Source organism: Pipra filicauda, unplaced genomic scaffold, assembly GCF_003945595.2.
Source record: "Pipra filicauda isolate LSUMZ 115617 unplaced genomic scaffold, ASM394559v2 scaffold30_size5312502_pilon, whole genome shotgun sequence".
Classification (NCBI taxonomy): Eukaryota; Metazoa; Chordata; class Aves; order Passeriformes; family Pipridae; genus Pipra; species Pipra filicauda.
Genome location: NW_024104432.1, coordinates 4,004,782 through 4,076,164, shown reverse-complemented (window position 1 = coordinate 4,076,164; position 71,383 = coordinate 4,004,782). Strand labels below are relative to the sequence as shown.

The 71,383-nt window shown below is 47.4% G+C and overlaps 1 protein-coding gene across 1 annotated transcript; it reads right to left on the bottom strand.

The window, feature by feature from the left end:
• Positions 1-41,292: 41,292 nt before the first annotated feature.
• On the bottom strand, positions 41,293-66,837 carry ATOH8 (atonal bHLH transcription factor 8). The gene is made up of 3 exons (XM_027736623.2): positions 66,216-66,837; positions 51,364-51,555; positions 41,293-42,940 (listed from the first exon to the last, which is right to left on the bottom strand). The coding sequence occupies exons 1-3, from the start codon at positions 66,639-66,641 to the stop codon at positions 42,935-42,937; spliced, it is 624 nt and encodes a 207-aa protein (XP_027592424.1). The 5' UTR covers positions 66,642-66,837; the 3' UTR covers positions 41,293-42,934.
• Between the last annotated feature and the right edge of the window lie 4,546 nt (positions 66,838-71,383).

Genomic DNA, 71,383 nt, shown 5'->3' with positions numbered 1-71,383 from the left:
GTATCTGCATCACCTGAGTGGGTTCTTGTGTGTGGGTGCATCAGTATCTCAGCGTCTCCCGCTGGTTTGGGTTTCATCATCTCTGTGCAGTGCAGGAGGGAGCCAAAGCCGGTCTGAAAGCTGGAACAGCTCCTCTTTCCATCCTCAGCACCGCAGCCTGACACTCACGCCACTCGTGTCCCGGGTCTGTGTGACCACGCCGCACACGCGGGGTCCCGGGGCCGCCGCGCTCCCCGGCAGGGGGCAGTGGCAGACAGATGGACGGACGGACGGACGGACGGAGGGAGGGATGAACGGGTGCACAACCTACGCCAGGCGCTGTTCTGCTCTTCTCCGGGGCCCTTTAGTCGTGATCCCGGGCCAGTTGAGCTGCAGCGTAAGCCCAGAACTATTTAGCTGGAGGAGGCCAGGCTGTGCAGGAGCTGGCAGGATCAGGGCTCCATGTCCCGGTTCCCCCGCTGATGGAGATATAAAATAAAACCTGAACTCGGTGTGGGTCTTTGCTAGGATAGGGGGACATGTTGAAGAGGTCCCTGCACAATGCTAATCCTTGCATAATTCTTAGGGAGGATTTCTCTTTTGGGCATAATTTATTTTGAATGAGCGTTTCAGTGTGGGTCGGAGGAGAACACACAGCTGGAATCCCTTTTCTGGCCATAGATTTTTGCCTGACCAAGCATGCTGAGAGAATATTGAAGGCTGAGACCTTGGGAGGTGATACCAGGAGAAAACTGCCACCCTAAAATATGCTTAAATATAATAATAGCTTTTCTTTTTTGGCTATTCACCTCATCCTCCCTTTTGATTTCGTGGTCACAGACACTGTGGCTCAGTGTTGCACTCAGACACTAATACACAGAAACAAAACCTGTGTGTTTTATGCACCAACCCACTGATCAATGAAATTTGAAGCTCAAATGAAACTTTCAATATTAAGGTATTAGAAATCCAGGAGCATCTTTCTACAAATTGACTGTCTCCCAGTTTGACCTGAATAGCACATCATCGTCCTTATACTGTGCCTGCTCTTGTGAGGTCTTGAAAGACATGCAGCTCCAGGCCTGGTTAGCATTTAGATGAGAGACCTCCAAGAGCTTTGGCTGGTTGAGAAACAAGTATTGGAGCTTTAGTAAGTGGCATTTTCCTGTCCTGAGTCAGTGTTGAACACGCGCCCGTTCCAGCAGCAGAAGATCTCATTCTTCAGCGCTGTCATTCTGGCACCCAAGAGCTCTCCAAAGTTAAAGCCCATCTTGTCAACACCAGATACACTGAGATACTCTGGGTGTTTGCTAGAGAGGAGAGACACATGTGCAGGACATGGTCCTGGCACCCATCACAGTGTTCAGCAATGGATGGGACCCTGGAATTCAAGTACTGAGCAAAAATGATAATATTTTTAATACAGCAAGGGTCGGGTTAGGTGATACTGGAAGAAGGAGTTATTGAAGGAGGGATTCAGATCTTCCCATTTCTCTCTTTTGCTTGGTAGCATCAAGCTGACAGTAGCTGTTCCTGACCCTTTCCTTCTTTGCTAATAGCAGCCTCACTCCTCTCACAGCACCCATTGCTCTTGCATGTATATAACTGGCTGTCTTCTGAAAGCAGAACATCTGTCCAATCTGTGTTTCCTCCAGATTCCTCCGGGTGGGAATCATTACTGCTGATTGACACCTGATGATTCAGAGCAGAAGATGGAGAAGATGAGGGTGTTCTCTTCCAAAAAGACCAGGACAGACTGCACCTGGAGTTTCTTTGCTGGAATAAGCTGGATGTCTGGAGGAGGCCAAGCTCCATAAGCGAAGGAACACATCTCGGTGAGGCAAAAGGAAGAATTTTATTCACCAGAAGTTTACTGCCCTAAATGTTTCCAGTGGCAGCCTGAAGGTCACCAGAAGCTGCAGACAAATTCAGAACTGGTTGCACAGTAGAATATGGAGCAGGGGAAGGTTTCTATGTTAGAGCAAAGCAGCTGTATAACGTGGATCTTTTTTGTCTTCCTGTGGTCCTGTGCCATTGTAATGGACTACAGCTCCAAGAAGACTCTGTGATGGCTCTGGGCAGGGTGACATACCAGCAGAAGACTACCCAGACTACAAGGCAGGCATGGAGCTGGGAACCTTTCACTGAAATAAGTAGAAAAAAGGAGAGGGTGATTCTTGCGCTTCCTACAGGGCTGGGGTCAACCTGGCCTCTGTGGCCTGATCCTAACTGCTCTGTGACTCCAAAATGGTGCACTGACAGAAATTACTCATCAACATGTTCAGCAGAGGCTACCCACTGGTGGGGACTTAACCAGTGACTGCCAGTGCTTCTGCAGGGTACCATCACAGACCATCTCCACAGGCTACTTTCTGGGTTTTCCATCTCAAGGAGAAATAAGAAGCCAAATAACAGATTTTCCCTGATTTCATCCTCAGATGATGTGGGTGGAGAGGCTGTATTGATTACTAAGGACACAGCTGACGTTTTGTGGGGTTCCTAGAAACTCAGCGTGGGTGCCTTGAGCCGAGGCTGTTTTGTTTTAAAAGCAAACGTGAGCTGTTGGACCTGGCGCCGTGGGATGCTGACACCACCTGGCAGAAGGGTTGTGCTCAGATCAGGATGACTGTATGTGTTTAATTTTGAGCTGGAGGAGGAGAACTATGGTGAGTCCTGGGTCAGTGACAATGATGTCTGGACTCCAGATGTGCAAAGCCTGGCAGCGCGAGACGGGAAAGCTGTTTTGAGAAGAACATTTTGGAAGTCTGGGGGAGTGCACAGTGGGATACTAGATCTCAAATTAAATCTTCAGCCAAAAAGGGAGGAATCTAGCAGAAGTTTTATCAGGCTGGGCTACTGCAGGAATTGCTTCAGCTGCTGGCCAGGAGTGTTGCTGAGAAATTGAATCCTGCGGCAGCCTTATCTGATGGGTCAAGGGAACAGCTTCCAGATTTTGCAAAGTGGTTGCTCTCAGTGTGAGGCAGTGGGGTAGTGAGGTGGCTCAGGATTGCTGTTGTGAGCCTTTGAAGGTATCTAGTGTGGAGCAGTGGTTTTGACTGAAGTTGTGCATGTCTGGAAGCAACATTGCAGAGACAGCAGAGACACAACATTGCTTAAAAGCCGCAGAGTTTCTGCTGGTTTTGAAAGTTTAACTGTCCTGATTGACTTACCTCCCCCATGGATGGGGCTAGTGAAGCACTGGAACAGGTTGCCCTTAGATGTTGTGGATGCCCCATCCCTGGAAGTGTTCAAGGCCAGGTTGACATGAGTTGTCACGGCTGCTGTGCCATGGATGAGAGATCAATTTCCAGAGCAAAACCCAAGCACTTGCCAGCACCACGACTGTTTTGTGTACAGTGTGAGAAATGAGCAATGCCAAAATGTGTCTTGGGTCTTTTGCAAGAACTGTGGTGGTGGATAGGCAAACTGGGCATTTCTAGAGTGCTTCTCTCTCTGCTCATGCTGCTCTTTAGCTTGATTTGCCTTGCATGGTAAGAATCACCGTCATTTTTAAATTGTATATTTAAACATTTGATTGTAAGGAAAAGTATTAAAACAGGAGTAAAAAACCAGTGCTACAGAGAAAGGCAGCGCCCACTAATAGGCAGGTAGGAACCTTGCTGAGGGAAGCCGTGGTCCCTACGAGTATCAAGTATTTCCAGGAGTAAACAGCAGCTGTACAAATTTTAGGCATGTGAATTTTGAACTAAGCACTGAAAGTTCCTACTATGTGTCTCTCAGGCACCCAGTGTCTTTGGTGGATGGAGACCGGGGGAGATGTTCCCTTGAAAAGCTCAAGAGGGAGAGAGGAGCTTGTATGCAGGGCATGGTGAGGAAGAGGAGGACAGACAAAATACGTTTTGAGCACCATGTCTTCTGTGCCTTCAGAGGGGCAAAAAGGCAGGTGGGAAAACAAAGCCACATATGTATTATTGAGGTGAAGTGTCTGACTTCAGAGCTGTGTTCCTCAAAGGCAGGTCAGAGCCAGTCTCTTGGTTTGTAAGCTGACCTCCATCAGGGACTTGCTCATCTATGTTTTCTATCAAGGATATAAAGCTAATAGGAGTGCCACAGAAGGGCTTAGAGGGAAAGCCATATAAGGAGCAGCTGAGGTCCCTTGTTTTGTTCAGACAGGAAAAGAGGAGACTGAGGGGAGACCTCATTGCAGTCTACAACTTCCTCCTGAGTGGACAAGGAGGGGCAGGTACTGCTCTCTTCTCTATTCACTTTGGTGATAAACTGAAGGTTTCAGCTTAGGTTCACCCACTAACTCAGGTCCTTAACTTTTAAGTAGCATCTGGTCTGAGTTCCCTCTGAAGTCAATAGGGATGAGTTGCCCTAGACCTAAGGTTTGAATTGTCTTCACAGGCTGTAAAGAAAACACAGAGCAGTGAGACATCTTATTACGAATACAAAGTGGGATAGAATGAATCCAGTCCTTAGAACTCTTGGCTGATATCCAAAATATTTTGACTCTTGTAATGCCCACTATCCATCAGCTTTTACCTATTTCTCTTCCAAGACTGTGTCATTAATAATTCTCATCCCTGCAGACCTCGGTGTGGCCCAGAATCCCATTTTGCAAGGTGTTACACCAACAGAGCCTATTGCCATCCTGTTCCTCAGCAATGATGAAAGTGCCCCTCTGGATCTTGCAAAAGTCTGGGGTTTCTGTTATGAATTTTTGTCATCAGTGATGATAAACCCTGAGTGAAGCTCCAGCTCCAGGATCTCCAATGTTGACCTAAGTTGGGATCCCATGCAGGACCCAACTCCCCTGTCACCCTCCCTCCTCCCACACTCTAGTCTCAGGCCCTAGCTCACTGCAGAGGATCTAGTAAACAGGAGTGGGTTTGAAAACAGCTTCCTAAAGAGCAACATGTCTGCTGCATGGGATGCTGCATGACCAGAGAACCATGTCCCTGCACCACAGGACCATGATGCAGCACCTCAGCTCCGACCCGGTTCAAAGCCACTGTGTCCTGCCAGGGAGCTCCCAGGAAATCGTTGGGAGCGGGTTTTCTAGAGTGGGTGTTGTGGGGACCTTTCCATCAGCAGGTGTGGGGCAAAAGGCCAGATGACACCTCAGAGCATAGCAGGGAATGGGGCAAGCCCTTACAAGGGAATGTACAGTATGCTGGGCACATGCAGTGTCCATCAGCCAGTACAGTAGCAGCCGGGAATAGTTTGGCCGGGTAGTCCTGCATGAGGGAACGGTCCTGAAATAGGTTGATAGCCTTGATGTTATTTTTGTTGTGCTGGAAACCACATCCCTGGCATCCTGAGTGGCTGCCTGGCTCCCAGGTGGCTGCTCTGGGGTGAGTGCCCCTATACATCCTCATGTGGGAGGCAAGGAATTCACCTTTTGGTTGGCAGAGGAGGGGGATTTAGAGGCAAATGATGAAATATTTGTAAAAATTAGCTGGAATGGAGTAATGTGAATATGGTATGGGAAGTCAGTGGCTTACAATGCTGAGGACCAGAAATGGAGGAGAGGAGCCCAGGGAGAAATCCCTCCTCCCTTCTTTCACTGCTTCATTGTGTGGATGGCAGCCAGAGCTCCGTTGTTGCAGCCACCTTTGTCTCAACAGTCCATGCAACACAATAGGTGCTTCTGTCAGAGCCACCATCTTGAAATACACCTCAAATTGTAAAATATCTCCCAAAGTGACAGTCTCCACAGGGAACTGAACAGTGGTCAACCAAATTCCTGGTTCAGTCCAAAAGCAACCCTAGGGTTGTAGCCTTAAATCACTTAGGACTATGGAGTTTATGAGGTCTGTAGAAACTTTCTGACCTCAGTGATTCATTTTTAGCCAAAAATCTCTGCTTTTCAAATCTCAGCATGAGGCAAACTTTAGCAGGAAAATAGTTCAACACTCAAAAGCAAATTATGCAGAAAAAAAGGTGTTAAGCCTAAAATTTCATATAGGAAAGTTGGGAGGAGAGCTGTGCCAAGCTCCACGTATGAAGAAAACCCTGACTTACTGGGTCCTCAAAATAAGTGACCGCTTTTATAAGGTGACAATGATTTCCAGATTGCATGTTCCTGCCTGCTTTGAGTGGGAGTGAAAAGGGCCAATTTGCTGTCACTGGGCTTCAAGGTGGATCCCACTTTCTCACTGCATCTGAAAGATAAGCGAAGCAAAGAAATCGAGGTTGAAATGGAGGGACTTGTGAGTCTTCATAGGGGTTCAAAGAGTTATGCTTGAAGACATGGCAGATACAACTATTGAGGTGCCTGCACAGTGACAGCAAAGTGACACATGATCATAAAGAGGAGAAATATCTCCAGAAATAGAAGCACATTTAGCTGCAGTGTGCGCTCCTCCTACGCTGCTTTGCTTGTGGGGTATGAAAAGCATGGAGGGATCACCTTCTTTCCTCCTTCTTGAGACAATTACTCAGGCAGATTTGGGGCTCTTTATCCTCTGTGGGAGGGTATGAAGATAGGGATGTTCTTTGGGTACACAGGAGATGTTCCCATGCAGGCAGATTCAAGGATCTCATGTTCTTGTGGCTCCCTGGTGAGTAAGGAAAGGCTATTCCTGTGTTAGAATAGGGAACTCAAAAATGAATGTTTCAGATGAATATAGAGAGAGGAGAGGACTGTAGGGAACTCATAGCTTTCACAATATCTCGTCTATGAATTCCCCATTTACTACTCTTGGAGTGAAATGTCATGGCTCATTTATTCTTGTCATTATTGTGAGCTGCTGTGAACACTCTCACATTAAATTATACTTTGTTAAAACATCATCAGTATGGGCACAAGAAGAAAAATTATTCATGGGTTTGTCCTGCTCCTCAAAGAGTTTAGTTCCCACCTTCGCAACCAGCGTCCAGGTTTCTCCTGCAACTTCTTATCCTCCTTGGGAAGGACAAAACCCCTCCCATGGCCCTTCCAGTGAACTTTCTGCCTGGCAACCCTGAAGCTGTGACTTCATTTAGGTCCTGAAGGGGCCAGCTCTGGATTGTGTCAGGCAGGATGTCCTGGGACTTGAGGCCTTGAGAAGAAGTGATGGATGGGGGAAAAAAAAAAAGAAAGAAATAAAACGCCATTTTTGTTTCATTTCCCAAGGGCCTCCTTAACACATTTCATTTTGAAACAAAAATGTGCAAGAGCTGTGTGCTGGAATGGGAAGATGGTCTCAATTCACAAGTGTGGGGTTAGCTCCTGGGCTCACACTTCAGGGCATGCAGTGAGGAGGAGATTGTCTTTGGGCAATGGAGAATGGAGAGGACTTTCAAATGTTCCCTGCTTTCATCTTCCTTGGGAAGAGTGGGAGCACGTTCCTGAAGTCTGCAAACCAAGTGCATCTGAGGTGATTTGGAATAAATATCAAGCTTGTCACACATAGGCTATTGCATGGTGGAGTGCATTTCTCTCTCTTGTTGAAGTGAATAAAATTCTGTTGTTTTCTTCTAGATGAACTTGAAGATGTGGTGGAGCCTTTTGTGGTTCTCTAAGAATCAGGAGAGTTACACAAAACAGCTTCTCTTTGAGGGTACCTTCCCCAATGTCCCTTAAATCTGACATAATTTCTCACATTTCAGAGTCTCCAACAGTCAGAAAGATTCTAAAAAGACTTGAAGATCATGGGATGGAAGATCTTGTGGGTTTTGTGTAAAATGATTCTATGCCTGTGAGAACAGTAATTGATTTTCATTGAAAAAATATATGTAATGAGTGCTATGTTTGGTAACAGCATTCCTAAGATTGAACCTAAATGGATGGAGGAATTGAGAACTATGTATGAAATATAAGTTTAGTAATTAGACCTTTCACCTGCCCATCTGCCCTGAATTTGCTTTCTAGATGTATTTTTTATTAAAACAGTAAAATAAAAACATGCCTAGCGAACTTAGTCTGTTAAATAGGAAGTATATAGGGAACCTACGATATGGGGTGTGGTGGGAAGGGATTATTGGCTCTCATTTGGGATGACTGGGATAATACAGCTTGAGTAAAATAGGTGTCAAAGATAATATAGCCTAGAAGTGGTTACAGAATGAATCTGAGTTACAGGACCTGAGTTAACATGAATATAGTTCAGGTATCTCAGGGATATCAGAGAACCTGTATTTCATATATGTTTATGCATCATACACAGTCAAGTACAAACCTACTCTGCAAGCCTTTTGCAGTAGAGTCTGGTGGGCACCAGCACAAAATAGGTTAAAAAAATGGTCAAATTAATGGAATTAATGGGAATCTCATGTGGTTTAACAAGACCGAGTGCAAGGTGCTGCACCTGGGTTTGTGCAAGTCCTGTTGTCAGTCCAGGCTGGGGGATGAACAGATCAAGAGCAGCCCGGGGGAAAAGGGCTTAGGGGTGCTGGTGGATGGGGGCTGGATATGACCTGGCAATTGGCACTTCCAGCCCAGAAAGCCAAATGTGTCCTTGGCTGCATCAAAAGCAGCTTGGTCAGCATGTCAGGGAGGGGATTCTGCCCCTCTGCTCTGCTCTGGTGAGACCCCACCTGCAGTGCTGCCTCCAACTCTGGGGTCTTCAGCACAGGAAGGACATCGAGCTGGTGGAGCCAGTCCAGAGGAGGCCACCAAGTAGATTAGAAGGATGGAGCACCTCTCCTATGAGGAAAGGCTGAGAGAATTGGGATAATTCAGCCTGGAAAAGAGAAGGCTTCAGGGTGACCTAATTATGGCCTTCCAGTATCTGAAGGGAACTTACAGAAAAGATGGGACAAGACTATTTACAAGGGTGTGTAGTGGCTGGACAAGGGAGAATGGGTTTAAATTGAAAGAGAGGAGGTTTAGATTAGATATTAGGAAAAAAATTCTTTACTGTGAGGGTGGTGAGGCACTGGTACAGGTTGCCCAGGGAAGCTGTGGATGCCCCATCCCTGGCAGTGTTCAAGGCCAGGTTGGATGGGGTTCTGAGCAGCCTGGTCTAGTGGAAGGTGTCCCTGCCCACAGCAGGGGGTAAGAACTAGGTGATCATCAAGGCACCCCTTTCAACCCAAACCATTCTACGATTCTATGATTCTACGATGACATTGAGGCAGCTTAGGTCAAATCTAGCATTTATATCTATGTCTGTATTTGCCTGTGTCCCCTGCATAGTGGTACTCACACATTCATAGGAATGTGGGATGTGGAACTAGGAAGGATCACCTGGATGCATGCTGTGACCCTTTGTGTTTCAGGCAGCAATGATATGCAGCCCCCTCCACATCTTCATTAGTTTAGTCAGATCCATCTGACTGAAATCCACTTTGTGTCATGTAGTCCCTTATTGGAAGTCTGTTCCAGGCAAGAGCTTCTCAGAGGGTTGTCTTCTCTCTCTAATTTTTTGCTTAATTTATTCCTGGCCTCTCCATACCCGTTTGTTCCTGTGCCAACATTGTCTTTCAGCTTCAATAGCTCAACTGCCTCCCCGATGCTTGCCCCAGTGTATTTATAGACAGCAACCGTGTCTCCTCTCAGCTTTCATTCTGTGGCCTAAATGAGCTTTTTTAGCAGATGACTACCTAGGGAGCAGAGATGTGTAGACACATCTCAGCTGGCCAGACAGCAGCTGGCGCCCGTGGCAGCCCCGGAGTGTCAGGGCAGGGTGGGCTGTGTGGTCCCAACAAAGAGGCACAGGGCAACCTGGGCAGCTGATGTCCCTGCTGGCACGTCCTCAGCAGCAACTCACAGGCATGATGGTACCTGGGAGATCGAGTCTGTGTGACACTGTGTGGTGGAGTCAGGCTGACTTTGCACTATGCCCAAAAGTTGTTGCTAACAACTGAGGAAGGAGCTGTGCTGATGCTTCAGGAGCCATGCGTGACCCATTGGTGAGAGACTCAAAGTCAATTGCTTTACTTTTACCCTATGAACTTTAAGAAGGGGTGCAAGCATGAGACCAAACCGTGACATTTCCCCTCAGAGATGCCTCTTCCTACCATGTCACTCAGCTGGAGAGGTGGTGCACTCTTTACCTCGAGAGTCCTACTCTCTCCAACTTTTGTGGACCATGTGGATGGAAAAGAGATGCACAAATTGTGGGAGTGAGAGGTTGCTGCCCATCTTTGACTTATTTTGGTGTCTACACACAGAGTGTGAAGGGATGGAGAGCACGGCTTTGCCACAGACACATTAGGTGGCCCTGTGGCAGCAATTCTACCCCTCTTTGCTTTCTCATCTTCTCTTTGACCTGCAGCCCCCCGAGGACCACATACACTCAGCATACAGCCCACAGGGGCCTTGCTTTTGGGGCTCCCAGGACCTTCTCCAGCGATGCCAGCAATTGCTTCCTCCGTTGTTTATTGTTCCCTTCTGCCTCTGAACCAGCTGCTCACATGGCAGAATTTACAAGGGCTGACGGTATTCCATGGGAAGGAAGTAGAGCTGCATTTTAGCTTATATTTATGTTGGTTCTCCTACTTCACCTATGCTTAGGGCTTCTAAGCAAGATCTGTCATCACTCAGCAAAAAGGAAGGAAACAATGAGTCCTGGCCTGAAAGTGATTTTTCTTTTGGAGACACTTTTGATGAAAACAGAAGTTTCCTCAGGTCTGTCAAAATGGAACTGAATACGCTGCAGCTGAGAGTGGCAGCATAATTTGCTTTTCCTGATCCGGTTTGTTTCAGCCACCTGGTTGCCCATCCTGATGTCTCTTTTTTGGTTGCAAACTCCTCTTGCAGTGCAGGCTGACTGCAACTCCTGCCTCTGCAGAAAATGGAAACCTTAGGGGAAAACTGAAGCTCCCATAATGCACTTTAGGTCTGATGGTTTTCCTGCGGTCAAAAAAATTTTCATTATAAAAATTATTTTTTTTTTTTTTTGAGGGAAGGTTAAAACACCAATGGAAATGTGACCATACAAGATAATCCACCCTAGTTATGTGCACCCAGTGTTTGCTGCCATGTTGTAGGAGTACTGGATGTAACCATATTGCACGTGAGGAGCTGCTTTGAGCTTTCCTGCACCCTAACACAAAGGCAGTAACCGTATGTGCTTTATTTCAGGAGATATTGGAGACTGAAGGTGAGGTGAGCCCTAAGAAATATCACAGTAAAGACCGGCTATAGAAATATACTATATAAATATATAAATATATAAATATAAAAAATATATAAATATACTAAGCGTTTACTAGGAGTAGCACTTGGAGAAGGTGATTTCCCCTTTTCATGTGTTTCTCTTGTCTTTTCCTTTGACAGACAGCCAGACATCACTGCCCGATTTTCAACCAAATGCCTTTCATGCCCCAACCAGGTTAGCAAACTTTTGCCCACTGACAATTTCTGTGAGATTCCTGTTTTTCTCCCCTTTGGCAGAAGGATGAACTTTGGAAACATTTTAGCATGTGGATGGAGGGCAGGGATCGTTGGAGATCGGTGCAGCAGAGCCAAGTCCAGTGGCATGGACACTCATGTGGGGTAGGAGAGATGAGCTCTCCTTCTCCAGAGTGGTGCCATTGATGTGGGGACAAGCTGCAGCACCTACCCATTAGCACCAATGGGAGCCAGTTGAAAACTCAGAATGAACTAAAATGATCCCATTTTCCAGATGGGGCTCAGCAGTGTCAGATGTTTGTCACAGGGGTGGAAGACAAAGATGGTTTGGCCTGTAAAGGTCTGGGGACGTGTAAAGGTGTGCATGACCCTGTGGGTATGAGCTGCAAACATCCACAGTGCTGGGGACTGCTATGAGTGCCCGTTGTGGTGCTGTGACCTACAGGGTTGTGTGGTGTCACTGCTGGGGCAAAAGCATGAGGCATCTGCTGGGGAAGGGCTGGGAGCCGCGTCCTGTTGGAGCCATGTGAGGCTTTCCAGGCAGAAAGCAATTTATCAAACTGCTGTGCTTACTTTCTCCTGACCTGTGTGTGATCAAGAGCAAATTGCCCAGGCCAAAACAAAAAAAAGCAAAGAAATGAAGGGGGACGGAGGTTACAGCCTTTCTGTTTGCAAGGGGAGCTGTAAAAGAGCTTTTGAGGGAAGCACTGGCTCTTTCCTGTTGTGGGGCTGCCCCTGCTCACTCAGATTTTCAGTGTCTGCAAATGTGTGCTAGAGGGAGTTGACCATTGCATTTTTGTCAGCTCCCTCCTCAAAGGCAGAACTTGACATCCTGCTTCTCTTTTTCTCTTTTTTGTCTCCCCTCCGCCTCCCCTTTTCCCCTGTCCGCATGACAGTCATAAAAATATAATGGAAACAATATGGGAGTAGTCCTGGTTAGAGCAGCTTCCTTGTGGATGGGAGCCGGGTGCAGTAGCTGGGGAAGCTGTGAGGTCCTGTTGGAAATGCACCAAGGGTGGGTCAGTGTCCGTGTTTCCAAAACCAGTGCTGTGCTAGGACTGTACTGGTGGAGTGGAGCCATCTGGGTACCAAGCACTGGGCATCATGCTGCTGGGATAGGAAACCCCAAGATGAGCTTATTATATTTGATTTTAGTTTTGTAGTGAAATGCTCTTTGGGGCAAGGCTGTGCAACCATCAGACGATGCTGAAAGCATCCTGAACCCTCTCCTCCTTACATCCTGGCCTTGGGGCTTGCCAGTCCCTGCTGGGCAGGAGCTGCTGTGGATGTGCCTGTTGACTGTAGCCTGCTGGCGGGTGTCTGCAGCCAGGAAGGACAATATGCTGATTGCAGAATCCGGTTTAATTACTCACAGCACATGCCATTAAGAGAAATTGGCTCGGCTTTCTCAGGAGCAACACATCTGAACTGACTCACCTTCATAAAACTTGGCTCACATGCTAATTAGATGGCTTGGCTTAAAAAGATTGAGCCCCTGTTCTACCACCAGCTAGCAGGACCCAGTGTTATTTAAAGATCCTGGGTTTCCTTGTATAACAGTTCAGTTGTTTTTTCAACAGAAAAAAAAAAAAGACTCAAAAAAAGAAAAGAAAAGAAGAAAAAAACCCAACCCAGCCTTTAAACAGAATATAAATTTATACATCATTGAGTTCTTAATTTTCATGGAATTTCTCTCCCCCTCACAGACAGAAGTTGTATATACAGGATTTTAGTATTTCCTCTCCGGCTCCAGCCCCAATTTGAAGGACTGTAAAAGTTTGAACCGATTCCAATAGTGCGCGGTTTGCATGGTCTGTGCTACGCTGCAGAGTCAAAACAGCCCACACAGTAACAGACATGCAGTAAATCTTGGGAGAAGTGTTTCCTTTCTTCACACACACACACACACACACACACACACACACACACAGAGGATTGAAATTCAATTATAGTTTTAAAATAATACTGAAATTTGGAGGCAGAAGATAAAAAAGCAGGCAGCGCTCCTCGCAGCGAGGAACCCGGCGTGTTTTGAAGCCTGATCAGGTTTCAGGGAGCTCGGAGCTGATGATAACGTGTTCAGCATATCCTGCGGTTGGGCCAGTTTGCAAACATGAACTCATTATTAGTGAATGATCATAACAGTTAATTGTCTTTGGAGAAAGATTTAGAGCCCCCTTGCAATGTGTTTTTTGCCTATCCCACGCACTTTTTCACAAATCTGGGGAAGAACAGAGTGTAAAGCTGGAGATCATCAAATTAGCCTTTAATAATGCTGTGAGACCTGCGTGGACCACAAACACACAAAACCCTTCGTTCTCCTCTGCTTTTTCTCCCTCATGCACATTATAAACAAAGGAAGAGAGCAGTGGGCTCTGTGCCAGATCTACCCATGTTTTCTCTTTATCTTTCCTTCCATCACGCCTTTGCCCAGTTATATCGTGGTGCCTGCAGGAGAGGGGCTGTATCATCGGATATTTGCAAAATGCTCAGCGGCAGCAGCAGCAATGATCATCGCACCCAAAACAGAACCCAGGGCTTTGCTGGCCGAGCGTGAGGCACGTGTTAATAACTGAGTGACTTTGGGTCAGGAGTTTGCCAGCGATGCTCACATCAACCCTGCAGCATCTGTCTGGGCTGAACGCCGTGAGCTGGGATGTCTGTCCTTCAAGGAAGAGGAGGCTGAGTTGTGATTTTGGAGAAGAGAGTAACCCATTTTGTGGGAACTGTTGCTGTTTGCCAAGCAGGAATGAGCCCAGAGACTGGGTGTAAAACCTTTTGTTTCCCTTCCAGGACAAAAAAGGCTGTGAAAAGGACCCAGCTGAGAGATAAACATCAGAGAATCATAGAATGGTTTGGGTTGGGAGGGACCTTAAAAATCATCTAGTTCTAAGCCCCCTGCCATGGGCAAGGATGCCACCCACCAGACCAGGTCACTTAAAGCCCCATCCAGACCGGCCTTGAACCCTTCCAGGGATGGGGCATCCACAACTTCTCTGTGCAACCTGTTCCAGTGCCTCACCACCCTCACAGTAAAGGATTTCTTCACAATATCCAATCTAAATGTGCCCTCTTCCAGTTCAAAGCCATTCCCCCTTGTCCTATGGCCACATGTCCTTGTCAAAAGTCCCTCTCCAGTGCTCCTGTAGCTCCTTTAGGTACTGGAACATTCTAGGAGGTCTCCCCAGAGGCTTATTCAGGCTTAAAAACTCCAGCTCTCTCAGTCTGTCTTTGTAGGAGAGGTGTTCCAGCCCTCTGAGCATCTTTGTGGCCTCCTCTGGACTTGCTCCAACAGATCCACGTCTTTCTTATGTTGGGGGCCCCAGAGCTGGACACAGCACTGCAGGTGGGAGTCTCGCAGAGTCGAGGGGCAGAATCCCCTCCCTCGACCTGCTGGTCACATTTCCCAGTCTTTCCTTTTGATGCAAACATGAGAGTTGGGAAAGAGATTGGACTGGAGAAGGGGAGAACAAAGAGAGGTAGCAAGAGCAAGGAGGGTAGTGAGAAGGTAAAGCCAAGGAAAGGCAAACACAGCCCAGGGAGCCCAAGAGATCTGATGGGCTGAAACTTTTCCCCCTCTGAGATTTTGCAGTTGAACTTTGCCTTGGAATTGGTTTCACAATCCTTGGGGATTACACCCTTGCTTTTTTCCTACAGGAATCAGCATTTGTTGTTCAAGGGGTAGCTCAAGTACTGCTTTTCCCCCAGTAGCAGAGAGGGGTTTTGTTTACAGCTGTTCAACAACAAACCCCAAAAGCCAGGGAAGCTGGGCTGTGGAGACTGAAGATTTACCCTCTGCCACAGAGGCCTGAAAAGTGTCTTTGCCTGATGCATTTCTGGAGCATCCAGAAAATTACCCAGGAGAAGGGAGCAGATGAGCAGCATTTCCAGCCACCATGGGAGGTTTGCAGCTCTGCTTGAAGTTGCCTAACTGAAGTCTGTGCTACCCAGAATTTCAAAATGTGGTCCTGATTTCCAATGCCTTTTCTAACAGAATTTGAGTTTGGGCTTGTAGCCAAGCACAGTTCAGTCCTGCATCCCTGTAAGTTTGGGTAGGACAGGCTAGAGTGTTGGTGCACATCAGTGAAATATTAGTGAAATGTGTCCCTGCCTTTGGATTTTGATAATGTGTGCTCCTGTAGCCAGATCAAAGCCTGTTGCAAAAGCCACATTGCCTGTGGTTTCTAACTGGTAGCCAGATCAAAGCCGAGGGATCTTTCCAAGTATTTTGGGCACGTTTTCTTCCATCTTTGGTCCTTTCCCTTTCCTCAGCAGACTCTGCCATTCCAGTCATTACCCTCACCTGAATCACTTGATCAACTGAATTTGACAAAGGTGAGGTGGCCTCATAGACAGTTTGGTTTAAAATGGATCTGTGCAAACTGGTGTAGGGGAGGAGAGACTTGGATTATGCCCTTGAAATGAGGCCACAGACCCTTAACTGTTGGGCAGTGCATATATGTACCACTGACAATGTCTTTCCTGGCCTGGGAAAATGAGGAAAAGTTGTAGGGGAAAAGTCTTCAGGAAAATAGATTTCATTGGGTCTGCCACTTCAATTTTTTTTTTTTTTAAATCTGTACAAGTTTAAAATCCACCGTTTCAGTGCATTGTAAAATATATCTGTTTGGGGGGTTGTTTTGCTTTTTTTACATCCTCTTTTCAACAGTCCTTTGGCCATGATGGAGAAGGATTCCAAAAGGTGCTTTTCTCAATTGCTGATGTTTAACCTTAGATGTGACTCCTCTCTACCACCAGGTTCCCTAATACACTTCTACAGTTGGGTATGCTGACACATGACACTATAAAGGAGCCTGCATTTAATAACCCCTATTTTGGGTCTTTGAAATGACATCATCTCTAACCCTGCTGATGCTGGTACACAGCATCAGCCTGCACCAACATGCCTGAACTTTTAGTATTGTGTCCAGCTTGCTGTCAGTAACATACCTAAAAATTTAATTGCAAATAATATTTGAAAAAACATTGACCTGATCTGGTTTTGTTTGTTTGTTTGTTTGTTTTTTCCTGGTTCTTTCTCATAAATTAGGAGTGAAAATGCTTTGACAGCTGGTGGGTCATTATAGACTGGTTTCCATGCACCTCACAGCTCCGAGAATCCCAGTGGATATGTAATTGTCCAAGCCATTTTGGGTCACCAAACAGACAGGTTATTTTAGACACTGCACATTAAACTTCTGGGAGCCTCTAAACTGAGGGTTTGCAGTCACATAAAACTGGTGTGGGATGGGCTTGTGCGCCAGGATTTGGTAGCATTTCATCAGAACATTTGCAAGCAACTGCACCAGCGCCTTTAGGGGCTTTGGGACAGCCCAGACCAGAGTGGTGGGGAAAACAAGTGCCTTTGCTAATGGAACAACTTTATTTTTGCTTCCTGTGCAGAATGGTGCCCATAAGATGCTTTCTGGGGCCAGAAGCTCTCATCTACCACATGGACAGAACAAGAGGAGGGCTCTGTTGTTCTAAGTTCATTTAAAAATACTTCAATGACTCGCAGGGAAGGACAAATTAGATTAATCTTGCCAGGTCTTAGTGGGTTTTAGTGGTTTTTTTTGGTTCTTGGAGGATTCAATGCTAATCCAAAGGTGCGAGCTGGGCATCCTGGTGAGTGGTTTGGGCAAATTAGAGGGACCATGCTGGGTGGAAGCTGGGGACTTCTCTTCTGGAGATTCTTTTTCCTGTTAAGACTCCTTCAAGTTATCTACTCCAGATGAAGTACAGCACCACAGACTCCCATTTTTCCTCTTTTTGATTTAAAATAAGTGAGATAAGGTCTGGCTGCTGGTGCAATGAATTTCACTACTACAGATCTTATCATAAGCTGCCACCTGAAAGTGCAAAACAGCTTTTTGTGCCAGAAACATGGTCTTCTTGTCACTGGGGGGAATTTCTTCCTGTTGCTTTTAAGCAGAGGTCTCCTGACCTCCAAATAAGCAAACCACCAAAGGTGGCATCTCTCACCCACTGAAAACTAGTAGTAGGGAGAAAGATCTCCCATTAGGATGAGAAGCTGAGCTGTGAGAGACAGATTTCTGTTTGTTTGTTTGTGTGCCTTAGCTACAGAAGCACACATTTGTAAAAATGTAAGTTTTGCTCCAGCCAAGCTTAAAATTTGTAGCTTTATTTCAATAACCCAAGAAATTAAAAAGCATTCTTGTGTTGAGCCAAAATGTTCTTTTGGTTTAAAGCAAAACATTTTATCTTCAGGCCTGTGTACAAAAAGCAAGGAACCAAATAGCCACGCGGAAGTGGCAGCTCCTTATATCTAAAGGCCCATCTCTTTGGGTGTTTACCCACAGTGAAGGACATTTGGATGTAATTTCCTCCCCTACTGGTGGAGGGTCCAGCTTCAAACCCCAGCCTCTATGGCTGCACTGCAAAGCTTTTATTTTATTCATCAGAGGATGTTCCGCAAATCTACTTCTTAGAGCTTTGTATGGTGAAACCCTAAAAATCCTTTCTGCCACAGAAGAAGAGTCCATGACTTTCTCTCCAGCCTGTAGATTAAGTTTCCTAATATTCATAGAACCACAGAATCATAGAGTGGTCTGCGTTGGAAGGGACCTTAAAGATCATCTAGTTTCAAATCTCCTGCCATGGACACGAATGCAATGGCAAGGGACACTCTGTCCATGGCATATTCATGTGGATGTATGAAACATTTAATAGTGTCAGTAAGAGAAAATGAAAAATCTCACTGGAGGTCTGTAACAGGATGACCCAGATGGCACACTGCAGCCTGTATCTAGACTGGGAGCATATTTTACTCAGAGCTCAGCAAACCAGGATGCTTCCCACATTTCTGCAGCTGGTTTTGTGTCTCCTACAGATCATCTCCTGGGGGAAACTGAAGCTGAGTCCTGTCATCCCCAGCAGCAGGAGGTGGTGCGTGGTCCCCAGCTCGCCCAGGGGACAGCACGCTGCTCCTGCAGAGCTGACCTCAATAACACAGCCCATGGGGCTTTGGTAATGCTTAATTGTGTAGCTCTGTCCTGTGGTCTGGTGGTTTGGGGCAGGAAGATGGGAGATGTTCAGATCGCCCCAGGAAAAGGAGGGAATTGAAGAGAGGTCCCTCATAGCCCAAGAGAATGTAGTAACCATGAAGCTGTTAGATAAAAGAAAAGGGTGTTGATGTGTGTAAGGGAGAAACAACCATAACTGCATCTTTGGGTAAACTTACTCCCCACTGAAAATAAATAGCCCGGCCCTCTCTGCTAAGTCACAGCCTCCCATTCAAATATTCGTGTTCTCTGTTCTCAGAATGACCTTTAATTGTGTCAAAGACTCTGCAAATCTCTGGTTTGGGGAGAGCAGTAGCTGGGATGGAATGGCTCCTTACGTAAGGCCAAGAGACATGAATAGTTCAGGGCAGCTGCAGGGATTAATGCTTTGCAGGGCAGCTCTTTGTCTTGGGCCGTGGAGAGGACTGGTATTTGGCACTCTGTTTTGTTGCATATTTTATGGTCTGGAAGAGGTCTTAACAACTTTTATAATGCAGTCACTCCACAATGGCTCTCTTCAGTGGGGCCGAGAGCTTGCTGGTACGAAAACATGAGCTATTTTTCTTTTTGCATGGATGTATGGGACAGGATGCTCTCCACCAAGGAATTCTTTCCAGGTAGAGGTAAAAGACTTGCTGCTAGGATCTGAGATTTCAAAGGTTGTGAGATCTGGGGTGAGGTTGTGAGTCTTGGCAAGATGACACGTTTTTGGTTTGGTTTCTGCTTTCAGAAAGGGAACATGCCAATGCAGTGAGCCATTGGCACAGGGCACTGGGGTCTGAGACCATGACCGATGGATGCTCTGAGATGCCAGGCATGGGGATACAAAGACTATCCTTAGTAGACACCAGCTCAAGATATTCAGTCGTAGGATCTCTCACTTGTGGTAAAGGAGATGACCCTGAGCCTTGTACAAGGATTTGGTCTGTGAGGTCAACTGCACTAAGCACTGCTGATTGCTGCACTTTAGGCAAACAGAAAACATACTGGTCTTGCCTTCTGCTTGCAGAAACCTGACAGCTTTGATACCAAAATTTCCTTCATGCTGCTTCTTTCTTGCAGTTTATTTCTTCTTTCCAGCATATATTTGCTTTCCACTTGTTTATTACAATGGAATTTCTCTCCTGTCTCAACCTTGGTTTCTTAGAAGCTTGTAGCATGTCCAGCCCCTGCCATCATTGAGTTGGAGGGACAAATTGGGTGCAGCATCCTAGTAGGCTATAGGAAATCTGTTAGGATGTGGTCCCATTTTGAAATTTTGAGGAGGGGAAATGCACATTCTGTGAGATCATCCACTGTGATATCTGTTGGGAGGAACTAGAGATGTCATGTGCAGTACTCAGCTCACCCAAACCCTGTCTGACAGGAAAAGGAATTCCTGTGTAATAAAAATCAAGTTAATTGCCTATGAAGAAATGTTTCATTGTGGAGGGTATTTTCATACACATTAGTGGATGGGAGGTCAAATTCAGAGAACATAAGATCAAGCCCTGGAAGAAGTGACTTTGTTTTTCTTTAAATTACCATTTTGTTTTTTTCACAGATGCTGTTGGGCACTGGGGTAAGTCTCCCCTTACTTTTCCGGGGAAAGCTTAAAAGTCCTAAAATTGTGTAAGCTCTGAGCAAAGGGAATGTCACTGTTCTCTCCACCTATTCCACACCTATTGAGGAAGCTATTCCACACATATTGAGGAAGAAAACACCTTTTTTCTTCCAGCATCTCGAAGTGCAAAGCTGAGTGGCTCACCTTGGCCCATCTGACCTCCCCAGTCGGGAGACCAGCAACTAGGCAAGGCCAAATCTCTTCATCTCTGGATGTGAAGATACAAAGAATATATGAAGTTTGAAGAAGCCATAGCTGGCTGTGGAGAAGTATCTGGTCCTTCTCCTTCATCTGTTCTGATCCTGCCTAAACAAACTTCATGTCAAGGGATGGTGAAAGTAAAGTGTGATTTTCTTGTTAAAGAGAGGGAAAATTAAGAAAAAGGCAGGAAGAATAAGAACTATTATATGTGCAAGCTTTTGGGGCTTTTGTGGCTGGGGTAAGGGCAGTTGGGTGGAAGATGAGGACAGAGCTGTGCAGAACACCCTGTTTTCCTCTTAGTCTTCCACTTCTCTATAAATACATGTAAGCTCAGGACTATTGGGGCTGGATTAAAAACAAAGTTTTTCCTGGGAGAGGTGGTGGGGGATGGCCTGAAGGGGAAAAGAAAGCATGAGAAGACGCCTTCAAAATATTCAGAATGAGGAGAGATGCTCTTGCTAGTGTTGGCCAAGGACTTGGGTTTTGTTCTGGGGTCAACCATAAGACATTTCAAAAATAAATGTTTCAGCTTATAGATTTACTTTACATTTACAGGGACAGGAGTTGGACTTTGATGATCCTTGTGGGTTCCTTCCAACTCAGGATATTCTATGATCACTGTGGAGATTCATTTGTGAGTGCCTGTATACCTCCATAGTCTTGGAGATGCTGGCTCAGGGAATTCAGAAGTCTGTATGAGATAAGAGGACCCTTTGACTGAGTCCCCTGAGGATTAGGGAGCCTGCTCTATCAGTTTGAGGTACCATATGACATACACTAGGTCTTCATCTGGTAACTAACTCCTGTCTTTCCACCAAAGGTATTGAAGAAGGAGATGAGCAGGACATCTTTTGACCAAATACATTACCTTCTCATCTACTTTTGGTCTCCTGAAGACCAGCACTGGCACATTAAGAGCAAAGATTTGTAAGCAACTGTTTCTGTCTGCAAGCGAAGGGCAGCGACTGTGGGGTGAAACAACACCTCATGGCTGGGATCCGGACAGGATTAGCAAAAGCCCAGATCTGAGCTTCCAGACAACATATTGCTGACAAACAGGATTCACAAACACTCAGACTCTCTCAGATTTTGATCTCTACTTGTTCTATGCAGTAGTCCAAGGGGTCCTTGAAAGAATATGTTTCACCACTCTGACCTTCCACAGAGACCTCGATACAGAGAGGCCTTGGACTGAGGTGCTGTCTGAGCAGCAGTGGCTGCCTATCTGCTCATCTTCTTCAGCTGCACTCTCTAGAGAATAATTTTTTTCTCTTTGTCTCCTACTTAATAATGTCTCCTCCCTTTGTCCTTGACTTTACCAGATGAGAATATGCCTATGTGTCATCTACAACGGATTTTTGAATGAGTGCCTTTTGGGCAGCTGGTGCTGTTGGCATTTTGGTGTAGACTGGTGAGAAAAAAGGAGAAGGAATTGGATTCAGGACTCCAAAAACCGAAACCACCTCATTTTTCATCCCCTTTGATTAACTCACCAGTTTATTTGCCTGTAACAATGACAAATGACGCCACCAGCTGATGCTATCACATTTGGCAGAGTCAGCCTAGTTCTGAACTCAGCAATTAAAACTCTCCATGGGACAGATTTATGGTAATGCTTCACAAGCTCTTGGGGGAAAAATGTCTTTGACAGATACAAGCTAAGCAGGAATCTGAAAGGTTCCTAAAAGCAAGAACAAATAGTTTCTTCATGTCTTATCTATTTATTCTGAACTTTTTATATTAACTAATGCTCAATACCATGATCATAGGATGTCATCATAGGTTTTTGTCTGTTTTACTGTCAGTCTAATGCTGCTGTTATAAATGGGGAGCACTTCCACAGAAATTACCTGTGCTGGCTTTACAGTAGTACAGGCTCTAGAAAGGCTTAAAATGCCTCGTCCAAGAAGCTGAGGGTAGGTGGTTGCTTGTTGAAGTAGAAATCTCACCTTTCATAAATACCTGCTGCTTGCCTTCCTGGCTTTTAGGGGAGGCTCTCTGAATGCAGAAGTCTCAAACCAAGAAAGCAAACTAAAATTCCAAATGTGTCCTTCCCCTCCCGTTATTATTATCTGGGAGGTGGCTGGGAAGGTGCCTTGTGGTTGTTGAGTTTTCAGGTCAGACACTACTGAATGTCAGGGCTTTGCAAGGAAGTGACCCCACAACACACTTGTTGCATCCATTAACACCCACAACAGTTTTGTGTGCTGAGATGCTCCGCTTGCAGGATGGATCCAAACCTTTTTCCTTTCCTGAATCATGTTTGACATGTCTTACAGACAGTGGAGAGGAACAGACACCCCCAGTTCCCCCAGACTACTTGGAATGCTGTGTTAGGGGACCGTGAATCCCACCTAGTGTACTGAAGTCCAGTTTAATCTCCATATATCTATAACAAGTGTGATCAAACTTTGACCCTGCAAGCTCTGTACCCAACTCCTCATGTCCGTGCAAGCCACAGCACATAGCCCTTGTCTGGGAAGAGAGGAGTGGAGGAAATCTCCAGGAGAAGCTCCAACCATGGGTCACAGGAGGGTAGGGGTTGTCATGTTCAGACCCACTTTGCTGGGAAACAGCTCTAATAAAATCAGGGATGTGATGTCCTGTGCTTGCTGGTGTGAGCCCTGCTGCACATGCAGGAGGAGGATCAGTCAGGACCCACACACTTGGTCCTCCAGAGAAGACACAGGAAGACCCAAAGATTCCTGCCTTTGATATGAAGTCTAAACCCATGGATTACAGGGAAATCCAGCAAAATGAGCAGCAGTGCTGTGTGACCTGTACAATGCAATGTGCTCATCCACCCCTCCCACAGCGCTGTTAGTAATTAATTCGGCACATCTGCTAATGCTCCTTGTCTCTCTCCACTGCCCATGGCTCTTGTTTAAATGTTAATACCATGTGTGCTACCTTTTATCTGGAGATGAAGATGGATTGCTATGTCAGCCTGGATTTAAATTCATTTTGCTGCTAAAAATTTGTAATTATATTGAAAGGTTGTACGAAGTCCAAGACCTCTCTGGGCCACTGTGGTTAATTAGCTGCTACAGATATTGCGCATTCAATCAAATTGTCCTCACTGCATTAAATTCAGTTATTAAACATTTGAAATAGCTGAGATATTAGCAATGCTTGATCGCTGGAAGGTCACACTCTTCGTTACTCATCCAGGCTGTGTGTCAGGCAATTTATGTGCAAATGGATTTGTGGGTTGAAGAGCCCTCTGAGAAGGGATTTGCTAATGGTTGGCAGATTCGAAGTCACTGAGGATGTAGTTAGAGGCCGAGGCTGGGCCCTTCAAGAAAGCCATGAGTTCTTCATGTAGTAGATCAGGTGAGATTTGTCCCTGCCTGCAGGCTCCACCAAGCAAACAGTGTTCATGAGGGACCTATTGAAAAGGTCCCATCAGGCTGTTTGAAGGAAGGGAGAGGATCACTCCAAATAAATTCAGATGGGAGCAAAGAGAGAGCTTTTGATGATGATATGAAACTGGAACTGGGCAGGGAGCTACTACATATAAATGGGAAGAAATATGCTGATACTCTGGAAAATGTTGGCTTGTGTCCTTGTCCTTCTTTTCCTTCTTGTCTCTCACACCATCCTTCATGCCAGGAGGTTCAGGTGTGTCCTGTGTCTATTGACACATGCTGATTGTGCAGCTCATGCCAAACTCCTCACAACCAGATCTACACCATGCACGATGTGCTGGGGCACCAACATACCAGAAACAACCAGGGGCAGACTCTCTTCCTACAGAGGTCAGCTGGACCTGGCAGGTAGCTTGTGGGGAGGGGAAGACCCTGAGCTGGTAGTGGTGGCAGTGGTATGTTCCCCACTTGCAATCTTTCCTCATTCTCCTAACCTGTTTTTGTCCTGCTGCACCACCAGACACATTGCTAATCCATGGTAAGGAACTACATGCACTTGTCCAAATAACTCCAGTTCCTGTCACAAATGCTGGCAGCCCAGTTTGTCTCCCCTGTGTTTGGCTCTCTGCTCCCTCCTGTGCATCAGCCATCCCTGCTGGCAGGCAGGCTGGGTTCTGGGAGGGAAGAGCAGCTTTGGAAATGCTAATGGGCATTTCACGTGCCAGCAAAAGCCTTGTGACCACAGACAGGGAAGGTGCATCTGGTGGCACTGTCAGGGGAGAAGAAAGCTCCTGGGTGGTGGGCTGGGTTCTGCCCAGTTTGTTTGGGATGCGGCTGAGATAGCCCATGAGGTACCTAACGAAGATACCATCACTTTAGAGATGGGGAAACCGAGGCAGGAGGTTACTCAAGCTCACAGACAACAGAAATCTTTTCTAGAAACAAATCCAAAACTTCTCCGTCACTCGAAGTCCACTTCAGTCCTTTATTGGGGATACTAAAGACAGCCCTCAGCCCCTCCCTGCAGGGATGATGCTGCAGCATGGGGTCCATATTTCAAAGCAATGCAACAGATCCTCCCTCCTCAGCAGCCTTCACCTGCTGCCTCCACGTCCCTAAGTAAGGGAAGAAGTGAATATCTAGTTCTCCCAAAAAAAAAAAAAAAGAACCCTGCAGTGAGCTGTGCTGTACCCCTGATCCTTATTCCAGGTGCTCCCCAGAAATCGATATTGCCGTCTGCTCCTCTGCAGGAATGTGGCGTGCTTGTCTTCATTGATCTTTCCTTTGGAAAAACACAGAGGAGAGGAGGTTATTCTTTCTCTCTCTCCGCTGGACATGTGCTATCTCCCAGCCCCGCAGGCTGCAGCTGGTTTTCTTTGTCAAAGGATTTTGGCATAGCTGCCGTGATAATTACACAGCTGGGCAGTGGGAAATCCCGCCCAGTAGCTGACGCCTGCCTAATCGCCGCTGGTTGTGTTCGGAGACTCCAGGACCTGCTGTAATAACACAGCCACTTAATTAGTCTTTTCCTGAGTAACGGCTTTGGAAAGCAAAGGAATTGCAGCTTCCTAGATTCTCTTAACTATGTGAGTACATGATGGGTGAAAACAGTCCTGATAAAGCACCACAAAGGGAGCTTATGCAGCTGGATGTCAAATCTTTGCCCTTGCCTCAGTTTCCCCTTCTTGGCTTTCTTGCTCTCTGGTGTCAGGACAATCCGAGTAACACCCACTTCTGGGGCATGGTTTATTATAAGGACATTACAGTTCAAATGTCAGGATAAATCAATATAAATATTTCCTTCTCTCCCTGGGCTGTCTGGCATTTCACCCACCTCTCCATTTGTGAGGCTTTCACCACAAGCAGTCCCAGCTCACTGCCCAGGCTAACTGCTCCATGTGAGTGTCTCTAAAACCAGCCTATGCTGCTATTTTAGCTTGTTTCCAGGTTTATATCAATGACAGCATGTCACTTCTGTGTTTGGAGGATTCAGATGCTGAATTAACATGAACATTACTGTGCTGAATCACAGTAATTTACTCTGCCTGTGCTTTCACCCTGTTGCAATTGGGAAACCTTTTGCAGAGATTTAAACTGATTTATTCCCCTTGCCTTGGGCTTAGGGGACAGTACTGTTAACCAGGGCTCAGCTGACAACATTGCACTATGTCAAAGCTTAAATAAACTTTGCCAAAAAGCAGAGTTAAAATAGTGTGAGGGCCATTATTATCCAAATGTGGAAAAAGAAAAGAAAAACCTCATCTGCTCCTCTTCCTCGACGACCACCCAGCCCCCTTATAATCCTTCATTACTCCTTTCTTGTCACCTGGCCCATGAGAACCCACCAGCCTCTCAGACCCTTCTCCTTATTCCTGATCTGTCTCCAAATACTAACAGTACCTTCATCCTCCTAATCAGTTCCGGCCTGTCTCCTCCTCACCCACACTTTCCTTATCCCTTCCCTTCTCCAACCCACCCCAAATCCATCTCTTCCTGTCATCAGTTCTTGTCTTGGTTGATCCCTCCAAACATCCTGCTTAAAGTCCTCCAAGTTGGCATTTTTACTGTGTGGCAGTTCCATTTTTGGCTAAATTTGAGACTCTTCACCTCCCCTCTTCCTCCTGGCACACTTTTCCACTTTCCACTGACATGTGTGGTTGCCTTCCCTGTGTTGGTCTTCCTCATAGGTCTTCCATGCTCTGGCAGGGTCATCAAAGAACTAGTTCAGTGCCCCAACCACATAACACATCCAAACAGACCTTGAAAGCAAGAAAAAGAGGATATTTCCAGAGGAAAAGCAGCCATAAGATGGCTCTACTTAATTATAAAGACTCCAAGATCTTTTTGTTTTAACTAGGGCAAAGAATGGGGCTTTCAATGGCCATTTAATGGGAGATTGGTTGAAAGAGTGAAATTCAAAGCCTGGTCCAAATTCCCATTCACAGAATTTTAGGAAGCTGAGATTTTTTTATTGTAGTCTGGATCTGCTTCACGAAAGAGCAGCCTTAAACTCTGGCACTCAGACTCAGTCCAAATTTCTCTCACTTCTGTGCAGTTTCTGGTTTCGGTGTTGGGTCAGATCAAAGTTATCCCTGGAGACAGGGTGCCAACACCTAGTTTTGAGCTGGGTTCACTCTTCAGCTCCACCTCTGAGTTCAGTGCCTGGGGCAGGGAACTATACGTGTTTTTTGTTTTCTTTTTAGTCATTAGCACTGTATTTGTGTCAGGAGCGTGTAAAATCTATTTTTTCCTGTCCATCTTTCATGTCCACATTTCCTGTGCCAAACTCTGAATGTTAATGCAGATTGTATCAGCCATGTACTTTGTGGAACTTGTGGTAGACCCAGGGCCAGCAGCTCTAAGAAACCTGTGAGTAAATGGCATTTGGGCACTTTGGAGGACAGCTACCAGCACCTTCGCCTCCCAGAACCACACATCCAAATGTATTCCAAGTACAAGTACTTGTACAAGCACAAACCTCGATACTGCTGAATCAAGGCTCCAGACACTTATTTTCCTACAATGTTTAATTTCCAGAGAGGTAGTTGGTATCTCATAGTTAAAGCTCAAGCCATTCCCACCTCAGAGCTGTCTGTCCCTGGGAGGGTTGTCCTTGTAAAGCCTGGCCATGTCGTGTTAAAAACCAGACCATGGTCACAGCCATGAGTCCCATGGGTGAGAAAAGTGAGCTGGGCAGAGGAGATAGAAGTGACGGTGTGATATTCCCCACAAGGGATCTGCTTACAGAGATGTTGGATGAAACTGTTCATTCAAAACATTCTTTTTTGCTGAAAATACCTTTTAAAAAAGAGAAAAAAACCTGTGGGAAATGTCCAATTTCAACAACAGTTTTAAGGTTTTCATTGAGGAAGAAAAAGCTTGAAAAATGTGCATTTTTTGGCAAAAGAAAGCTAAAGAGTTTGGCAAAAACCCAAACCAAAACCAAAACCCAGAAACCCCAAATTGTTTTGGTTTCTGGCCAAAATGTTTCCAGGTTTTGATTGCCAGAAACCAAACATTTTTCAGTTTTTGCTTCTTGAATGAAACACCCCAAACTTCTGCAGAAAAATGTTAAGATAAGCTTTTGTTTTCACTGATTGTCTTTCACAGGAACAGAAACAATTTCTGCCTTTTCCCCTCTTCCTCTGTGGGTGGATGTGTGTGTGACAATGGGACTGTGATGGCCCATTTGTGAGCTACCTTTGACTGTCAACCTGAGCTGCAGCATTTTCTGTCTGGCTTAGCTCCTCTAGCCCTGGCTGCCTGCCCACTTCTGGCTGTTCGTGGGCAGGTTTGAGCATCCTCTGCAAAATACTTTGGACCTTCAGCTTCCAGAGATGTCAGGAGTATCTGAGGATGGAAAACACATTACAGGACTAGCTGGGCATTTTGCAGGATCTGCCCCTCAAAAAAACCCCACCTTCATCTTGGCGGGGAAGCCTGGATTAGGCAACACATCTTGGCTTCTTAATTGTGATTTTCCAGCCTTGCTTACCACCCACCGTGCATGGGATTACACCTGTCCTAGTGTGCATGTTCTGCATTGCTGTGTTCCAGCTTGGATACTCTCCCTTAAAAACAATTACTTCATGTGGTGGATCTAGTTAACACTCCTTCCAGCTCTCGAGCTGCCTCCGACCCTGCAGATGCTAAGTGTTAGCAGTTTTACTCTAGTTGCTGTAATTCTCATTACCTCAGTGTAGACAAGACCTGTTTGCACCTAGAAAAGCTTTAAAATCTTTTGGGGGAATCCCTGTGGAGGGTTTGATGATGGTGGTGGTTTTTTTCCTTCCCAACGATGCCGAGTGCCAGTATCTGCCAGTTACTTCACTGGAGCTACGTGATATGGACACTTGTGGAAGCTCAGCCAGCTTTTTGCCCTTTACCACCCCACTGAAGTCACTGCCAAATATAAAGCCAGGCCCTTGTGGATTTTCTTCTTGGTTTCAGATGTGAAGGTGACCAGCTGTTGATTGAGTGTTGCAGAGATCTTTGGAGAACAGTGTGCGTTCAGCTTGGAGATGAAGGGCTAAATTCAGACCATTTGTGCTCTTGGCATGCTGTTCATCCTTGTCGGCCGTGTGTTTGCTTTAGAAGTCTGACTGGCTGACATGCCCCGGCCGCCGGCTAATGCGGATTAATTCTGACTCTTTTCAGGCTTCAAGGAAACAGATTGTGGAGGGGTTTTCATCACAAGGGGAATGAAAGAAGCTAGCAGAGTATCTTAACCCAAACCACGTCACCCATTGCTTTCAATCAGAAAGGAGGACAGATGAGATTAACCTCGGAACCCCCCCCCGGCTTCCTTGCGTAGACTGTAAACCACAGTGCCAAGTGAGAGAGGAATGCAGGAAGAGGATGATTTTTATGTGGACATGTAAGGAGCTGGACTTAGACCACCAAGCCCATTCCACATCGGCCACCGAACAGTCATCAGAGGGTGTTGACTTTTGACCACTACTGTTTTTGTTAACAGGAAAAATAAAACCATATGTTGCCTAAGTAGATGCACAAAACTTTTCTCCAAATCCCCACAGACAAACTGTCAGCAGCAAAAGTATTTACTTTGGTAATGCAGCTGGGCTTAATCCCAGCCCCATTGTGTTTGTGCATGCCTTTTCACCACTGAGCTCAATAACATGCTGTTTGCGAAGAGGGTGAATGAATGCATGCAGTATGATTTCGGTTATTAGGCCTATCGGTTACAGCGCGAGACAAAAGGCTGGAGTCAACAATGGTAGCACTACATGGGCCCTGCTCATGCTTCCAGTTAGCCTAAATGGAAGTCTTAGTCATCAGTCACGTCAACTAGCCATCAGCTTGAGGTAGGACAGCAGGACTTGGCCCGGTGGCGCGGATCCTCAGCTGGCTTAAATCAGTGTAAATCCAGTGTAGTCCAAGGAGCCACAGCTGAGGATTTTGGCGCCTACTGTCTATTTTTGAGTTTAGTGGTTGCTGAATACTTAATTCTCTGGTCTGCAGGCTCCCACAGCTGAGCCACGGATATGCTTGCAGGCTGCATCTTCCCTGCTGGGGGGTCGGAAAACACCAGTGGGGTCCCTGGCTGGGACCTCTGCAGGTCTCAGCCTTGGGGCGATCCAAAGCACAAATACAAGCTGGGCGTAGAATGGACTGAGAGCAGCCCTGGGAAGGACTTGGGGGGTTGGTGGATCAGAAGCTCGACATGGCCCTTGAAGAAGCTCGACAACCTGCGCTTGCAGCCCAGGAAGCCAATCGTGTCCTGGGCTGCATCACAAGAAGAGTGACCAGCAGGTCAAGGAAGGGGATGCTGCCCCTCCACTCTGCTGTTGTGATACTCCACCTGGAGTACTGCATCCAACTCTGCCGTCCCCAGCATCAGAAGGATTTGGATCTGTTGGAGTGAGTCCGGGGGAGGCCATAAAGTTGATTGGAGGGCTGGAGCACCTCTGCTATTGGAGACAGGCTGAGAGAGTTGTGAATGCTCAGTGTAGAGAAGAGAAGGCTCTGGGGAGACCTTCTAGCACCTTCCAGTGCCTACAAGGGCCTCAAGAGAGCTGGAGAGGGACTTTTGACAAGGGCATGTAGTGACAGGACAAGGGGAAATGGCTTCAAACTGACAGAAGGCAGAGTTAGATCAGATATTAGGAAGAAATTTTTACTGTGAGGGGGGTGAGGCACTGGAACAGGTTGCACAGAGAAGTTGTGGATGCCCCACTCCTGGAAGTTCAAGGTCAGGTTGGATGAGGTTTGAGCAACCTGGTCGAGTGGAAGGTGTCCCTGTCCATTGCAGGGACAGTGGGAAACTGGATGGTCTTTAAGGTGCCTTCCAACCCAAACCATGATAGGATTCTGTGGCATGGCCACACCAATGTCCAGGTGCAGAGTAACTCTGTGTTTGAGTACCACAAACACTGAGGTTTTGAAGCAGGTGCTGGGGGAGATCAAACCAGGCACCAAATCTGTTCTTTTGTGAGCTGTCAGGTTGAAAACATTTGCAACTGAGGGCAAGTCCTGCAGCAGCAGGTCTGTGCCTGGTGCTGGCACTGATTTGGTGGCAGTGTGGGTAGGACATGGGTCCACTTCCAGCGTCAGTGTGCTGTCAGTGTGCCCTTGCCCCCATTGTTCTGGGCTGGTGACAGGGCACGGTGCACACCCTCATTACAAACTTGCCAAAGGGCTGTTTTACAACCTGAAAAGCTGCAGCTGCTGCAACTGTAGCCTGGGAAGTGGGGAAAAGCCACCTGTACTCATTGTTACCGGAAGAGCCACGATATTTCAGAATGGTCCTTTCCCACACAGCTGCAGCTGGAGGTGTGAAAGCAGTTCAGCTCCCATGAAAAACTGTTTTGATGCCCTCTGCTTGTGCTGGAAATGCTGCATGGAGATGAATTTGTAGCAAACAGAGTTGTGTTTCAAGTTTGAGGAACCCTGACCATGGTTCGGTTCAATGCAAATTAATCTGTTCCCAAACACAAAATAAGTGAGAAAGAGGCCAAGTTTCTCATTGTAAAACAAATATAAAGAGCTTCCTTTCTCAGGATAAAGGCTTATAGAGAAACCAGATCTTCCCAGCTAAAAGAAGATCTGGTTCTGCTGACATTTCCATTAACTTTTTTTTCTAATATTCCATGATAAACTTGAACGGGTTGCTGGTAGACCTATGCAACACAAATTGTTTAGATCTGCAAAGAAACCCACGACAAGATGGGTGATTTAAAATATCCTTTGTGGACCTCCAAAACAAAGGAAAACACCTGATAAAAATTAGGGATAGTCCCTAAAATGACTGTGTAAGACCTGGGACACTCGTCTTAAGGCTGTTTGACACCATTCGCTTCACTATGTCAAAAACTATTGCAGTGCCACCAATTATTTCCATGAAATCAAACCTTTGGGATAAGAAGTAGATGTATTTTGGGGCTGTGGCAGAGCAAGGCAAGAAGCGCACAGAAATGCAAAGAAATTAAACCAGAGAGAAAGCCCAGCACTGCTGACATGCTCTGGTAGCACAGACATTCAGCATCGCAAAGCTACAGCTGTATCAGGGTATTGCCCTCAGTAATGAAATCTGATTAAAACACTGACACTGGGTGTGCTGTGAGCTGCATGAGACAGAAACCTGTCCCACCCTGGAGAGGCTGCAGGCAGCTGATGGGCACAGGGAGGCCAGGGCAGGGCTGGGAGGCTCTGCAGAAGGAACACTTAAGTTGAAGACAATGAGGCAACCATTAAAAATCACCCATGGAAAAATGCTGGGTTTTTTTTCTGGTTTTCTGGGGAGTGGTAAAATGACTCTTTTGTGGAAGAATTTCAGCTTTCAGCAGAGGAAATGATCCTTTTGATATTTCTTTCCCAAAAGAAGTTTTGCTCTTTTTATTTTTATTTAGGTTGGTGTTGCCACTGAATCTCAAGATTTTATTCAAAATTTCCTACAGGATGTGAGACTGAGAATTATTCTAAATAGTTTTCTGTATAGAAATTCTAAACCTCTCAATGTTGCCCTCATGCTTCTCCTTCTCCTCATCCAGGAGACAGTTCCCTATTCAAGGTTGTCCTTGAGCAAAGCTACTTTAAAGGGACTCCCAATGCTCCTTAGCCCCAAACATTTTCCTTCTGTTGTTTGGCAGTTTGCTGTCCCACTGCTGTGCCAAAACAACTGCTTGTGGGTTGTGCTGCAAATGGGGTCTGTGCACATTTTAAATCTCAGTCAATTTATTTCCCCGCTTTGGCGCCAGGAGTTTTCTTTCACTGACCTTGTTTACAGATGGTTGCACAGGTCTGAGGGAGGAGAACATTCAGGGACCTCTTTAGCTGGCTTTGCCTCTGGAAAAATGTCACATGGAGGGTGTTAAGGGAGCATTTTCTGGCCAGAGCCTTGTGTTATTGAAGCGATCAACTCTTTGAGATCAGTCACGGGCAGAACAAGGTCTCCTCTGCTGATCTGAGCGCTGTGTCTTCATGTGCCAATTACCTCCAGGCAACGAAGGTCTGAGCAGTACATACAGGGTGGGTATTGCTTGGGAAAGGACATGAGCACAAGTGCTCCCAGAACGGTCACGGGCTGTTAGCTAATGCCATTTTCAGGGCTTCCCATGTCTTCGCTTGGCTGCGGTGCCCAGAGCAGACTGCTGCGGGAGAGAGGGCTGAACCACAGGAAAATTATAAGTGAGTTAAAATGTTCGCGGGCTCCTCAAGCCAGCTAGGATGCTATTTAAAGGAATGTATTATTCCCTGCTGCATCTTCTGGCCTGCACAGGGAGCTTTCATTAGAGCGGCTGGCAGAGAGAGAGAGAGATAGTGCCTTGGAGAGCTCACACAGCTTTCCACAACATCTCGGCTTGAAAAAGCCTTTGACTGTGCATCTTGCAAAATGTTTTCTCTGAGCTGTCAAAATATGCATCAGTCAAACCAAGGGAGTCTGGAATGTGTTACGTGTGTGTTGGTGCACCATTACCAACCGAGCAGGAGGGGGTCACAGCAGGCACTCCCCAAAAAACAGGGAAGACACCGCAGTGTACAGGGAATGTCTGAGGTCTTGGGGAGCACCTCAGTCTCTGTCATGGGGGGGACAAACCTCAAACCCGGGGGGGACAAACCTCAAACCCAGGGGGGATTCTCCCCAGGAGTGTCTGACCTGTGAAGTCAAGGAGCAGGAGACTGACCTCCACTCAGCCTTGAAAACACGCTGAGATGCTGTAGTAATTTAGGAGTCAACTGTCAGAAGCCTTTTGTGTGTCTCATGCCCAGCTCTGAGGACACAGAAGGCTGTTGAAGGGGGCTGTTCCAACACCTGAATTTTCCAAAGGAAAAGTGAAACACACCACAAAGCAAACTCCAGCAACACAGGGATGGATGGGCAGACAAGCTGCTTTTATTAAAACCCCTGGGCATGTCTTTGGAGCCTGCTTGAAGGCGCTTTATTTCGAGAAGAGATTTTGGTGTCGTGTGTTGTCAGAAAACATCCAAGTGAGTCCTGATCGTGGTCAGAGGGTGTCCTTCAGAGTATATGGGATTTCTTAGCCAGGCTTGGTGGCTTGCTGTGCTGCTGGAGCCCTCCCGATGGTGCCAGGCTGACGGCTTGGACAGTGCCAGCCATGTCCCCAGGGCAGCCCAAGGAGCAGGTTCCTCCCCAGCCGCTCGCTATCAGGAATGCAGGCATAGTGTTTCCATGAGTAAGCCTCGCTTGCAGGGGTGCATGTTTGCAGGATGAGGCCATGGAGTGAATTAGTGAGTGAGCTCCCGGCCTGTTGTGGAGCTGACAAGGTACATGTGATGTGGAGCTGGGCAAATGCACGCTCGAGAGCTTTTAATTTCACGCTTCCTGAGCAAGCACGCTATTCTCCGTGAAAGCTGCAGGACTCTTACTGGTTTTATTTCTGTATTAAATTTAGCTTTTCTTTAAAGCTAGGAGAAACTAAAAAATGGGGGTGATACAGAGCTGGGGCATATTTGCATGTGGGCTGGGGCAAGTGACATCTTTCTGGTTTGCACAATATGGTGTGGTCCCGCCCCGTGCATCTGAGAGAGTGCACATCACTGAACATTCAAAAGTACACGTTGCAAACATCTTTCTCAGCTGTGACCCTTCCCTTCTAAGCACAGTGGATAACAGATGAGGTGTGAGGTAGGGGTGCGCAAGGGGTCCCCAGGCAAAGTCAGCAAGGGTTAGTACCCCCGAACAGCAGGTCCCCAGTCAGGTCCTGATTGCAGTCTAATGTCATGTTAACATCGCAGAACTGGAGCTGATGTGCTCCCACAAGGACTAATTAGTCTTGATTCTGGATGATGCTGATGTGTCCAGACCATTTCCAGGTCTGAGGCCACCTCTGGGATCTGTGCACCGTGCTTTGGGCTGCTGTACTCCCAGATGTTCACATAAAGATACTTCTCCCCCACTTAGTGAAGTGCAATGAAAGAAAGATACTACTGAATGTAGCAAAACTGCTGGGTTTGCTTCACATAAATGTAATTTTTTTTCCTCCTTTCCTCTAACTCACTGACTGCCCTATAGCCCTAAACACCACCCTGGAACAGCAAATCCTCACCAGATTTCCAGTCCTTACCTGGCTTCTAATCCTTTAAACCCATTTTCCTTCATCTAGTAGATAGCACATGGAAAACTTTAGGTTCATGGTCACACTGCCTGCATGGATGTGAATGCAGCCCAAGCAAATAAATCCTGAGTGCAAGCATTCATACATGAAGAACTTCACACTCAGAAACATGACCACACTAAATCGCTGCCAGAGTTTTAAAGGCAGCTTTTGAAAATATTGGCCCTGCATCTTGTATTTCTGGAGCAAATGGTTTGATTCATCAGCGAAACACCAGCTAACTGCACATCGGGCTGCATCCTGGGGATGCAGGGAGGAGAGAGGTTGGGATGAAGACAGCTCTCTGCTCGTAAGTAAATACACCCTGGACTGATTAGCTACCAGAGGAAAAGGAAATCTTTATGATTTCTGCCTTTATTTTTCATGTTTCTGTAATTAAAGACTTGATATAGAAGAGTATCTTTCAAGTATATAAAGCATATGCTCCCCAGAAACACTCAGCAGCAATGTTTTTGGCTCCTGTAACTAATGCTAGCAGAAGGTTCAATTTCCTGACCGTCAGCACCGGTTTTTATTAAGAATGAACATTTTGCCCTTTGTTTTTCCCCCAGTTCCCAAAGTCTTATTGATAGTTGATTATTACTATTTTATGTGAAGTCATAGCAATTGGGTTTGAACTGTAGAGCTGCAAATGTGCAGTCTGTAAAACTCAGGTCAGTGTTGGAGTGCAGAGGTAGAACATGTCTATAAACCACCCTGAGGCTATTAACTCCATCACGGAGAATTTAGGAGATTCCAGAATCACGATTTTTATCTCCAATCCCCATTTAGCTTTTAGAAAACTGTGTTTTATGAACGACTCAGGACCATTATACAGTATTTTTGTGCAGGATCCTCTCTATTTAGCTCACCAAAGAGGCACTGCTCTCTCAGGAAGCACCCACTCAGCATTTTGTGTCAGCCCCATGGCTCCAACAAGTGTGCTACAGGTGACAGGTCTTCACAGCTCTCCCTGCATCAGCCTTGACTGCTCGGGGCCCTGCTCACCTCACAGTGTCTCTCTCTTCTGCTGGCTCAAGGCTGTCCATGGATCTTGCCAACTTGTCTCACTTTCAGCCCTCTCAGGCTTCTTCCAAAACAACTCCCTTGCTTTCCTCCCTACAGCAACCCCAGGAATGATTTATGGTGTAATTCATGATTTATATACTATTACAATGTGTATCATGGAAAGGGATGGAGCAATGGGATCTTCTGCTTTGCTGCAAAGACCCCTGTACTTAAGCCCATGGTTTACATTCTAGGATATTAGGGAAAAATTCTTCACTGAAAGAGTGGTTAAACAGTGGAACAGGCTCCCCAGGAAAGTGGTGGAGGCACCATCCCTGGAAGTGTTCAAAAAATGAGTAGAAGTGGCACCTTGAGATATGGCTTATGTTGGTATTAGGTCAAAAGTTGGACTTGGTGATCTTAAAAGTCTTTTCCAACCTTAATGATTTTATGATTCTATGATTTTCTATGATTTGCCAGGTGTCAAATGAGAGGGAACATGCTCATGGTGACAGGAACTCGATTTTAATATCTACAAATATTTGAAGCTACATTATCTTTTGTTGCACAAACTCCATCCCTGACATTGTGCCACTGGGACACCAAACAGGTTTCTTGTGCTTAATGCTGTGACAAATCCCATGAACTTCAGGAAGATCAGGCGCATGCATGGATGCTCCTGAATCACACTTGTTGTTTAAATATTGATATGAAAGGACACAGATTTTATAAGTTATTGGTGTATTGTGGGTTAAAACTTTTAAAACAGTGTCTTGGGCAGGCTTATTCTATGTGTGACTTAGGGTTAAATTTTATACTCCTTACCTTTTATAACACCTTTTGCTTCAATCAGGATTTTCTTGAATTCACCCAGTTATATCTGAGGGCAGCATTTGTCCTTCTCTCTGTTGCTAAGTATAGTTACACTTAAAGTGAAGAGATGTAGGATCCTTAAAGGAAAAGGTACAATTAATAACAGTAAAATTCAATTACCGAGCAGCTATCAATGACAAGGTGTTGTGGAGAACATTTTGATCTGAACAAAACACTTAGCTCTACACAAAATGAAATATTGTCTGATATCTAGGGCTTTTCATAAGCAAGTGGAAACAAATGTAATTACGATAGGCAGAGAGGAAAAATCAATGTTTTGCTTTGAAAATTAGCCTTTTCAGGATTGTTTTTTCTGACTCAGACAATCCGACAACATTTTATGAAATATTTTGATCTGCTTGAAATTGTCTCTCTTTCTCTCCCTCTTTTTTTTTTTTTTTTTTTTTTTTTTTTTTTTTGTTTGTTTGTTTTTTAACAAAAAAGTTGTATTTTTGGCTGAAAATTTTTACTGCATCCAGAAAGGGAAATTGTTTTGTCAAGGGTATTGTAAAAAGCCCTGTGTTTCATTGCCTTTTAATGGAACCTTAATAGAAGTTGGCAGCACAGATGACGAAGCTGGAAGGCTGCAGTGAAATTAAAACAATCAGAAGTTGTTCTGAGGTTCATGACCATGAGAAAGCCCTCAAAGCCCGTAACTGTTCACTGGGCCATAAAAATGGCTGATCTCATTTCTTCTCATCACGTCCCATCCTTGGGAGAAATGCTCACAACTGCAAGAAACCCACAGGGGACCTTACTATTGCTATTGATTTTAGACGGAAGATGCGCAGATACTGCAGTGAGGAGGGGAAGAATAAGCTTCACCAAAAAAATAAAAAAAAGACATTGAAATCTGGAAAAGCTCTTGGATCTGGGAAGGAGAGGATAAATTTAAATCAATGTCAATGTTTCCAGCCGATTTAGAAAAGCCTGACTATGCATTAAGATGTAATGACCTCTGGCAGACTTTTAATTTAAATGAGAGCATTTTAACTTTCTTTTTTAATGATGAGCATAGCTTCTAAATCCTTTGAAACAGTTGCATCTGAATGAGTTTGTGCTACTTGCAGCTTACATTGCATCCATTGGAGGTTCCTTGGGTTTTTGCTGGGGTATTCCTGAAATCAATGAGAAGAAATATTCCCCCGGGATAGCACTACCTGGACTGGCACTTCTCTTGCTCTCCTGAAGTGGTTATTTGTCCCCCTTCACTATTGCTACATACTCAGAAGGCTTCTGGATTTTAGTCTATTGATTTGTGTATTGCAGAGCCTTTAATAATGGTTATTTCCTGGTTGTGAATGCTGAACTTGGTCTAGGGGGACCTGTTTGTAGCATAGTTTTCTGTAATTACCCAAAATTTACACGGCAATTCCAAGCTTATTATTTGGAGCATAGTATGTAATTACAGGCATAACATATTAGGTCCTAATAACAGCAAATATATGATTACACAAATCATTCATGTTGCTGTGCTGATACTTTTATATGGACTGAGTGAATACAATTGCAAATAATGACAATACACATCCTACAGCTGCAGTGTAACTGGTCCACTGCTACATGTAGCAGGGCAGGGGCAGGAGTAAGGAAACTTCCACTGAAGTACAGCTGAGTCCATGAAATATCACATCCAAAAACTGATGTGGAAAACCCTCTCTGTATATTTTATCTATGACAATTGTACTCATCACAGCAACCACTCAGGAAGAGGGATCTACATTTTGTTGTTCACTGATGGATGTCCTGGTTAGTTATGGGAGAGGGAGATGGTTCTCCAGACCCTAAAGTTGAAGAGGGAGAGAAGGAAACCTATAAATGCAACAACAGCAAGCAGAGTTAGGGCAGCAGGTCACCAACTGGGAAGAACTGGGCTCAGCCCAAAATTTGGACTAAAAGTGCTTTGCAGCACTGTAAACCTTCCCTGAAAGGTGACCGCTGATCCCTGCCAAAGGTAGGTAGCTTGAGGGGAGAAAGTGATAGTGCTGTCATCTGTCAGACAGCACTGAGTGTGGGTTAAGGACGCAGAAGGGGTTCAAGGTCAGTCCTGACCTTTGCATGCAGCTCTGTGAGTGATTTGGGTTGATGCACGTTGATTAATGGGTTGATTAGGCACTGCCATCCTGGCACTGCAAGATGCATCATCTCAATCTTTGGCATGGAGGGTAGAACCAATGGAGATTTCTTTTTCCTATACCACTATATCAAAAAGTTCAGGCAGTGACTTCTGTTTCAACATCTACATATTTATATCTACTGCATGGTCCAGGCTGAAATTTGTTTCCTTTGCTGACAGGTTAACCTGCTTTCTGGGCTCTGTCTGCAGCAGCCCACCAGCACTTTTGCCAACACTAACCCAGATTTACAATGTTGAGCCCCCTTTTTCCACAGCAGCAGGATGAGAGTCATCCACTCTAATTTTTTTTCAGACAACAGGAGGAGAAAAACACAGTGGCTGGGGTCTGTCCTGAGGCATACCCTCAGGAGCACACAGTTGGGAGTTATCAACAGGATCCAGTTTGCACTTGGCCAACTTGGTTTGGGCAGAAGTTTCTGCTTTGCCTGTACCATCTTATTTTGGTATGGAAATATCCCAGTTAGAGCAGAGATGATGAACAGTAACCATGGGATTCAGAACCAGCCTGCCAAAGTCATTTTACCCAGCCATGCAAACGCTGATGGGTCAGCCTGAGTGGGAGTATTTCTGTTGATGCAGAACAGAGGGAGAGGAGCTGCTCAGCGGAGCCTGGTGAGGGTTGTTGTGCAAATGTGGTTGTGTTGGTCTACAGAGGTCTACAAATCCTATAACCATAGAATATTCTGAGTTGAGGGGGACCCACAAGGATCATCAAAGTCCAACTCCTGGTCCTGCACAGGACAGCCCCAAAAATCCTACAATGTGACTGACAGCATTGTTCAAATGCTCCTTGAATTCTGTCAGGCTTGGTGCCATGGCCACTTCCTCTGGGAGCCTGTTCCAGTGCCCAACCACTCTCTGGGTGAAGAACATCATCCTAATGAACAACCTAAATGTCCTCTGGCACAGCTTCATGCTCTTCCCTCGGGTCCTAATGGCTACTTCCAACATCGAAAAAGTTTGCATTTAGAGGTGTCTGTGCAGGACAGAGCTCCTCCTGAAAGAACGACTCAGCAGCTGCAAGGACATTTATTTAACAAGCAGGTGGATGGTGACTGCTGCTGTGAATCCTGTGCTGTACTTTGAACAAGTCTAACAGTGTTGTCACATTTATAAGATGATCCTCACTTTGGTCTTTGGCTTTGATATCTCCTTGGCTGCTAAATTCCGTCAGCAATTGTTAGACCAGAATTAAGGGGAAACACTGATGCCCTTCGCCCACTACAGCTGGCATCTGTGCAGTGGATGCTGTATGAGTAATGGGGCAGCGCTTTACATCCAGGCAATGTCACTGTTTTGGTGTGTGATTTCTGGTTAAATATGGCATTCTGGTTTAATATGGCATTCAGCATCTGGGAAAAAAACAAATAAATCCCACTGGCCTCTCAGCACTCCCTTTACATAATGAGCATCACCTCCCCTCTGTTCCATGGTGGGTCATGGTCAGCTGAGAGGAACTGCCATCCTTTGTGGTGGCTGTGTTACCAGGGCTCCCGTGCCCTCCCATCCAAGAGCTGGAGGTCAGTGCCAACTGGGAGTAAAGGTTTTGGCTCTGCTGACCCTGGGGAGGTGACAGCATGAGAGCTGTTTTGCTTTTCCAGCATGATAACAAACATCATTCCCTTGTTATCTGCAGAGGAGAGTGATCGCTCGGCGTGTTTGCTGGGGAGGAGTGAGGCAAGGTCAGCTCCGTACCTCGGCTGACGCTGGTCTGTGCCTGGCCAGCAAAGCAAAGTGTCACCTCCATGACGATATCCAAACTCATGACTGCTACCCTTTGGTAAACATTTATCCTACTTGTTGTTGCCAGAGTTGGTTGCTGGAGCTGGGCTGGGATGCACGGGGCAGTTGGGGCAGCACTGCTGCTCCTCTTGCCTCGTCTGACCTCCTGCTGCAATACGAAAGTATCCACGCAGCCTCTTGCAGAGTCTTGCTCACTTAAGTCAGGCAAACCGATTTATTTTTTTAACTTTTAGGGACTATCTTTCTGCCAGCATTTACTGGAGGGTGGGAGTAGCAGGGAATTTTTTAGGGAAGTGAATCTGGGAATTTGTAAATGAGCAACTTGATCCCAAGGGTTAATGTTTCCTAATCGGGGGGACAAAGAATACTGCATGACCTAAAGCCCCAGTCGCAACCTGATGATGCTGCCCAGCTTGTGTTTACATATTTGTAGCAAATTCCTTATCTATAACAGGCATAGGAAAGGGAAAAAAGGGCATATCAGCAGTATTGTATCACTGACTCTCCCTGCAGACCTTGCCTTACTGATAATTATTAACTCTCTTAAACTGAGAGCCACTACAGAACTCGTAACTAAAATATGATGGTGTTTCTCAAGTTAAAAATGCTTGGTGAATGTTTCATTCTGCTCAAAGAAAAAAATGCCCACAGGGTTTCCTTGGCCTGTGCATACCAGGACAACTTGGGGTTGTCCCCATTGATCTTGCTCAAAACCCAGATGGGAGAACTGCAGCATGGCCCACAGAAAACCTGCAGTTCCTCCCTTAGGCCATCTTTTGAGGTTGTTTCTTCCACTGCCTTCCAGTCCTCTTTCTCTGTTTTCTCTGGCTTGGCCAAAGGCATGAGGTCCAGTTTCTTGCTGGTTTTTGAAAACACTTGCACTTTAAACCCAACCCTTTGACATGGGTGAAACAGCCCGGGAGTGTTTCCTGTGGTCCACGAGCTCAACCCCTCTCCCCATGATAAGCTAAAAAGCTGGCTTTAATGTATATAATGAAAGACGCGGTTAAAAACGGTGCTTTAATAAAGAAATACAAATGACAATCTAAAAATGTCTTTTATTGGGCTGCTAATAATGACCAGCGGTGAGAGTGGAGGGGTAAGCAGTATAATGAGCTCCTGGGAGGGGGCTTGGATACAGCTGTTCCCTGTGTCCCAGAAATCAGGTAGAAGATATCTTGAGCTCACCAGAAGCCAGGGGACTTGGCAGTGAGCAGTGTAGCACACCAGACCCAGACTCTGCTCTGGTGAGCTCAGGTTTTGCATAGCAGCTCCCCAGCTCAGTGCTCACCTGCCAATTGCTCAGCTTGGGAAACAAACAGGCAAGCACTGAGGAGTTCAAGTTTTGTATATTCATGTCAGTCAAACAGAGACTATTCCCTCCCCTGCCCAATGATTCTTGCCCACCCCAGCCCCTTGCCCGCCCCAGTGCTGAGTGATGCCCGGCCAGATCCACACTGGAGTAACTCAGACACCCAGGAACCTGATTCATGCTGATGTAGCCAGGATGTGAATCTGGCCTCACAAATAACATTTCCCCCTGAGTGGGAAACAAAACATGTTAATCTTCTTGGTTTGGAAACCCATATATTTTTCCCCTTGAACACAGAGCTCTGTCCCCCCATCATTAGCAGATGTCTTGCATACAAACTGCATTACCCATAAAGTCTGCTTACTCCAAGCAAATGTTTCTCCATCTTTTCTTTTTTTCTTTTTACTTCAATTTGAAGTGAAAGGTACAGTATAGGATTCAAATGCTTTTGCATTACACGGGTTTCTGATCACTTGAAAAACCCCACAGAAAAAAAACGACTTCACAAACCTGAAACACCGTCTGAATCGTTCTGCCTAGCTGAACTTCCTTATGATTTCTTTTTTCTTCTTTGCTTTACATGGCACTTTGCTTTTGCATGTTTATAACTTTATTCCTTTATTAAAAAAAATAAATTCATAGCTCCTGTTTCAGCTCTCACTTCGTGTCAGTGTTTCTACCCTGTGGATGTGTCGCACAGGCAGGAACGTCAGGAAATTGCCCAAAAGGCAGAACTACAGAGTAGCTCAAAGGAAGAAGCAAACCTGAACGCCAAAGCATGGTTTGGTGTTGTCCCAGCTCTTGCCCACACCAAATGCTGGCTCCAGGGCTGCAGGCAGGGACGTGCAGGCAGAAGAAATAAGAGGCAACTCATAGAAGGGTTCAGAAATTGGGCTTTGTCACCGACAGCTGGCTGGCCTGCTCGCCATGATCTGAATGGCACCTCTGACTTTTCTTTGGCTCAAAGATTTAACATTAAGGCAAAAATCAGACACAGTGCAGAAGCTCCATCAAATCTTTGGCACAACAGCAGCAACAACAACAACAACAACAAAAAATTACTGTACACATGAGCTGAGAGGGTAACGTTTCCCAGTTAAGCAAAGGGAAAAGTGCTAAATAAATTGCACATACTAAAAGGTGGCTGGTTTAACAACAATAAGAAGCATCCCTGTCCTTTGTTTTTTCTTTTCTTTTCCTTTTTTCCTTTCTGTTCCAGAGATTAAGAGAGTTCCTTGGCCAATCATCATCTCCAAAAGGGGTTTCTGCAAAAAAGCTGCTTGCAGTCTTCATCTGGATCGTGCAACCTCTGCCAAGACCAGATGTAACTCTGGCTGGAAGCTCGTCTGAATCCTCCTTTCCTGGTTATTACTCCTGGAAAGAGAAAGATGCACCATCAGAAGAGGGAACACATGGTATCCTGTCGGCTCCTTGCATGGACAACTGTTGCTGACGCACACTGTGGCATCCTTGGGGACTGTTGGCCATGGATCTGTGATTTTTAAGAGTTGGGCTCACAGAGGAACCATCTGTAGGTGCCACAGTGGTGGCCAGAGATTGCATAAAGGAGAGGGATCGGCAGACAGAGGGGATGCGGAAGGTTTTGGGAGGAAAAATAACACAGTAATTAGGTGTTGGCTTTAACTTCTGATGTAAAAAAATAAATTAGAAGTGAGACAAACACCTGCTTTTGAAAAGACCTGGAGCCTTTTGGTCTGTTTTCAGTTTCAGAAGCTGATCTCGGAAAGCAACAAGCTGGGTTTGTGCAGGAAATGGGCTTTATTTCTGTATTTTAGCTGTTGTACATACTTTTCTGTGTACATGGCTGCTCTGCCTGTGGGACTGCAACCTGTCCCATGAGCCTGTGTATCCCCTGCGAGTCACTGTCATGGCAGATGTACTTGGGTAATTGAACTGGGCTACAGGATATTATGGCCAGGTCCATTGGAAAATGCTCAACTTCAAACCACAGCAGCTTCAGACAAGGAAAACCTCATCTAAACCCCCTTTCACATTAAAATAAGCACGGCGAAATTTCCCACAAACAATTGTTAGCATAGTTCAAAACAAGAGGAAAATCCTCAGGGCCTGAGGATTTCATGAGATCACATCTCTGTTGTCCAAACTGCCTTCATCGTGTGGGCTCCCAAATCCTCATTTAAGTAACTTAGGAATTAGAAACTTGGAAATGAGACCCCGTTTACCAAGTGCAACCACTGTTTTTTGCTTTTTGCCAATGCATTTAAGAGCCCTTCCTTTGGACATGGTCACTAATTTCCTGGAGAGATCAGCCATCTTTCTGACAGTCTTAAAAAGTTAAACTCCTTAAAGGTTGGCCTGGAAAACATTTTTTTCCTCAATCTGTTTTGCTTCTGTACTGCCTCTCTTTTTCCATCACTAGATATTGTAACATTAAGGTACAAAATATTAGTAGCATACTGGTACTTGATTTATGACTATCATTAGGGCAGCTGCTGTGAGATCAACTATCACAGCTGAGCCTCCACACCAGGTTAAGGTGCAGGGGAACCCAAAATCCACCTTGCCACCCCCTCCTGCCAAGTGCAGACCCTGGGAAGCACAGGATTGCCCAGGACCATCAGGGTTTCCCTTGATAAGAGCATTTCACTGAAAGTACCCACATCATCCTCCACGCAATAAATGCTGGTGTCTGCTGGACCCCAGAACTCCTGGAGTTGGGGTCAGCACACCTGGATATGGTGGAGGAGGCTCTGCTGGAGGACAGGATGGAGATGCATCCCAGCACATCCCAGGAATAACAGAGTCCTTGGATAAAGTCACTCCATGGGTTCCAGCCCGCAGCAGTTGTTCTCCTACATAAGCAATCATGAGCTCTTCACATCTGGCACATGCCAAATCTGAAAACAGAGCTCATTATTCCAATTATGAACAGTAAGGAGGTGTCTCTGCAGACTCGATGACCCTACCTGAGTGCTTCTCAGAGCAGAAGATGTAGAAACTATTGCCCTAATTCAAGGCCTTAATTGGTATTTGGGATTTTGAATAAATGATGTTTGGGTGGGAGGCTGACAAAGAGCTTTGTGTATTGCAAATGTTTCTGCTGGGAACCTCCTAAAATTATTTTCCAACAATAAATAATATATATTAATAATGTGTAATAGAAAAGTCAGTTGTTTAATTTATCCCACATGGAAAGAAAATGTAAAAGAAGAAAAAGGAGGGAAGCAATGACCACTCTCATTAATATTAAAAGACAGTAGAGAGATCAATCCCCCCCTGTTCCCGCCTAGAACAGCAGTCTTAGCAAGCAAAACCTTTTCCACTGCAGGAACGAATTACCCAGCAGTAGCAGCCTCTCGTCCTAAGCCAAAGCCACCAGAGTCACAGGCCTCTGGTGCCCTTTAAAGTCCTGAACAAACAGGACCTGGGATTGCAGTTAAAACCTCCTGCATTTGCTGCGAGAGACCCTACCCTCCTGCTCAGGGTGCTGATCAAAAGCACTGGTGGGTTTTGGGAAGCAGGATGGTTTTAGGAAGAGAAGTCTCAGTGGCAGCTCTCCTCTGTGAGGTCTCTGGGGGGCAAGAGGGAATATGCACAAACCAGCCAAGGGCAGGTAAGGGCTGTCCTGTTGTACCTTTGAGGGGAAGGAAATGCGAAGGGGAATAGAGAGATCCCTCTGCAACGCGATGGAGATGCTCAGCACACCTCACTTGTTTGTTGCCAGGCACTGCCCAGTGCTGGCCATGGGTTATGTTTGGTGGGAACGGGCTCCGTTCTTTCCCCCTCCACCCTTTTCCACTCCAGCCAGGAGCTCTGAAGACAGATTTATTAGCCTGGGTCTGCTTTAAACTAATAATATCGGAACTCCCGTGGCTCTTGAATTTGACAACTGGCCCAATGACCTTGGTGAGTTTGCAGCATCCCAGAGCATTTCAATCTCTATAAATCAAAGCAGTTCTGGAATTGAGTCAGCCTTTGTTCCAGGGTTTCTCCTGTCTCCTCTACTCACATTTTCCTTTTGCTGTAGTTACCCAATATCTGTGGGGTGGATGTTACCCTATTCTTGGTAACACCCTTGCTTTAAAGGGAATGGACCCTATGCTGGGACTCTGCTCCCACCATGGGAGCAAATCCCTGGCCCCAGTCTTTGTGTGCTGTGACATGGCTACTCCAATACCCCTTAAAGCAAAGGGGCTTTTGGGGTGCTGTCATGCAACAGGGAAGTCCCACCTCACATCCTTTTGCAAGGAAAAGCTTTCAGCCCTGCTCTTTGGGGTACTGATGCTCTGCCCCCCCAAGGGTGTGCAGTGCCTTTGGGGATGCACACAGCTGCTGCTGCCTCCCTGTCCATCCTTGGGTGAACTTATCACGAGCCTTAACACCCGCGCCCCACCTGCAACTGCTATTTTCGGCTGCAGGGACATATAAAATCCAAGCAACAAGCAAATGAATCTCACTACCCCCTCAACACCTTGTTTTTAGCGGGTCCCTGGGTGTGTAATCCTCCCACCAGCATGGGGCAGGAGTAACTCATGACCAGGCAGATCCAGGACCTCCCCGTGCCCCCAGGGATGCTGCCATCCTGCTGTCCCGCGGCAGATGGACAGACGGCTCGGGGCGGGTGGCTGCACTCCTGTGGTCCAGCTCCTCCCCGGAGCCCGCGGAGCTGGCGGCCGTGGGGAAGCAGACTGGCTGGCTGCCCGCTCTCGCCGGCAAGTCCTAGCAGGGAAATGAAGCTATTTTTAAAGAGGAACCTCTGCTAAGTCAAACTGCAGGGAAAGGGAGGTCGAACCTCATCATGAGACCCCCCTGTGCACACAGGACGGGGAGCCGTGAGGAAGAAATGCCACGCAGATCATCAGGGTTTTACTGTGCTGGCTCTGAATGGTACTGATAATCAATATCAGATGATCAATAACAGCAAGCCCCGGCAGCCAGGATCATCCAAGGGGTGGGAGCTGTGGTTTTATCTAAGGGCTCTGTCTAAATAAATCACGACTCATGATACAGTGTTATCAAAAAAATATGCTCCAAGAAAATGGTTTCAGTGCCATACAAATCAAGCCTGACACTACCATTTCTCTTTCATAATATAAACCCTTTACTCTTTCACTCCTGCAAGTAAAAACGCTTGCAGAACGCCCTCCTGTCGATTTTTTTTCAGTGGAAAGAAGCGTTACCTACAATGGAATCTCTGCTTTTATGAAAGCAGCAATAAGGTGGCATCAAGGCACGGCACACCACCACAATAACTATTTTATATAATGCAATAATTGTATGCATAATGTCAGCCCTTTTAGTGCAGCATATTGCAACAAACAGAGAGGCTTTTCATTCCACATACGATTCTAAATAATTTAATTATCTGGGAAAAGATATATATATATATCTCCATATATATGTGTGTGTGTGTATATATATCTATAAAGCGTATTTTTAATTTTTAATTCCTTGCATCTGTGCTCATCCACACACACAGGCACAAAAACAAGAAACTAAATTCCAGCCCAAAACTTTTATTGAGCTCCAACTGCTCGCCTGTTATTCATAACCCAGTTTCCTCTCTCACAAAGAGACCTTTCGCATGGTTTTGGTTTTTTTTTTTTTTATGTGTGTGTGTGTGTTTCTTTTTTTTTTTTTCCCCTTCTGCCTCGCTAACAGCTGCTCGCAGTGTTGTATCCTGAGTGATGATGAGGTTCTGAAAGTGTTTTTTTGGAACAGATGGCCAGGAGAGAGCTGGGGAATGTGCCAGCAGCGAGCTGGGGAATGCGCCAAGTCCTGCAGTGACTGAGTACTCCGGGTTCCAGCTCGCGTGCCTTTCCCCTGCCCTCTGCCCCAAGTGGCGCCAGCAGGACTTCCCAGCTCGCGCTCCGAACATCTGGAGTCTGCGACTGCCAGAAGAGCCGGGACGGGGGGAGGATGAAGCGAAAAAAAAAATCCCTCACCCATCCCTCCCTGCTCCGGTTGAGCTCCCAGGGCCGCGGCGATGTTGCTGCCTAGCACGGGGGCTAATCAAGAGCAAAGAGGGGAGGGGAAGGGAGGGAAAATGAACCTTGTGATGGGCGCTTGGGGTTTTCAGTGCTGGGTGTGCCGTACAGGGTATTTATTGGCGGTCGGATCCTGCCCCGGGTAGACCGAAGGGCTGTGTCTGTGCTGCCTGCTGGGGGAGTAAGGTCTGCCCCATAGCCTTGGGGCCGGCTCCTGTGGGGCTGGGGGGCCCAGGGGGCTGCAATGCACAGCTCTGCACCCCCACAAACCCCAGTCTCCAGGGAGAGCCCCTGGCCATGCACCCTACAGCCCTAACCCGACCCTGAGCTGTAACACTGCCTTCCTGCAGGAGGAAAGAGACTGTACGAGCAGCAAGCTGGACCCCAAACATTACAGAATCCATGTGAGGTTTTCAGACGACCTCGGGATCTGTGCAGAAACCACATACATCGGGGATAAGGAAACTTGGACTCCCCTTTCTGATCCAACCCCTTTCTGGAGGATGCTCCTGGATGGAGCTGAAGGCAGCTCCCTCCCTTTTCCTAGGATATCAGTGTGGCCCCAGCAGGACTTGGGGCTCTGCTGAGGGTGTTGCAACCCAAACCTCCAATGTGGTGTGACTTGGGTGCATGGTGAAGGGCAAGGCTTACTCCAGATCACTCTAAAACTAAGCAAGAGGCAGCTTGAAAAAATGAAAACTATCATCAGAATTCACCCCCTCACACCACAGGCAGCTTTTTTTTTTCTTTTTTTAAGAAAAAGGCATTTGAAGCCTCCTTTGTTGCTTATAAATGAGATCTCCCATCACCAAATACCCTCAGTCAAGTCTCAACTGCAACAACTAAAATCACCTTATAACTGTAGTTAGGACTGAAAAGGGGATTTTTGTTTTTCTAGTCAAGTTTGAAAGGCTAAAGCCAACCTTTCTAATTAAAAAAATGGAGCAGAAAGGAGAGGGGGGAGAAAATTACTCAGTAAATTTCCTATTGCAACAGCAAAGTCTGAACAACAACCTAACGTTAGGGACACCGGCTAATTCGCCCTCAGAACCAAAGCAAGAGGCAACGTACAATCCAGCAAATGCAACATCTGGAGTCCCTGCCTGCCAAAACAAACTCCAACCAGCTACTTTTTTTGTGTGAAAAGCTCACGGTGCCACAGCACATCGCAACCAGAGAGCTGAGAGAGTGAGTGAGAGAGGCAGAGACACAATAAAATGGAGATGACAGGAGATAAGGGTGTTGTGGACCCAACCGCGGAGCTCAGGGAGCAGAGGTCTGTGCTCAGGCTTGCTATAATTTTTTTAAAGAGAGAATATAAAAGGAAACTTAAAAAAACCCAACAACAACAAAATAACAACCACCCCAAAGTCGATAATTCAGAGGAACTGCTCAGTGAGCAGTGGTTTCAGAGACCTGATTAAAAACACACAGAGCTTACAAAAACGTGTCTATTTCAACATTAATGAGGGAGTGGTGTTTTTGGGCCAAGCCATTGTATCCTCATACAGCTGCCTGCGTGAGACCCCCCAGTAGAGACATCCCTTCACACCACCTGACATCCAGAGCTTGGATTGTCCCTGCACAGCCATCCCGGATCTGTAATTTCCCTCTGACAACAGTCCTTTCCTCCCTTGTGCTCATGATGCCATTGATTTGCTTGGCTCAAGGAGAATGGGAGATAGCAAGACGAGTCCTCCCAACACAGGTTTTGCATTTCCACTCCTATCTACTGGGAATTATCAGAGTTATTTAGTGGTACCTGCTGGTTTTTGCTTCATCATCATCTGAATGTGCTCTTGCCATCACCTGAGCAAATACTGCTGGAAATAAAATTAACCATATCATCCCAAGAGAATCTACACACTCTGGGGCTGCCCTAAACTCGGACTTTCCAAAACAGCAGAAATGCATTTGCTAGAATTTCCAGCGAGAAAAGCAAGGCAGAGCTGGCATTAAGACCCTGCCTCAGGTACAAAGCCTGGCTTTCTTTTCAGACAGGGCTTTCAGAGAAGGGTTAGGGTGTGTGGCCTTCAAGAACATGGAGAAAAGGCAGATTTTCTCCTGGTGACACTGTTTCAGCGGGTTGGCGGTGGCCTGTTGCTGATGCCGCGTGAGAGTTTCACTGTTCACGCACTCTCAGTGGGCTGAGGGCTTTTCTCCATGCATCTGCTCTGGAGACAATTTTAGAGAACAAACGCCATAAATAGAAGAACTTTAATTCTTAATTTATTTTTTTAATTAAGGATGGGCCCAGCCCTAAGCCTCAGATGTGAACACCCTGGGATTTGGAGCCATTTAAAATCTGGCTCCATGTTTTCTCTCTTTAAGCTTGCACTGGTTTACATAAGCCAAGACAATGTGTCTCAGCCCATTGGGCACCTAAAGGCTGAATACCAGCCCAGAAATGTGCTGAAGCTCATCATGAAGGATGCTCATCCTCTTCTTTTCCCCTGTTTTAGCTTTGGGAGGAGACCCAAAACCTAACTAGTGATCTGCTAAAGCCTCAAAAAGGATGCTCATCCCCTTTTTCTCCCCCATCTTGACTTGGAGAGGGGACCCAAGCCCCAACTAGCAATCTGCCCAAGCCCCAGAAATGTTCTCCCCCATCTCAACTTGGCTGGAGACCCAAGAACCAACTCTCACCTTGCCCTGGGATTGGTGGCATCACATCAGTGTTCCTGGGACGCCACTGCCTGTGGCACTACAGACCTCACAATGAAACCCCAATTTCGGGCTGTGCCCAGGAGCTCCCCCCACATCTCCCAGCTCCAGGCAGTGCTGTGGCTGTGGGTGAGTGGTGCTGTGTCTCTGCCTGGCACTGCTGCTCCGGGGGCATAAATACAGCCCGTGACAGCGAGAGGAAGCGACAAGGGAGTGTGCTATTGTGTTTATTTATAAACTGAATTGCTGCAGGATGATTTGTTGGGCTAAAGAGGAGGAAAAGTGAGGAAACCTGCCCGGATCACAGGCAGATCTTAACGACACCGGGGAAGGAGCCTGCTCCCCGGCTTAGCTGCCCATTCATCCATTAAAATCCCGCTGATTTATTATCCCGCCTGACAAGCAAGCCCAGAAAGCAGGGGGAAGTTCAATTCAAGTTTACAAAACTCTTTTTGTCATAAAAGCCTGAACAAAGACATCAATCACTCCTTTAATTCACCCATGTCACTCTCTGAGAGGAAAACTGGCAGAACGCTCCGTTTCCTCCTCCCGCCGCTTGACGATGATTTCACCTAATTGGTTCAGTGTTAAGTAACCTAAAGGAATGCAAGGCGTAATTAGATTTAACGTTGTTTCCTCAAGATACCCACATGTCCTTCAGGTCATACATCTTACTAATGTGTTTATACATACAATGTCTCCATTAGCTACCTTTTTTTTGTTGTCGGGTGATTTTTCTCAGAGATAAGTGTTAGATTAAACAAAACAGAAAACACAGGCGGGCGACCGTGTTTTATGGGCTCCAAAAGGCGACTCAAGGTTGGTTTGGTTTAACAAGTAACAGTCCCAAGATGACTCTTAATAGGATCACGCTCGTGTTGAAACACACGATAGGCGACTAACGAGGGGAAGAGCCCGGCGCAGAGGATGGGGAGGAGAGAAAAGCTTTTGATTAGGCAGGAATGTGGTTATTACAAGATCAGACAGATGGAGGAGAAAAAGCAAGAGAGAAAGGCAAGGGATAAAAAAAAAAAAAAAATAAGGAAAATTTCACGAGTTTGGGAAAGGAAGCAAACTGCTTTGGATATTTTTTTTTGGCTTTTTTTCTCCCTTTTGTAACTTTTACTGTTATTTAGGGGGCGAGGGGGGGAGGCTGTAACATACCTTCCTTTTTTTAGATCTTCCTTCTGCTTGTAAGGTCCTAGTGCACTGCTCCACGCATTCAGAGAAGCTCATGTTACTGTGGTCAGCGCTGTAATCCAGGTCTGCTAGTCTGGCCAGGGAAAGGATATAGTTACAGGCTATTCTCAAGATGGCCAGTTTGGACAACTTTTGACCATAAGAATAGCAGGGAACCTAGAAAGGGTAACAGGGAAAAAGAAATAATTAAAAATTAGGCCATATAAACAAAATATCTTGCTTGAAGCATGGCAAAACAACTGGAAGTTATTTTCTTAGCAGTTTTTAACATAAATAGAAACTCTAGCGATAAAAATGCCATATGGTCCCAACAGGTTTTTAAGAAGAACTCCCCCGCTGATCTCCATGGGGATGAAAGCAGCACGAAGCCTCTTGATTTCAGCGGGGCAGTTCTGCTTAAAATGTGATGGCAGGATACGGCCTGGGATGTCTGCCTGCTGTTCAGTTCTTGGAGGCCCTGTTTCTCTCAGAAAGCTGCAGCCCCCATGCCACCCAGTAACTCGCCTTGAATTACTCACTCCCCACAAGTAGCTCCCATGTCATCACAGGTCTTGCAGAATAAGGCAATAAGGAAGTATGAGCAACTATATCACAACCTGGTGTTATTTGTGCTCAAACAGCATCGATTGTGACTTCCAGCCCATGCAAAAACATGATGTTGCTGAGGAGTAAGACCCGGAGGCAGCAATTCCTACCTGCTTAAACATCCCATCATGGTACCTCACCCCCAAAACAGACCAAACCAGAGCCTGGTTCAGGGCCCTGGATGTATCTTACGCAATTTATTTCCTTCACCCTTAAGGATTTCTAGTGCAATGTGAAACATTCAAACAATTCAAACTAAACAGTAAGTGTCTAAATAACCGAACAGTGTATGGTTCCTGCTGCAGAACGGGTGGATTGCTTTTCCATTGCAATCCAGCAAAAAACTTCATCTACACTCAATTTTGGGCACGTAACTTTAACATGTTATGTGTTTAACTTTAACACCCAGACCTTTTCCCAGCTCCGTTGTCCTTCTCTGGACACGCTCCAGCACCTCAATGTCTTGTAGTGTGGTGCCATACACACTATCTACTACTGATACCCCTGAGAAGACAAGGAATCATGGAATAGCTTGGGTTGGGAGGGACCTTTCAAGGTCACCTAGTCCAAACTCCTCCCTGAACCGGGCAGGAGCATTGCAGAGAATCTATTAAATCATTTAGGTTAGCTCTTCTGAGTGTGATAGACTTGAGACCCCATTTTCTAGTTTGCAAAATTGCTAAAAGTCATTCAGTCCTTCATGCACAAGAGTCTATTGCCTATGGGAAACTGGAGCCGGGCGTTTATCTGAAATCCATCCTGGCCCCTCAGGTTGTCTGACAACCCATGAGTCTAAGTTTTCATACTACATCAATCACAGGAATGCCTCAATGTCCACCAGCCATCTGCCTCCGTACCAGTCTCCATCCTCCTCATCCCTCTGGAGTGTCACACTCAGGGTTGGAGATTTTTTTAACGCTTCTTGCCATGCTCATGCCTCAGCCTCTCTTTTCTCCACAGGGACACAAGCATGGGATCATTCCTGGAGTGATGTCCCTGACTTTACATAAAGTAAGATGGGTTCACCCCTTCCACAAACCCCACAGTGACCATACGCAGATTCCAAAGGAGGAGCAGAACAGCCCAGGCTCCAACTACTGTCACCTCCACAACCTCATTATAGATGTGCCATCCCTGTATTTAGTAGCCCATGATAGATCTTTTTTCTCCATTAATTTGGCCCGATAAGCTGAACTCCTGTCGATTTTGAGCAGCCACAACATCCTTTTGCAAAGTTTTCTCCTCGATCTATATAAATTTTTCCTCCTTTTGCTTGTTTTGAACTTGCTCCTACTGTCTTCCCTTGAGGTTCCCTAGTTCCTGTATTAGAAAAGAGGACAACAGATTTTTATTCACATCCTCTGTGACAAATGTTTTCAGTCCTCCATCGTCTCTTCACCCTCTTTTCCAGAAGGAAAAGATAATCCTCCTTAGCAGACAGTTGTATGGAAGCCATCCTATATCTCTGATGACCCTTGCTGCTCTTCCCTGAACCTTTCCTAGTCCCTCTGTAGCTGAGAGGATCAGAACAACATAAAGTATTCATGTTGTGGGTGCATCTATCTAACAGATGCTTATGTTAAATATTCCTTTAAATGTTCTGTTAAATATTTCTTTTTTTACCAACTCCTGACTTGATTTGTGAGTGCTACCAGACACTGACTTGAGACTTCCATTGAACCATATACAGAAACCCTGAGGTCTCCCTTCTCTGAGATAATGGCCAGCTCAGGGTCTATCATTTCACGTGTGGATTCTGGTATGGTTTTTCCTGTATGCATCACTTCACTTTATCTGCACTGTATTTATTTCATGCACCATATTATTACCCAATCACTCTGAGTCATAAGGTTCAGCACAGCTTGCACAGTCACAATTTCAGGTGGTGGGACCTTTCAGGTCTCCAGCCCAACTCCCTGTTGAAAGCAGAGTTAAGCACAGAGTCAGGCCCTGGTTTGTCTACTTGGGACATCCCTCCCTGCAGGAACTGCCCCTTTTTCCCTACCCACCACTCCCTGCCTGTAACTTCATCACTAATCCACACTCCTGTCCAAGCTGCTCAGTTTCTTCAAATGTTCCTAGGGAAGACCTCTGCCACAGTACTTACAGAAATCCAAACCAATTGGCTGGATCACCCATATCCATGAGCAAATGAATTTTAGTGATGATGATCCTTTGGGTCATTTGTGTTGCATGATACATAGAGTCATTTAGGTTGGAAAAGACCTCTAAGAACATTGAGTCCAACCATTAACCCAGTATGGCCAAGCCCATCACTAAACTGTGTCCCTAAGCACATCTACATGTTTTCGGAACACTTCCAGGGATGGTGACTCCACCACTTCCCTGGGCAGCCTGTTCCAATGCTTGAATACCCTTTCAGTGAAGAAATTTTTCTAATCTCCAATCTAAACCTCCCCTGGAACAATTTGAGGCCATTTCCTCTTGTCCTATCACTTGTTACTGGGGAGAAGAGAATCACCTCCACCTGGCTACAACCTTCTTTCAGGTAGTTGTGGAGAGCAATAAGGTCTCCCCTGAGCCTCCTTTTGTCCAGGCTAAACAACCCCAGCTCCCTCAGCTGCTTCTCATCAGACTTGTGCTCCAGACCCTTTCCCAGCTCTGTTGTCCTTCTCTGGACATGCTCCAGCATCTCAATGTCTTGTAGTGTGGTGCCATACACACCATCTACTACTGAGAAGACATGGAATCATAGAATAGCTTGGGTTGGGAGGGACCTTTCAAGGTCACCTAGTCCAAACTCCCCCCTGCAACAAGCAGGGGCATTGCAGAGAATCTATGTATCCTATGCCTGTGTCACTGCTGCACTGACCTCAGCTGCACAGAGCAGAGACTTCTCTGCTGGTAACACCAACCCAAAAGGGATGGAGCCACTTCCATGCCTCTTCTGCTGGAATCGGCACCGTCTGTGCCATGGGATTCCAGACACACCCTGTAAGCCCCTCTGCAAAACTGCCAGTCAAGGAAAAGGCAAGGCTAAGTGTTGTTCCCATTGCTCCAGAGGGAATCAGAGGGGTAGCCGGAAATGGCTGGAGTCTGGTGCCACAGAGATCCCCTTTTGGTCTGACAAAACCTCTCTCTCAATCCCTGCCTTTACTTCTTTGCCAGCATTATGCACCCACCAGTGGTACTTGCCTTCAGACCATAGTACCTGGTCCCCAGATGCAATGAGCTGAGTTATTTTGAAAGCAAGAGCTTTGAGCAGCAGAAACACCCAAGTCTTTCGACGCCAATGTAACAAGAACAGCAGAGCGCCCGGATCAAACAGCATCAGGAAAGAACAAAGCAAGATGGAAACTAAAATAGAAGGATTCAGTGCAATGTGGGAGCAATTTCAGAATTAGAGCAAGAAGGAAGTTAAATTGAGTGGAAGTAAAATAGAACCACGAAATCCTTGAGGCTGATGCACAGACGCTGTCCAGTTACAACACAAGAAGGCAGACTAATGTCTTTTTTCCTCATCTGTTTTGCTCTTTCTTTTGTGTTTTGGTTTTTTTTTTTCAAAAAAACAAAAAAGAAAAAAGAAACAAAATAAAAACCAATCTGTTTTTTTTCTTGTAGGATATGTTTGCTACAAATGGCAAGGAGGATCTCAGCGCTAACACAGCTGACAAAACCCTCAACTGGGATTACACAACATTTTTCCCACACCACTGTAGCAGAGTCCAAGCTGGAGCTGCCCCATACGTCCATGGGAAGAGGTTCACCTTGAGCAGCTCAGATACTGCTGTGATGGGTGCGGGGCACCAACATTAAAAGATAAGAGGTTTTTTGCCATGGTAACAGTGTTAGAAAAACTATTTTATAGGAACCCTCCCTGTCTTGGCTCAGGTCCTGCCATTTTAATGTTTCCTTTTGAATTAAACATGGGAAATTAAGAGAGGAATGAGCCACTTAGTTCAGATCCAGAGTCAAAGCTTCCCCAAGTGTGTGTGTGTGTGTGTGTGTGACTTTGGCATTATCTCTTCTTTAACACAAAGTCAGCAGGAAGGAGGGGACAGATTTGCACAGATTGGAGAAAAGGTTGTCAATGACACACCTGGATGCCAAGAAATCTTCAAAATCCAACTTAAAACAGAGAGAGTGTCTTAGAAATGGGAAAACGCCTGACGCTGGTGTGGTCTTGCAGCTGTAACCCTCCCAGCTTCCATGGAATCTCCACTACACAGATCTTGGGCAGGTGGTAACGCAAGCAGGTATCTGTCACACTCCTGGCAAGCACCAAGCCCTTCCTTCTGTCACCTTCTTGTTCCTCATGCCTGAACTGAACAGATTTTGGAGCTTTGGTGGGACAGCTGCAAAGATGGTAGCTGAGCAGGTCCGTTCAGAGCCAGGGGGAACCAGGGTAGAGCTCAAGTTCCTGTGCAGTTAATGAAAATATTTCCCTTATCTGACCTCACTGATCTCTCCCGAGCAGCAGCACAGATCACCCTCTTGCCTGCAATATTTGCAGTGATTAAAAGGAATTAGGAAGGAACTGCAACTGAAATTTCACACTGATTCGAAGGAATGCAGCTGTCTTCTAGAAAGGCAGAAAGGCTAGAAAGGATACTGGCACCATCCTGGGCTTTGGGAGATCAGCATGGAGCGGGCTGGGACCAGCAGGAACCAGAGCTTCACTCAGAGCATGTTTCTTAGTTGTGTCTGCAAAGGGCTCTGCAGAGTCTCCTGGGTCTTATCAGTGACCCTGAGGCTGGCAGGAGTTGAAGCAAGGCAAGAGGAATGCTCCTGAGACATATTCCTGTGCAGAAGAGCCCTTCTTTGGCAGGAAGATAGAACGGGATGTGACCTAACAGGTCTCTTCCATCCTTGACGTCTGAGATTCAGAGGCAGCGCCCTTGGAAAACCAAGGATGCTCCCTTTGAAGTCCGTGGGAAGTCTGCTGTGCACTTGACCAGAGCAGTGCTCGGCCTGCAGCCAGCCCTCTCCAGAGAGGCAGAGATCTGCTGCAGTTCCCCAAAGGGTCACTGTCACCCACTGAAGAAATGGGCTGGGAGCTGATTCTGACCAAGGGCACAGGAGAGGAGAGTGCGGGATGAGGTTGGGGAACAACTGGAGAAACAGATGTGTGAGAGGGTACCCCTGAAACATGAGGGCGAAGGGTATGTTCACCGTGGTGGGTCTGTGAGGAACAACCATGAGCATCCCATGGACTTCAGGAGCATTAAGCAAGTTCACATCACTGAGCCTTCTGCCAAGCAGCTCTGTCCTTATCAATACGATACGATTTCTGTAAACATGCTCTGGACCTGCCCAGATAACATCTGTAAAACCAAGTCTGCTTTTACACTGCATAAAGATGCTGGAATAAAGAAGAGTGTCGAGTGCTGGGGGTCCAGACCTCTCTGGTATTGTGCTTGAATTGTAAACTTAGCAGCACAGACGTGCACAGATCCCCTCCACACAAAGGTCATGCAGGACAGAATTGGGCCCCCTGGGCACAGCAGGGAAGACAGGGTGGCTCCCATGTTTGCGATGGCTAAGCTGCCCTGACAGCTAAGTTCCTCAACATGCCATAAGAAGCTGCTGAACCTACCTGTCTGCTAACTGATCTGGTTTATTTTTATGCTGGGAGTTAAAACACATCAGGCCCCCCTTTCTCCCCTCCCCCAGGAAAGCATTTGGCTGCCTCTCCCCTGCATCCGAACACGCAGCCCAGTGGCGCTGTCTCATTGTTTGTGCTGCGTCTCCTGCCAAAAATATTTCCAGAGGGTTCATACAAATGTCCAGTACTTAATAGTTCTGGCTTTTGTACGTCCCTCTTTCCACCCGGGGTGAGTCAGATGTTTCCTAGAGTTAAGACACCTTGGGGGAATGGTGGCAGGTTGGGGCAGTAGGACTGCCAGTGTTCCCTGCTTGTCGGTCCTGAGCACGGGGGAAGCCTCTCTTTCATGATCCTGAAGTATCTCCAGGGCTGATGTCTGCAGTGCTACTGCAGATGTGTGGGTGCCTCATCCCTGCAAAGTGTCCAAGGCCAGGTTGGATGGGAGTTTGAGCAACCTGGTCTAGTGGAAGGTGTCCCTGCCCACGGCAGGGGGCTGGAACACAATGATCTTTAAGGTCCCGTCCAACTCAAATCATTCTACTTCTATGAGTAAGAGCTTTAAAAAGCTGAAGGCCTCACCCAGAAGATGAAGGCCTTGTCTGTTTTCAAGACGTGTTACATTGTGGAGTGTGTTTGGGAAGGGTTCGGAGCCACCCTTTTTCTTTCCACCCAATTTTGTGGTAAAGTGAACACATATGGGTCCTCCTGCTTCTCACAGGACTCGTTTGATGGTCTGGTTGGTGTGTTCAGATTCACCAGCAAGGAACCTGGCTTCCTTACCTTGCTCTCAACAGCTACATGCCCTGAGTCCTTCTAACATCCCAGGCAGGACAATGATGATTTATTTAATGTACAGCTGTATGATGGAAAAGCCTGCAAGCATTCCCAGGATGTCCTTTTACGGTCCTGCCAGACCCCTTCAGACCTGGTTCCCAAATACCCCTCCTCCTGCCCACAGCACAGCAGCAGCCAGCTTTCCAGCAATGGCTCCTCCATGCCACTGATGCTCATTACACTGAACTAGACCTTTGGGGCAGCACGGTGTGGGTTGGAACAAGCAAGGACAGATTCTGTTTTGTGGATATATGGCATGGTTCTCAGGGGAGTGCTTTGGAGAAGGGCCCCATAAGAGTCATAAAATAGTTTGGGTTTGCAAAAGACCTTTAAAGGTAAGCTAATACAATCCCCCTGCAATGAGCAGGGCCATCTTCAACTAGATCAGGTTCTTCAAAGCCCTGTCCAGCCTGACCTTGAATGTTTCCATGAATGGGGTATCTACCACCTCTCCGGGCAACCTGTGTGATTGTTTCATCAGCCTCATCGTAAAAACTTTCTTCCTTATATCTAGTCTAAATCTACTCTCTTTTAGTTTTAAAATCATTACCCCTTGGCCTAGAGCAACAGGGTCTACTAAACAGTTTGTCCCCATCTGTCTTACAGACCCTCTTTAAGGGCAAGGGGTGGGAGACGCTGAAAAAGTCTCCCAGAACCTTCTCTTCTCCAGGCTAGACAACCCCAACTTTCTCAGCCATCCCTCAGATCATCTTTGTGACCTCCTCTGGACTCACTCCAACAGGTCCATGCCTTTCCTGTGCTGAGGGCCCCAGAGCTGGAAGCAGCACAGCAGGTGGGGTCTCACCAAGGCAGAGTAGAGGGGAAGAATCACCTCCCTTGACCATCTGTGGGTGTCACGGTGTCAGATGCTCCACAGAGCTCTATTCCAGCCAGCGATGGGCAGCTATTCCATACCATGGGTGAGGGAGGCTTTTGTTTCTCTGCCACCAGACTGCGGTGGTGGGCAAGGGGCAGCCCCGTGCTAGCACAGCAATCATAGCAGTTTGAAAGGAAGCCCCATCCCTGTCCCACCACAGGGAGAAAAGTGCCCACCCAGGGCCCAAACCCAGCTGAAAAATGCCAAGGAGAACAAAAGCAGCATCGCTCAGGCAGGAGCACTAGTCCTGAACGAGGTGCCTTTGCCTCTTGGGTGGGTGCACACTGCCAAATAACCCAGCTCCCGGTTCCCTCCCAGCTCCTGGCTCCCCCATCACTCACATTGCAAAAACATGAGTTCACTCCTTGGAGCGAATGAATTGGCTTCCTCCAAACAAAACCTAGGTGTGGCGCTGGGTGAGTTCACCCCGGGAATCTCTTCCAAATGGCAGTCTGGTTAATGCTGCCCCAGGCCTGGCTCCACTCCATTTTGGACAGTCCTCCTACATTATCCCCATTTTGCAACCCCAATGCCTCCTGCACATCCCCAGGGCATACAACAAACATTCTCAGTATGAAAAATAACAAAATGCTGGGCTGCAGCAAAGCTCTTACCTTACTGCAGGCTCTTTGAACCACTGCCCAAAACAGTAACTACACAGAGGACCACTGGGTATCACAGGAGAAATCCCAGGGCCACAAGGCACAGAAAATCTCCTCTGAAAGGGGCTACCCTCAAGCACTATAGTGGGGAAACACTTTTTTGGGTGACAGTTTTGTAATGGTCATCTCCATCTTTAAGGTCCAATGAATCCGATTCCCCTGGCAAATAGGAGACCAAGCTCTGCCAGAGATAATGGCATTGCCACAGCCTCAGCTTGGCCTTGGTGACTCTTCAGTCACCACCCACTGCTGGACACCACGGGGTTTTCCACTCCTTTGCTATCGCTGCTTAGACCCAGGAGCTGCTATGAGCAGCTGCAAGGAGCATAACCCTCCCTCTGCTTGCATCCCTGCATGGCACAGGGGACAGTGCAAACCGGGACCAGGATGGGATATATCGCTTTGGGAATGCACACGGCAGGGACCAAAAGAGATGCAAGATGGGAAGAAAGAGCCTGGGGGGCTCTGCTGCACGGTACTGTAAAGTGTCCCATCTCCCCACCGCAGTCCGGAGAGGAATTTGAGAGTGGATTAAGGCAGGGAGCAGAGGCTGGATTCAAAGCTTGACAGAGAAAAGCAGACTCTTTCCTCCAATTTCAGCGGGAGAATTAAGAAAACATAAAGGTTAACTTAGGGTGGCTGCAGCAGGCAGAGCAAATATCTCCCGACGGGAGCGGGATTTGTAACAAAAGATAAAATCAGTCAGACAGCAGCCAAGAGAGCAGAAAAGCCCTGTTCTTGGTGACACACAGGCATTGTTTTCAAGATTTTTGTCCTTTTGTCTGGTTTCTCCCTTATTTTCTGTCCTCTTTTGTTGCTTCAGGCCAGTATTTTTTCATCTTCTTTAGCTGTTAAACCACAGTGCCACCCCACTCTGCCCCAACTGGGCTCTAAATATCCATCAGCGTCACTCGGGACCAGCTGTAACCACTGAGATACTCCGGTTAACACTGTGCTGTTCAATGACAACACGCAGCAGTGGTGTTGTACATGATGTCTGGAAGATGTTCCAGCTCTCCTGAAGTCCAGCAGCACCTCTCTAACCATCTCTTCCCACCCAGCTGTCACCCCCAGAGAGCTCAATGGGTGGTTTGTCTTCAGGAGCTGGGTTTTAAAGCATCTTGGGGTTTCCTGCTTGTGGGATCACAGAGGGATGAATCACTGGAAATAGGGAAGGGAGATGTCAGCAGGTGAGGGAGGAAAGCTCTCAGCCTCCTCACCACACAGAAAGGACACGCCAGAGACACTGGTCACATGCAGTGTCGCGCCTGCAGAGGTGACAAACCACGGCTGCTTTTGGGATGACATACAAAGAGGACGAGCACGTAATGACACATGCCCAGAACAGCCTCAGCCTCCTCTGGCTTGTGGCTGACTGCTCAAGTCGTGGGTCCTGCCTCCATTTAGTGCCTGGCTTGTCCTTCAAAGCCCTGCAGACAGCTTGCCCACATGCCACCCCACAGCCATGTAACCTCCTCCTGTGCGGCCTTGAGGCTGCCGCTCCTGATGTCCCACCATGCTCCCAACAGGAGCAAGCAGGGGCTTTTCTGCACTGACTTAACAACAAACCACAGCAGCCACGTGCATGTCGGCAGCAAAAAGTGAAAGGATGCTAGTGGGGGGAAAAAACCTCCATTCCAGCAGCTAAAAAACCCTATAAAACTCTAAAGTATCTCCAGAGCCCACATGAGTGCAGAGAGCGAGGCTGTCAGCTGCCGAGGCAGAGAGTGTCCTGGTAATGCAGTGGTGAAAAGATTTAGAAAAATGCCAATATACTTCAAGGGAAAATGCCTGTGGACACATTTGCTCCCAGCACAGACTCCAGCTCGCTGTGGCTTGATGCATCGCTTTCTCGAGGAGGAGCTGGACAGCAGTGCTCCAGAGAGAAACCAGATGTGCAAGCCCAGGCAGGCTCCAGATCAGGAAGGCTGCTGTGGTTGTCTCTGTCCATCGACGGAGAGTTTGCTGCCACCTTAGGGTCTGTCAGCACAGCTGAGGAGCTCGATCCCAACTCCTGGAGTGCAACATACTGGTGGGAGCTGGTTTGCTTGGCTGCCCATGAAGTCTCATGGTGAAAAGCACTATCTCCTTCCAGCCAAGTCCCCCAGGAGCAAACCTGGTGGCTAAGTCCATGCTGCAACAGATGTTGAGATAGTCCAGTTTCATACTTGGGATTTGCTGGAGAATGAGACTCTTGCTGCCAATACGAATTTGCAGACAATAAAAAAAAAAAGAGCCAGCATTGCTTGGCATGGAGAGCAGTTGCTCTGAAGATATGCAATGTTGTTCTCACATCTTGTCTCCTCCAAACGGTTGCACTGCTTCACAAATCTGAACATCCACCAGCACAAGGACTGGTAGGAGTCTTCACATGGAGGAGGAGATGCCCTCAGGTTCTTGCGAACTTGGCGCTGTGACTCATCAGAAATGTTTGGGTTCATTGACCACCCACAATGGCAGGGAGACAGAGAGAAAAAGGATGGAAGTGACAACCCATTATGTCACTTATGGAGGGTCCTGCAGCAGTAGTATAGGAATCCACTGACCAGGACCTGCCAGGGCATTCAAGGGCAGACCAGTGCTCCAGAGAGGAGCTGCCCAGTCACGAGGAAGAAGCAGAACTGGGGACGGACACCAGAAAGGCAGCAGCAGAAGGGCAGCCAAGGATAGCAGAAATATCTCCACCATCTCAAAGTGTTTCACAGCAGGTCAGTGTTTTCCAGGGGGAGCTATGCTGTGAGCCTCAGGAGTCTGCTGTTAGCAGAAGGATCATCACTTGGACAAATGATGCTTGGGGGACTGAAGGTGGAGTCTGCTGTTAGCGGAAGGATCATCACTTGGACAAATGATGCTTGGGGGACTCCAGACCGAGTAGCTGAAGATCACAAGTGCCAAGACCAGGGAGAAGGAGCTGTTATCTCAGGAGCATCTGCTCTTCAGCCCCACTTCAGTGCTATGGTCCTATGGTGAAGGCAGCAGCTCAATACAGAGAGAGGGAGAGAGAACCTTGTTCCTGGTGGCCGCGACACCAAGGGGTGAACACAATGGCAATGACACGTCTCACAGCAGCAGGCAGCTTCCCAGAGCTGGCAGCTGCCCGCCTACCTCCCACCTCTGAGGGGGCCCTGCCCTCAGAGGCGAGCCAGGGACAGCTAAGTGCTCAGGGACATAGCTGGATTAGCCTCCCCTTGTGTGAAACAACTGTGTTTGGCTCTTCCTCCATCAAGAACTGGAAGAAAAAAAAAAAACCCACACCCCTTCCTGCCATCTGGAGAATTAGTCGACACAAGCCAAAACATGTGTGCCATATGTACACAGCTGCAGAGTGCAGGGACGCCGCTGTCAGCCCATCTGCCCGGCACGCTGAGTGCCAGTCGCCTGCCCTGGGGTGGGCTGCTGAGACAGGGAGAGTGTCCTGCACAGAGGCATGACTTCCCCTTCCTCCTCCTCACCAGGCATGGACAGGCTCCCTACAGCTTGGCTGTGGTGGGTCTGATCCTACAAGCAATGGGGTTTTACCTCACGCATGCCAGTGAGGATGGGTATCTCCAGCCCTGTACATCCAAGCGTGACAGGGAAAGGTATGACACCTGTGTGGGTGCTGGGTACCAGTGGTTGAACAGGGCTCCTGCTTCCAGCAGCTCCACATCCAGCACCTGAGCCCTTCCCAAAGGAGTGTGGGGCGGGGGCTGGCTGTGTGTAAGCGAGGCGCTCTCCCCTGCTCTCCCCTGCTCCTCGCCCGCCTGTCTGCAGGGAGGTATCAGTTTCAGTGCCTCAGGAAAGGCCTCCCAGCTGCTTAAGAGCCTGATATGTGATGACAAGGAGGGGACGGAGGACTAACCAAGGAACAAGAAGCAAACCAAGGCCTGTGGCAGACAGCGCACAGGGATTGCTTCAGGGATGTGGAAAGACGGCGCTGACCTGAGGCAAGAGAAAGCCTCCCTGCTGCCTGTGCCTCTGCCAGCGCATCTCCCTGCCCCTGCTTCCCGACACGCTGACCAGGATGTGACAGAGAGCAACGTACTGTCTTCTGATCTGAACCGCTCCTCAAAACCCTCTCCTCCGACCCCGGTGTGAATGACTTGAGTGACAAGGCAGCGCCGTGCGTAAGTGCAATGAAGCTGACTGTCACCTGATGTCACGTACGGCACCAGGCACGCCGCTGGCAGCCCCACAAGAAATGAATACAAATGTCATCCAATGATGGTCAGGACAGCCAGCCCACCCCTCAGCAAATTGCTAGGAACACCTCGCAGCAAATATTTCCCAGAGAATGATTTCATTCTCTTTGCAGAGTGAATACAGTTCTGCCAGTATGTTCCCGTGCTGACCCTAGAGACCGGCTTTCATGGGAAGAGAGGACAGCAACTTGTTCTCCAGGCTCTTTGGACTCCCAGCTGAGTCCACAGCTGAAATGATTTATGGAGACAGGGCCAAGGCCAGGAATCTGAGGCTTTTCAAGAGTTGCCCATTTCCCAAAAGAGCGCGGCTTTAATTTGTTGCCTGCCTGACTCCTGCTTGAGGCTCAGCCTAGAACAAGATTGCCAGTGATTTGGGAAATCAGTGCTACTTCCCCTTGTGGTTTTGGTGGTGTAGATGTCTGTCCACGGAGAATTAGACTGACACTTCCAAGCGTGTTACAGACAGTTGCCAAACAACCAAAATATGGAAGCAGCTTATAGAAACAAAATATATCAAGTCTGGAGTCTGCATGTACAAAGGGCAGCCTCTCAGCACTGGGGGACAGCATCCAGCACACACTGGATTACTGGGATTTATGACAGGAGCTGTCAGATCCCACCCTGCGCGGTGATCAAAAATGTTTTAGTTTAGATGCTCATCAGTGATTCCCTCCTGACATACAGCCCCAAGTCTCAGCCTGTGCTTCTATTGAGGTCAGGGCTGAAGCAGATGACAGGGAAGGATTAAATCTTGGGGTGCAGCTACTCAGCACACAGCAGTCATTGAGAAGGGCTGCAGGCAGCATGATGGAGTTAGGAACAAGCAGAGCTCCGCTAAGCAGGAAAGAGCATTGAGTCCCAAAGCGAGCACACTTGCAGAATAGCTTGGATTAGTAATGTTTGAAAGATGGTAGTGAAAAGCCCGGGTGTATGAGCCCCCCTGTGAGCAGAGCACGCTGCTCCCACCAGGCTGGAAGGACCATCCTGGGAGAGGCAGCGCTCAGCATCTCTCACGATCAGACTCATCTGCAGTTAACAGCCCTCCAAGCCCTGTGCATCTCGTCCTTTCCACACACCTGGAATAGCCCCATCAGGATTGACCAGAAAGGCAGGACAGCCAGAACAGCTGGGCTTGCAGAGTGTGACAGCACATCTTTGTCTATCAGTGAGCTGTTACACAGTGCCTACACACAGTGAGGGCTGAGTACTGGGGCCAGAGCACTAATTTATCCTTGTGCAGAAGATGCAAGAACCTTGTGGCTTCTCTGGATCTCTCCTCATCTCAGGGAGATGATAGAAGAATTTAGTCCAAAACATCATTTACCTTTCAAAACCTCCACCCTGACAGTGAGAACCCGTCTATTATGCTTCACAGACGACCATGAGGATTTTCAAGTCCTCTCACCAGGCAAACCCAGCACTGCACACGCTTCAAACGTGCCCTACAGTAAAACCCATGGGAAACTAACTGGCAAAGGACTACAACTCAACTTGGCTATCCCTGGCAGACAGGGCACATGGAAAGTTTCAGAGGCTGCTGTAGGAACCCCAAGCACCCTGAGGGGTCAGGCACCCTGCACCGAAGTCAGCAAGAACATGGTGCTGCCCAAATTCCCAGTGATTCCTTTGGGGCAGCTCACCGCAGCCAGAGAGCTAGCAAGTACACGTGCTCTTGCTACATAAGAGCATCACCCCAGCTCGCAGCTTGGCCAAGTGCCTCTCTCCACACTGTTCTCACTTGGAGGGATTTCTCGGGTTTGTTTTATTTCTTCCCCCTCTACACCATTCCCTCTCCGGGGGAAAAAATAAAATAAATAAAAAAAAAGTCCAAAACTTTCTAACTGCAAGCAAATTAAAAGCCCTTATTTATTTATCTTGAGCGTTAGCACAGTTCTAGGGTTGGTACTTCCAGGCATTTTGAACCGACTTCCCCTCCTGTCAGGCGGCTCCTGCCCTTCACCTCCCCTGGCCCCCGGCAGCGCGGGCGCTCCCCCGCGCCCTGCGCACCCACCAGCCCCCGACACGCGGCACAACGCGGGGGGTGGGGTTGGCGAAGCGATGCCCGGAGCCCCCCGCAGGCGGGCGGCGGCTCCCGGGGCGGCGGCAGGTACCTGCTTCCGCAGCGCCTCGAAGGCGGCGCTGATGGTGTGGACGCGGGTCCTCTCCCGGGCGTTGGCCAGCAGCCGCCGCGTCTGCTGCAGCGCTTTGATCTCCGGCGAGACGCCGGACGCCTCGCCCGGCCGCGGGCGCGGGGAAGCGGCGGGCGGCGGCGGCGGGGCGGCGGGGAAGGCGCTGCTGTTGGCGGCGGCGGGGCCGAGCGCGGCGCTGCGCGGCTCCCAGGAGGGCTGCGGGGCGGCGGCGGCGGGGGGCGGCGCGGGGGGTGCGCGGAGCGCCGTCCGCCTCCCGCTCAGCACTTTGAGCTCCACGCGGAAACTTTTGCAGCCGCCGTGCTTGCGCCGCAGCCGCCGCAGCCCCCCGAGCTCGGCGGGGCAGAGGCGCGGCCAGGGCTCGCCCTCGGCCAGCGGCGCGCTCCGCATGGCGCGGGGCGCTGCTCAGCCGCGGCCGCTCCGCCGCTGCGCTGCTCCCGGTGCTGCTGCTGCCGCCGCCCCGCTGCCGCCCATCGGAGCCCGCCCGGTCGCGGCGGGCAGCGCAGCCCCGGCGGGACGGCTCCCTCTGTCTGTCTGTCTGTCCGTCCGTCCGTCCTCTCCGAGCGAACGTGCGCCCGCCCGCAGCTCCCCGCAGCCTTGCCTCCCGCCGCCGGCAGCCGGCCGCCGCGCAGATGAGCGGCTTTAAAGAAACAGGAAGGCTGGCCTCTTTTTTTTTTTTTTTTTCTTCCCAAAACAGCTGTGCTGCCAATCTCCTTTGTTCATCCCCCCCACCCCCCCTTCCCTTCCCTCCCACCCCACTCCCACTTTCTTCTTTAATCTCGCTCTTCCATGCGATGGAAGAGAAATCCTGCCCCCCGGAGACTCGCTGCGACCCACCGCGTGCGCTTCCCCCCCAACCCCCCGCCTGGCTTCCCCAGGGAAATCTGTGATTTGCTTTGGTTTCCAACCCACTTCATCCCGCTTCTCCTCTCCTATCGTTGCTTTCCCGCATCAAGACCCTCATCTGTGGGGCGGGGGGTGCCTGACTTCACGTTTTCTTCCTAAATGCGCCCGGGAGCACGGCGGGCACCCCGGCGGGATGGGGAGCTGGGGGAGCTCCAGCACCTCGCAGACATCCCTCCCGTCGCTCCTGGAAATCTTCGGTTGCTGCTCCGCTACCGAATCGGATCTACTTGGAAGAATTATTCCGCAGCAACGGGCTGCCCTGTTTTTCACGGAGATAACAAGGGAGCCTGCACGCGTGGGTACTTGCTACCAGTCGTGAGCAGCCTTCTGCTGGCACCCCGAAACCCCTTAACTCCCCTTACCCCAGCCACGCCGGGGGGAGCAGGGCCAGGGGTCTGTGCAGGCAGGGTGGGAGGGAGGGATGGAGAAGTGCAGTTCACAATCAGAGCTGTGGCATAGCTGGGAATAGAATGCATTTCTTGGGATTGTAGGAAAATTCAGGACAGAAGGGACCTCAGGAGATCCTCTGTCATTTTTAAAAGTATCTCTGTTATTTAGGTGCCTGGCTTCTGCTTTCAAGTCACCTAAACCACTTAGACATTAAGTCATACTGAGAATCAATGGGATGTAAGCTGTGAGATGCTTGAGTTCTCAGCAGAGAAAGGGCATGTTGGTTCCTAAACCTCCTTCTCCCAGGGCATGTCAGCCTAGCAGCCATCAGCACCACATGGGGTGAGCAGAGGGAGCTTCTATTGACCTAGCTGAGGTCCATGATGCAAGATGAGCTCTTGCCTGGTGACTAATGTCCTCTGCTTGGTCCTACTGTGACCAGGCTGCCCCAGAGCAGACATAGCAAGGAGTTCTTCAGGTGGAGAAAGCAGAGGTACTGGAGATAGTACTGGAGAAGATATGCTGAGCCCTGGTTCAGCACCACATCTGTAACAGCTGTGCTGCCTCCTCCGTTACATGCTGTGTCCCAGGTATCACTGCAGCTTGATTTTCTTTTGCAGAAGGATTTCAGGTGAGTCAGTTGAACTCAGAAGTGCCTGACTTCCCAGTGTGGGTAGCAGCACCCCCTGCCTTGTGGTGGTGCTGGCAAACCGCCCTGATATCCTCAGCTAGAACCTGTGAATTATTGCTGCTAATGCTAGGGCATGCCTTAATGACTATTTTCTCCATCTTTCATCTGAGTTCCTCTAAATCTCAAAGTTGAGAGCCAACAAAGGGATTTTCAGTTGACTGGGTTTCTCCCAAATGTCCCCGTGAGTGGCAGTAGCGCCAGCCCCTCCAGCAGGGTCTGTCCTTCAGTGGAAGCCTGTGTTAAACATTTAGTGGCTCTTCTCAAAAGAGGAGGATCAAACCCAAGATCTTGGACAAAATTACAGTCTCAACCATTAAATTCTGCCTACCTAAAATCCCCTTTGCTCTTCCAGCTTAACTCCATGGACCAAATCCCTTTGGGTGGTAAACAGATGAAGCCCATTAAAATCAAAGATATTTGCAGCCATTTTCACAATTTTTTTCTCATTTTGCCTTAAGGCATGTGTGTCTTCTGGGCGCTGCTTATGTAGCTGCTCCCTTGGCGGTCACTGCATTACGGAGCACTTCCAAGAAGAAACCTAAACCTGAGTGTCCCTAGTCACATAACCTCCTGTCAGACCTTCCCCTTCTCTCCTTTTAGTATCCTTGTGGTTATGGGTATCGCAGGATGGCTGGGGAGGCCCAAGTCAGGGCTGAGTCACGATGGTCCTTGTCCCCGAGAGTGACGCACTGTGTGGTGCACACAGCCCGTCCCTGCCTGTTCCCCTTTCCTAGAGGGTACAGAGAGACAGCTGCCAACCGAGGAGACAGACACTGTGCACCTACAAACCTGCATCAACTGCATTTACCCGCTTTTGCTTCCATAGTGAAAGCTGTGCAAACTGTGTGTGGACTCTCTTGTTACCACCCGATTGGGCTGCTCCTGTTTGCCTTAAAGGTGATTGAAACTGAAGCTTGCCTGAGACTAAACTGAAGAGAGACAGATTTAAACTGCAGTGAAAGGGTCCATGCAATCTTTTCTGTCAGCCTACGTTATTTAGATGAGAGTTACTTTTTCAATTAAGCAACAGTGAGTTTCTTGAAGAGCAAACCCAGCTCTTCAATGCGTGCCACAGTAGCCCCAGAACCACTGGCATGCTTTCCACGTGCAGTGAAGATGGGAAGCCATGCCTGAGCTCATAGAGACCACCTGGCCTCTGGAAATCAAAGCAGTGTGGCTGTGCTGGCACTGGTATTTGGGCTAGGAGCAGCATGCTTCCAGCCTTGTACCATGCCACTGGAGAAGCATGGCTTTCAGGAGCAAATGCAGAAGACTCTCCAGGTGGTGCTGACTGCTCTGTGCCATATGGATGCAGCAGCTCTTTCTGCTGCAAAATGGCATGAGGTGAAAAACAGATGGAGGGAATCACCTGGCTATGAGGGAGTAATGCAGAGTAACGGGACCATAGCTAAGAGTTGTAGCAAAGCTTCTGACCTTTCCTTTCTGCAGAACATGTTATGTCAACCTTGTCTGCACTCAGAGTTGCATCATTTTGTCAGTCCTGCGGTGTCCTATGGGTCTGTTTTTCACAGATATGGGTAAGGCAGGTACTTGAAGGACATAGACACACTCCATCTATGGCAGAGCCCATCTGATGGTGTCACTGTCCTGTCCCATTGCCCTGCCTTCTTCTTGCTGTTCTTCCATATCCTCCCTCTGCCAGCTCTGGAGTTCTCTGTGCTTGAGGTGAGCAAAGCCGTCCCAGCCCAGTCCTGTTTAATATGCCTGGCATTTTGTGACGTGGTGGCGTGGCCACAGCTGCACGCTGGTGAGGTGGGAAAGGGGTCGCTTCTCTGCTTTGATGCCCACCAAGAAAATAGCTTCAGTAGAAGCACCAGCCAAGAAGCTTGTCGTGCAACTCTGATACCTCTGCCTTCGAGGGTAAATAAAGGACAAGAGGAAATGGCCTCAGGTTACACCAGGGGAGGTTTCTGTGGGATATTAAAAAAAAAATTCACGGCCAAAACGATTGTCAAGCTCTGGAACAGCCTGCTCAGGGAAGTGGTGGAGTCACCATCCCTGGAGGTATTTAAATGATGTGTAGATGTGGTGCTTAGGGACGTGGTTTAGTGGTGGCCCTGGCAGTGCTGGAATTATTAATGGTTGGACTTGATGATCGTAGAGGTCTTTTCCAACCTAAACAATTGTATGACTCTATAAATAAGGAAACAAATGCTTTGCCAGTTCCCTGTGAAGGACAAAAGAGTACTGGGTAAAAATCACTGGAGAAGGGTTAACCTCTCATCTCAGCATCCTCTGGCACTGTGCTAGTCAAAGTCATGGATTAACTTTGTCCAGTACAGGGTCGAGCTCTCCCTGAAACCACAGCACCATGCCCTAAATCACCACAGCACCACTGCCTTCTGACAGTGGGTGAAACACCTTGTTGGGTGGCTCTCTGCCCTGATAAAAACTGATGCAGTTGAAAGAAGTGACTGTGAGACCCCGGAATGTGTCTTCAGACAATGTATTTTTTTAAAAAGATAAATAAGTAGAAAGGAAAAGGAAATTGAAAGAATATACTAAGTGGCAAGAATTAGTTGTAGGTGCAGTTGGGGTGTTTTAAAGGCTTGTCCTCAGTGCCCAGGATAAGCGATGGGGGAAAGGCATGCTGCAGGTGGGTGTCAGAAAAATGTCTCCCAAGCGAGCCAGAAGGACAGGACATCTCCCCCAGGAAAGCATCCTGAGCATTTCTGAGAGGTGATTCAGCTGGTGACAGTTTGTACTTCTGCAAACCAGAACACACTTCAAACCCTGTGAAAAACCAGAGCTCTGCACTTGTTAAAAAGGAACATCTACTCTCATGTACATTTTCCAACATCCTCCTTGTGCAAGGGGAATTATTTTAAAATGCTGTTGAAGAGCAAAACCAGAAGTCTGATCGCAAGTGGCATGCTGAGGATATCAACATAAAGTTGAATCATCAAAGCGAGACTGAGATGCAACCCTAATCCTTCTTCTTTTAATGTTTAAATACGTGTCATGTACTCTGACATTATCATTAATAGTCTGACAGCATGTGAGCAGCCGTCTTCCTCGGGAGGCTTCAGAATTCCAGTATGTGTTTCGAAGTGTGTAAGATATAAGAAAGGAGAAAGGGGGAACTTTTCATTTTTTGCAGTAAAAATTCCGTTGGGAGCACATT

Bases quoted from the DNA above. Each gene is read 5' to 3' on its own strand.
- ATOH8 (XM_027736623.2), bottom strand. From the start codon at position 66,641: ATGCGGAGCGCGCCGCTGGCCGAGGGCGAGCCCTGGCCGCGCCTCTGC. The intron at 51,556-66,215 runs GTACCTGCCGCC...TACCCTTTCTAG, and splicing joins TCGAGGCGCTGCGGAAGCAG to GTTCCCTGCTATTCTTATGG.